The sequence below is a fragment of the Anabrus simplex genome, chromosome 14 (genome assembly GCF_040414725.1).
Source record: "Anabrus simplex isolate iqAnaSimp1 chromosome 14, ASM4041472v1, whole genome shotgun sequence".
NCBI classification, from domain to species: domain Eukaryota; kingdom Metazoa; phylum Arthropoda; class Insecta; order Orthoptera; family Tettigoniidae; genus Anabrus; species Anabrus simplex.
The window spans coordinates 48,142,871-48,214,959 of NC_090278.1; the positions used below are offsets into that span (position 1 = coordinate 48,142,871).

General features: G+C 40.8%; 1 long non-coding RNA gene across 1 annotated transcript; it reads left to right on the forward strand.

Moving 5' to 3' along the window:
* Positions 1-20,338: 20,338 nt before the first annotated feature.
* LOC136885450 (uncharacterized) lies at positions 20,339-49,416 on the forward strand. The gene is made up of 3 exons (XR_010861532.2): positions 20,339-20,402; positions 40,547-40,638; positions 48,828-49,416. It is a non-coding gene; the product is annotated as an uncharacterized lncRNA (long non-coding RNA).
* The last annotated feature ends 22,673 nt before the right edge of the window (positions 49,417-72,089 follow it).

A 72,089-nucleotide genomic window follows, 5' to 3' on the forward strand; every position in this document is an offset into this window, starting at 1 on the left:
GGCTTAAATGCAAAATGTTAAATATCTCGAAAACGATGCATCGTAGAGCAAAACGGACAAAATTTTTCCGCCTAATACGTAGGTTCGTAGTATCAGGAACAATAAAAAACATAGTCTAATGATGAGATCAACGGTTCGATTCCTACTTAAGCCCTTTGCCATTCGCAGCTATCTATTTCTACAAGATGGTGGCTGCTCTTATGAGAAACAAGATGCCTTGAGACGTCCTAGGGATGCTTACGCAAGATGGCAGACACAAAATGGTGACTATACATAGCTCCTTATGAGACGGCCTAGGGGTGCTCGCACAAGATGGCGGCTACTCTTATGAAGAAAGCTAGCTTAGAGGCTACTGCGCAAGATAACAGCTGCTGTTATGCATGTGGTGGAGGGCAATTTGAAATTCTATGTGCTTAAACAACAGAGCACCCTGCTGCCCTCTTTAGCTGAAATGTGGTGGTGGATAATTTGAAAAATTCTTTTGACAGCTATCATCTTTAAACAATGGCGACTATACATAGGCTGTTAAGGCCTTATCATTCTCCTCCTCCTCCTCCTCCTCCTCCTCCTCCCCTCCTCCTCCTCCTTCTCTACCTCCTCCTCCGCCTCTTATGTCAAGGCATAGCTTTATATCGAACAAGTTTAAACCTGCATCGCGAAGGCAAGCGTGTGCAGCGATAACATTATTGCGCATGTTTAGAATTTCGAAACATAAGAAGAGTAGAATCAAACGCTGTACTCGATACGACATGTGATCAGAACATTGATTGATGCGTTCAGAAAACAAAATAAGTGATCAAGACTAGAATCGAACGATGTACTCAATACATCATGTGTTTAGAATATGTCAGGGGATACGCTTGTTCTAAGAAGATCAGATTGAAACATAACAAGACTAGAATAGAACACTGTAATCGATGTTGTTAACTTCAACATGTGATCAGAACATTGATTGATGTGTTCAGAACACAAAATAAGTGATCATGACTAGAATCGAACACTGTACTCGGTACAACATGTGATCAGAACATTGATCGATGTGTTCAGAACACGAAATAAGTGATCAAGACTAGAATCGAACACTGTACTCAATACAACATGTGTTTAGAACATGTTAGGGGGTACCCTTGTTCTAAGAAGATCAGAATGAAACATAACAAGACTAGAATCGAACACTGTAATCGATGTTGTTAACCTCAACATATGATCAGAACATTTGTTTGATGTGTTCAGAGCAAAAGTACAATTTTGATGATTTGCGCAGCTAACTCGCTCGGTAAACGATGTGGCCAAAGTATAACTTCAAATTATTTACCTTCCATCATTCGTCTTGTGTGTAAAAATCAGTCGAACAAGCTATCGCATAAACATAGCTGAAAAAAAATCGTGATAGGGTATGGAACCCAGGGGTTACATCTTGTCAGAAGAGCAAAAAGGATGAAAGGACTCTTCCTCCTCCTTACCGCACATTCCTTGGCTAAAGGGCTAATGGGCTAAAGGGCTAATGGGCTAAAGGGCTAATGGGCTAAAGGGCTAAAGGGCTAAAGGTGCAACAACCTCGTCGATCGCTATCAGCAAGAACGCTTGTACTTTGTAGAAAATTAATCTTTATTTGTAAATGGTTTCATGTTCAGAACAAGGAATGGAACCTAGGGGTTACGTCTTAACGTAATAAAATCCCCGAGGTGCGATGAGTTACGTTTTTCGAACTAGTGTTTGGAACACTGAACTTTTCAAGATGATAGCAGAGAGTTTAGCAATGTTCTGTTGTTGGATTTTAAATTCCGCGCTACAGCATGCATAAGGTGGCAGCCTTGAGGTTTACCGCCGTAAAGATGGCAAGAGTGAGGTTAACAATGTTCTGTTGTTGGATGTTAAATTCCGCGCTATAACATGCATAAGGTGGCAGCCTTGAGGTTTACCGCCGTAAAGATGGCAGCAGTGAGGTTAGCGACGCTCTATTGTCCTTCAAAGTGAGGTTAGGGTTCGTCAAGAAGACAGCTGTCAAAAAAGCACGTGGCTATGTTTACCAAACAAGAGCACGTGGCTGTGACGTCACGGTCACGTAGTATACCGCCTCAGCATGCAAAGTTTAATGTCTACAACTACGTAGTAAACATTCTGCTATGTTCACAAGATTTTTTACACATAACTATTCTTTATGCTTTAAGTTCTTTCACATAGGCTATGCTAAGATAGCAGCACAAACACATGCGAACTTTGTACATTCTAATGGAATAAGTTTAGTACTATGTGCATCATAGATACATGATGTGTGTACGCATTTAAACTTGACTATACGTAATGCTGCTGCTTTGTTTACAAGATTTTTATACATTGCTATTCTTTATGCTTTAAGTTCGTGCACACACAAGCGATAGTCGTACGCTCTGGCAGGAGAAGTTTAGTACGACAGTCGATGCATACATTATCGATAGGTGATGTGTACACGCTTTAGAACATAGCTCATCTTTATGCTTTAAGTTCGTGCACATGGGTTTGGGATACACAAAAGCGATTGCTATATGCTCTAGCGGAAGAAGTCTAGTACGATAGTCGATGCATGTAAAATCGATAGGTTATGCTAAGATAGCAGCACACTTACATGATTTTAGCACAATCTAGTGGAAAAAGTTTAGTATGATAGTCGTTTCGTGCAAAATCATTAGGTAATGTGTAAACGCTTTGAAACAAGGCTATTCTTTGTACTTTAAGTTCATGCGTACAGGTTATGCTAAGATAGCAGCACAATCTAGCGCAAGAAGTTTAGTACGAGATATGCAAAATCGATAGGTGACGTGTACACGCTTTGAAGCATGGCTATTCTTCGTACTTTAAGTTCATGGGTATAAGTTATGCTAAGATACCAGCACAATCTAGCGGAAGAAGTTTAGTACGAGATTCGATGCATGCAAAATCGATAGGTGATGTGTACACACTTTGAAACATAGCTATTCTTTGTACTTTAAGTTCATGTGTATGAGTTATGCTAAGATAGCAGCACGATCTAGCGGAAGAAGTTTTGTACGAGAGTCGATACATGTAAAGTCGATAGGTAATGTGTACACACTTTGAAACATGGCTATTCTTTTTACTTTAAAGTCATGCGTATAGGTTATGCTAAGATAGCAGCACAATCTAGCGGAAGAAGTTTAGTATGATATTCGATACATACATTATCGATAGGTAATGTGTACACGCTTTGAAACAAGGCTATTCTTTGTACTTTAAGTTCATGCGTCTTAGTTATGCTCGCGATAGTCGATGCATGTAAAATCGATAGGTTATGCTAAGATAGCAGCACACTTACACGATTTTAGCACAATCTCGTGGAAGAAGTTTAGTACGAGAGTCGATGCTTGCAAAATCATTAGGTAATGTGTACACGCTTTGAAACATGGCTATTCTTTGTACTTTAAGTTCATGCTAAGATACCTGCACAATCTACCCGAAGAAGTTCAGTACGAGATTCGATACATGCAAAATCGATAGTTGATGCGTACACGCTTTGAAACATGACTATTCATTGTACCTTAAGTTCATGGGTATAGGTTATGCTAAGATAGCAGCACAATCTAGCGGAAGAAATTTAGTACGATATTTGATGCATGCAATAATAATGTGTAATGTGTACCCGCTTTGAAACATGGCTATTCTTTGTACTTTAAGTTCATGTGTATAAGTTACGCTAAGATAGCAGCACAACCTAGCGGAAGAAGTTTAGTACGATATTTGTTGCATGCAAAGTCGATAGGTAATGTGTACACGCTTTGAAACATGGCTATTCTTTGTACCTTAAGGTCACGCGTATAGGTTATGCTAAGATAGCAGCACAATCTAGCGGAAGAAGTTTAGTACAAGAGTCGATGTGTGCAAAATCGATAGGTGATGTGTACACGCTTTGAAACATGGCTATTCATTGTACTTTAATTTAATGGGTATAGGTTATGCTAAGATAGCAGCACGATCTAGCGGGTGAAGTTTAGTTCGATGGTCGATGCATGTAAAATCGATAGGTCATGTGTACACGCTTTGAAACATAGCAATTCATACTGCTGCTCTGTTCCCAAGACTTTTAAGCATAGCTAACCCTAATACTGCTCTTAACGACGTCGAGCTAAGGATTGATTACGTGACCGTGACGTCACAGCCACGTGCTCTTGTTTGGTAAACATAGCCACGTGCTTTTTTGACAGCTGTCTTCTTGACGAACCCTAACCTCACTTTGAAGGACAATAGAGCGTCGCTAACCTCACTGCTGCCATCTTTACGGCGGTAAACCTCAAGGCTGCCACCTTATGCATGTTATAGCGCGGAATTTAAAATCCAACAACAGAACATTGTTAACCTCACTCTTGCCATCTTTACGGCGGTAAACCTCAAGGCTGCCACCTTATGCATGCTGTAGCGCGGAATTTAAAATCCAACAACAGAACATTGCTAAACTCTCTGCTATCATCTTGAAAAGTTCAGTGTTCCAAACACTAGTTCGAAAAACGTAACTCATCGCACCTCGGGGATTTTATTACGTTAAGACGTAACCCCTAGGTTCCATTCCTTGTTCTGAACATGAAACCATTTACAAATAAAGATTAATTTTCTACAAAGTACAAGCGTTCTTGCTGATAGCGATCGACGAGGTTGTTGCACCTTTAGCCCTTTAGCCCTTTAGCCCATTAGCCCTTTAGCCCATTAGCCCTTTAGCCCATTAGCCCTTTAGCCAAGGAATGTGCGGTAAGGAGGAGGAAGAGTCCTTTCATCCTTTTTGCTCTTCTGACAAGATGTAACCCCTGGGTTCCATACCCTATCACGATTTTTTTTCAACTATGTTTATGCGATAGCTTGTTCGACTGATTTTTACACACAAGACGAATGATGGAAGGTAAATAATTTGAAGTTATACTTTGGCCACATCGTTTACCGAGCGAGTTAGCTGCACAAATCATCAAAATTGTACTTTTGCTCTGAACACATCAAACAAATGTTCTGATCATATGTTGAGGTTAACAACATCGATTACAGTGTTCGATTCTAGTCTTGTTATGTTTCATTCTGATCTTCTTAGAACAAGGGTACCCCCTAACATGTTCTAAACACATGTTGTATTGAGTACAGTGTTCGATTCTAGTCTTGATCACTTATTTCGTGTTCTGAACACATCGATCAATGTTCTGATCACATGTTGTACCGAGTACAGTGTTCGATTCTAGTCATGATCACTTATTTTGTGTTCTGAACACATCAATCAATGTTCTGATCACATGTTGAAGTTAACAACATCGATTACAGTGTTCTATTCTAGTCTTGTTATGTTTCAATCTGATCTTCTTAGAACAAGCGTATCCCCTGACATATTCTAAACACATGATGTATTGAGTACATCGTTCGATTCTAGTCTTGATCACTTATTTTGTTTTCTGAACGCATCAATCAATGTTCTGATCACATGTCGTATCGAGTACAGCGTTTGATTCTACTCTTCTTATGTTTCGAAATTCTAAACATGCGCAATAATGTTATCGCTGCACACGCTTGCCTTCGCGATGCAGGTTTAAACTTGTTCGATATAAAGCTATGCCTTGACATAAGAGGCGGAGGAGGAGGTAGAGAAGGAGGAGGAGGAGGGGAGGAGGAGGAGGAGGAGGAGGAGGAGGAGAATGATAAGGCCTTAACAGCCTATGTATAGTCGCCATTGTTTAAAGATGATAGCTGTCAAAAGAATTTTTCAAATTATCCACCACCACATTTCAGCTAAAGAGGGCAGCAGGGTGCTCTGTTGTTTAAGCACATAGAATTTCAAATTGCCCTCCACCACATGCATAACAGCAGCTGTTATCTTGCGCAGTAGCCTCTAAGCTAGCTTTCTTCATAAGAGTAGCCGCCATCTTGTGCGAGCACCCCTAGGCCGTCTCATAAGGAGCTATGTATAGTCACCATTTTGTGTCTGCCATCTTGCGTAAGCATCCCTAGGACGTCTCAAGGCATCTTGTTTCTCATAAGAGCAGCCACCATCTTGTAGAAATAGATAGCTGCGAATGGCAAAGGGCTTAAGTAGGAATCGAACCGTTGATCTCATCATTAGACTATGTTTTTTATTGTTCCTGATACTACGAACCTACGTATTAGGCGGAAAAATTTTGTCCGTTTTGCTCTACGATGCATCGTTTTCGAGATATTTAACATTTTGCATTTAAGCCTCCAAATTTAATGAATCGAACCTGCACGGCACGTTATACTCTCTACCATAGCTAAACCTGATCATGTTACGAAGACTCGCTTCAATACAAGCTAAAACAGAGCAAATGCCAAAGGGCCTAAGTAGGAACCGAACCGTTGATCCCATCATTAGACTATGATTTTCTTGTTCCTCATACTGCGAACCTAGGTATTAGGCAGAAAAATTTTGTCCGTTTTGCTCTACGGTGCACTGCTTTCGAGATATTTAACATTTTGCATTTAAGCCCTAAATTTAATGAATCGAACTAGCACGACACGTTAGCCTCTAAGCTAAGAGCAGCAGCCATCTTGCGCAAGCACCCTTAAGGCGTCTCATAAGGAGATGTGTATAGCCGCCATCTTGTGTCCGCCATCTTGCGCAAGCATCCTTAGGGCGTCTCTAGCCATCTTGTGCAAGGACCCTTAAGCCGCCTCATAAGAGCAACCGCCACGCCCTTAAGGCGTCTCATAAGGAGACGTGTATAGCCGCCATCTTGTGTCCGCCATCTTGCGCAAGCATCCTTAGGGCGTCTCTAGCCATCTTGTGCAAGGACCCTTAAGCCGCCTCATAAGAGCAACCGCCATCTTGCGCAAGCATCACTAGGGTATCTCATAAGGAGCCATGTATAACCACCATCTTGCGCAAGCATCCCAAGGGCGTCTCATAAGAACCTTTGTATAGCAGCCGTCTTGCGTAAGCACCCTTAAGGAGTCATGTATAGCCGCCATCTTATGCAATTAGCGTCGAGAGAGGGCTGCTGTAGAATTTTTCTTTTTAAATTATCCACCACCACATTTCAAAGGTATCTAGCTAAAGATAGCAGCACTGCGTATGACAGGTGACGAATTTACATCTACTGCGATAAAGAGGGCAGCACGGTGCTCTCTGGATTAAAGATGGCGGATGATAGCTGCACGTGGCTATGTTTACCAAACAAGACCATGTGGAATTTGCCGCCATCACATTTCAAACTAAAGAGGGCAGCACTATGCTCTGTTGATTAAAGATGGCGGATGGTAGCTGTCGAAAAAGCACGTGAGTTTGTTTCCAAACAAGAGCACGTGGAATTTTTCAATTTGCCGCCACCACATTTCAAAGGTATCTAGCTAAAGATGGCAGCACGGTGCTCTCTTGATTAAAGATGGCGGATGATAGCTAACAGAACTTTTCAAATTGCCCGCTACTACATGCTTAAGGTAGTAGCCATAAAGAGGGCAGCACGGTGTTCTGTGGATTAAAGATGGCGGGTGATAGGTGACGAAATTGCCCGCATGATAGTAGCACAGTGCTCTGTTGATTAAAGATGGCGGATGACAGCTGCACGTGGCTTTGTTTCCAAACAAGAGCACGTGGAATTTACCACCACCACATTTCAAACTAAAGAGGGCAGCACTGTGCTCAAAGATGGCAGATGACAGCTGTCAAAAAAGCACGTGAGTTTGTTTTCAAACAAGAGCACGTGGAATTTTTCAATTTGCCGCCACCACATAGAGGGCAGCACTGTTCTCTCTGGATTAAAGATGGCTGCTTGTCGAAAAGCATTTTTCAAATTATCCGCCACCACATTTCAGCTAAAGAGGGCAGCACTGTGCTCTATAGATTAAAGATGGCGGATGACAGCTATCAAAAAAGCACGTGGCTGTCAAAAAGCACGTGGATTTGTTTATCTCGAGCTAGTGAGGTTAAGTTGGTAGCACTAAGGTTTAGGACCGTCAAGATGGCAGCACTGCCGATGACAGGTGACGAAAGAGGGCAGCACGGTGCTCTGTAGTTTAAAGATGGTGGATGACAGCTGTCAAAAAAGCACGTGGCTGTCAAAAAGCACGTGGCTTTGTTTACCTCGCGCTAGTGAGGTTAAGTTGGTACCACTAAGGTTTAGGTCCGTCAAGATGGCAGTACTGAGGTTAGCGATGCGTTGTTGTCTGTCAAAAAGCACGTGGCTTTGTTTACAAATCTGTCAAAAAGCACGTGGCTTTGTTTACAAATCTGTCAAAAAGCACGTGGCTGTCAAAAAACACGTGGCTTTGTTTATCTCGAGCTAGTTAGGTTAAGTTGGCACTACTGAGGTTTAGGCCCGTCAAGATGGCAGTACTGAGGTTAGCGGTGCGTTGTTGTCTGTCAAAAAGCACGTGGCTTTGTTTATCTCGCGCTAGTTAGGTTAAGTTGGCAGCACTGGAAGAGGCCTCTGGCTGAGGTGGAGGAGGCCACTGGGAGGCCACTGGCTGAGGAGGAGGAGGAGGCCACTGGCTGAGGAGGAGGCCTCTTCCGAGAGCCGGAGGAGGAGGAGGCCGCAGAACCCGTCTATTATACTACTGTCTATGCTGCCGATGCAATTTGGAAATCTCCATTTCCTCCAAAATTCGGCAGCTATGTTATCGACTTGTTCTTCAGAAGGGAATGGCATATGGTCATTGTGTAATGCTTCCCATATCGCACTGCACGTTTCGTGAATAATTCTTCCAACGGTTACATCTGACAATCGAAAAGAATAACCCAAAGTCTTGAAAGACGAACCAGTTGCTAGGTACCTGAAAAGAACGTTCTTATTGTAATTTTAATAACTTCTTATACAGTACTATGCATTTAGTGGGATTTTCGAATATATATTAATTTAAACATTTTTTCTGTTTCGGTTGAGGACATTAAAAAGAGGTGGAGGGGACTCAGGAGCACGTTCAGAAAGGAGCTAAAGAAATATAATGACAAGAGATCTGGAAGTGGAGGAGATACTATAAATGAACCGAAGTGGCCTTTCTTCAACCAACTATGTTTTTGTCAGACACTATTAGACCCCGAAATATGTCCAGTAGTGTACCTGATGTTTCTGAAGATACAGGTAGTAATGAGGTGGACGCTGAAGGTACCGAGTTTGAGACTGATTCTAACTGCGGCATTATTCACTCCACACTCCGTGGAAAATATTGCAGGTCCTTCTCAAAATAATGATGATGATGATGATGATGTTCAGCAGGTACATAAACAACGGAATAAACCCTTCAAAAGTCCTCTAAAAAGGGGAAAGAAAAGAATAAATTATGACGACAAGCTGCTGGAAATAGAAGCAAAGAAGTTAAGTTACTTTGAACAGAGCTCAAAACTGAAACAAGACAGCGACTATCAGTTTCTAGTGAGTCTATTACCATCTTTACAGGATGTACCTCCAGAAAGAAAGTTGCATGTTCGCATGAAACTGATGAATGTGCTAGTTGAAGAACAGGAAGAGCGAAAACATAGTGTGATGGCTACGCGTAATATTTCACCTTATCATCTGAATCATCTGAATCATCTGTTAAGTCATTATTGTCCTTAATGATTGTAAAGTAAACTCGATGTATGTCAATATTTAATACCTTATAAATCATTGCCTCCAATATTCAAATTAAATTAAATGTAGATGAAGTTTCTCATTTCAGATAAATGCTATCATTCTGTGACTTGACAACAAAACTTCACACATACTCCGATTGCCCTGGCCACTCGAGCCAAGCTTTATCGCACTGATGACAGAGTGTCATTTCCGCCATTTATGTTACGTCTCGCTGTTGCAAAACCATACTCAATCCCTTTACTTGGTTGCGAATTATGAAAGGAATGTTAAAATGGGAAAAAATAGAAGTGGAGATAATCCCCAAATCTCCCCTTTAATGTGAGCATTTCCTTACCTCAAAGTTACAGCTAGACGTTGTTCAGGTGAAATGGTTTCTCGAAAGTTACTGTACTTCTTCAACTGATCTTGTACTTTGTTTAATATATATCGAAATGTATCACATGTCATTCGAACATAACCAAAGTACTGTCTTTCGTCCTTTTCAAGATCAGCCCATATATGTGAAAATTCACCAAACATTTGCCTTTTCGATAACATATCATTTACCCACTCCCGTTTCCTTTTCTGAGCTCTTCTTCTCGCTAGCAGAGGTGTATCTAATGCATAGAGATCACACAAATCTTCAGTAGGCGCCATCTTCTCACACATACACCTACTAAGTAATTCTCCCGTATACGCAGCCAAAGGACGATAGCGTACGCACGATTTCGGACGAACAGACTTCGCAAAGATTCATCCGAACTCGCAGTTCGCAGGTTTCCGCTTCCAGTGGACGAGAAGCCTTAGCAAGCTTAACCCGAGACATTTCAACAGCCCAAAATCAGGTTGAACTCCAGAAAGAAATATTGCGGAAAAGTCGTCCTCAGATATCTTTTGAAAAGACAGAATACATGACCTGCAACAGACAAGCAACAAAATTCATGGAGACAAAATGTAGCAAAATTAAACGAGTATCACAATTTAAGTATCTTAGCGAAACTATTCAGAGAAACAGACTCGGAACAAAAGCCAAAGAAATTAGACGCCAGAAGATGGAAACTGGATATAGACTAACCCAAAATATATACAACAAATAATGTATTTCCAAGCACACGAAACTAAGACATTACAATACAGTCACTAAACCAGAATTTCTTTATGGATCAGAGACGCTAATTTTGAACAGAAAAGCAGACATTGAAAACAACGAGAAAAAGAGAACGCAGAATCATAAGAAAAATTCTATGCCCAAAACTCACCGACGGACAGTACCAAAAAGTGGCAGATAGGAAATCAAACAATACACAAATATTCACAGTGACATTAGAAAACGCAGACTAAGATTCTAAGGACACATTAAAAGAATGCACCCAGATAGATTTACCAAACAAATAGTCGAATTCTATGAAAACAGGGGTAAGGCTAAAACAAACACAATGAAATGGATTGGCGAAATCAAAACCGATTTGAAACAAGCAGGATTTACACCAGCAGATGTCCATAACAGGGTAATCTTCAGGTCCTTAATTCAAAAACGGCAAGTTGACCAAGGGGAAAGCCCAAAGAAGAAGCCTGGAACAACCTGGTCTGCAGACAGAAACACAGTAAAAGAATGAAAATAAGATGGGCACAAAGGAAGACAAATGCACGCCCCTAAGTACTTTGCGTAGTCCTAATGGGCTTGTTCGCATATACATATAATGAGGATACTTAGTCTACAAGAAAACTGGAAGGCACAACTTTTATGGCTGTAAGAGGTTTACAAGGACTTGAAAGAAGTGGGGATATAAACTGGAAAGAAGAACTTTTAGCAAGAAAATTGCGGTAATGAGGGATGCAGCGAGGAAACTCGTCCAGTCACGCAACATCTCGGTTGAAGAGCCACAAAGGAGAGCTTGAAGACTTAAGAAATCTGGAAGGAGTGCAAAGAAAAGGAAAAACGTTTGAGAGAGAGAAGATCTGGTGGATTGTGTAAATGTGGTCTATAGATGACCGTAACGAATGAAATAATAATAATAATAATAATAATAATAATAATAATAATAATAATAATAATAATAATAATAATAATTGTACTAGTTGGTACACCTATACGCCGCACATTTGAATTTTCCGCCTTAAAGTACTCCTCTACAGCTGAAACTCTGAACTTTAAAACTGAATTAATTCAACCATTTATCAGAAGATATCACTGTGTTAATTTCGAATTGCGTTTGTTTACTAATTATCAAGAAGTGTGGACATTCTCTCACAGATGTCTCTACCAAAACTATGATCATGCACTCTGGTGCGAGGCGATGGAACTTTTCTTGAAGATATTTTATACTCATAAGTTTTCCTATAACTAAATTTCGTTCTTTCATTTGTAGGTTGGCAATATAAATATTTCTTTCCGCCAGTTTTGAACTTAGCCAATCCCGAATTTCTTTAATTAATTTTGGACCAATCGTGTCCTTCTTCTTCAAATTTGATGTGTAAACTTTAGCCGACCAATAAACGCATGTGGGTGTGTCTTAATTATTCATGAAATGTCTCGAATCTTCCCCGAGAGTATAAAAACTGCTGATTTTCTGGGCTCTCCGCCACTCGTACAACATCTAGCTTAGTGTATTGCAGGAGGCGGGAAGCGCTTCTTTCATCCACTAGCAGCTCTTCAACTAGGTAATGGCCGTTTAACATCTTTCTTTTTCCTTGCTAGCTCAGCAGTTTAACCCGCGGGGCAGGTCCGAAACCTTTAATATGTAACCTATAACTTAAAACATGTAATTTTTTTCATCTTTGTAAGACTTCATATATTTTTAAATGTAAATCGGGGATAGAGAGTGCTTTACCCTCTCGAGCTCCCCTTCATTTTGATTTGAGGCGACTACGTTTTCATAACCGATTTTCTTCTCCTTCCTTATGTATTAAAATTTTCTTATACGAGTCACCTCCCTAGTGTGGGAATAGCCCCTGTGGAATAGGCCTAGCGCCACTTAGGTTTTAACAAGCTTTCATGTAGGAGTGCAAGTACTCGCCTCCATTCAGCTTTGTATTTTGGGCCATTAACTTAACCCGTTTTGTTTTACTTCCTGCGAAGGCCCAGTAGATTGGGTACGAGATACCCCTGTTCCATTATAAGTTGTGCATTGATGGCAGTTAAGTGTAATAGTCTGTTATTGCCTTTAATAGGCTTGGACGATTGAGAGCGGGTCAGCTCTTTCTGGTATTTTGAAAGGTGCCTCTAGGAGGCTTGACATTACGAGGTGGGAGCAAGTGCTCCGTGTAATTAGGGGTTTTCTGCCCTTTGGTAATTTGTGGTTGTGAGCTGAGAGCTCAAGGATTGTCAAATTTGGGCGCGAAGCCCAGGATTTGTAAAGACATCTTAACTTGTGTTTTCGCTTGTAAAATTATTATTGTACCTGAATATTCATTGTTATTTCACCTAGTGAAAAATTGTTAAATCTTGTTATCTGTTGAAAATATAACCTTTATTTAAATTTTAAATTCATCTTCCGAACTTGTAGTTAGACCCATTCCAGCCCGCACCTTCCTTCACCTCTGCTGATCCACCAAAACACGGTAATAATAATAATAATAATTGTTACGGAGATATCCGTGGTAGTCAGAGGTGAAAGTAGGTGCGGGCTGGAATAGGTCTCAACTACAAAATTAAAGTTAATGTAAAACTTTAACAAAGGTTATATTTTCTTTTCAAAATCAACAAATAACAGATAACAACATTTAACAATTTCCACTTGGTGAAATAACGACGAAAGGCAGGTACAAAATAATTTTACCCATTCAGGGGTTTTTTACAAGGTTTTGGGCTTCGAGCCCCACAGTCACAATCCTTGAGCTATTAGCCCAACTTTACCAAGGTACAAAATTGAACAAAGGGGCAGAAAAACCCATCATGCCAAGGAGCACTTGCTCCTAATTACAATGTTAAGCCTCCTAGTGGCACACAGAGATCAAATTTAGGAAAGAGCAGACCTGCTCTCAATAGTTCAAGCCTATCAGGAGGCCATAAGCAGACCTTACACTCAACTGCCCTTAAGGCATACTTATAAATAAACAGGGGCAACTTGTAACCATTCTACTGGACCTAAAATGAAAAAATAACAGATTAATTTAAACGGCCCTAAATACAAGGGGAATGGAGGCGAGAACTTGCACTCCTAAATACACATATTAAAACCTAAGAGGCACTAGGCCGATAATACAGGGGCTAATCCCAATCTATGGAGGTGACTCATATGAGGAAACTTAACACATTAAGGAAGCGTAGAAACGGTTATGAAAACGTAGTCACCTCAATTTCAAAATGAAGGGGAGCTCGAGAGGGTAAAGCACTCTCTATCCCCGCTTTACAGTAAAAGAGATTTGTAGTTTTTACATAGACTGAAAAGGAATTTACATTTTAAAGAGGTAGGTTACATATTAAAGGTTTCAAACCTTCCCCGAGAGTTAAACTGCTGATCCAGCAAGAGATAAAGATGTTAAGAGGCCATTACCTTGATGAAGAACTGCTGCCTGAAGAACGGGGCGCTTCCTGCCCCCTGCTACATATCCACACACTAAGCTAGATGTTACTGAAGTGGCGCCAAGACAAGAAAATCAGCAGTTTTTATAACCTCGTGGAAAATTCGAGATCTTTCAGGAATGAGTAGACACGCCCCCTCAATTTTATTGGTTCACTAATAATTACACATGGAAATTCGAAGAAGAAAGCAATGATTGGAGGAAAATTAATTACAGAAATTACGGATTGGGTGAGTTCAAAACAGGCGGAAAGGAAAGATTAATGTTGCCAACCCACAAACGACAGAACAAAATTTAGTAAGGACAAAACTTATGAATACAACATTTCTTCAAAAGAGTTCATTCCATTGCACCAGAGTGTATTACCATAGTTTTTGGTAGAGACATCTATTAGAGAATGTCCACACTTCTTGATCACTGAAAAACAAAAGTAAATCAAAAACACTCAGTGACATCTTCTGATAAACCGTAGAGTTAGTTCGGTTTTTAACGTTCAGGGTTTCTCCTGTAGAGTAGATTAAATTGGCGCAAGATTTGAACTTGCGTCGTAGAGGTGTACCGCCCGGTACAACAACAACAACAACAACAACAACAACAACAACAATAATAATAATAATAATAATAATAATAATAATAATAATAATAATAATACCCTACCTGTTGTTTACCTAGCCTTTTCTTAAATAATTTTGGAAATTTATTGAAAAGCTTCCTTGGTAAATTACTCCCCTTCCCATAAACGAATATTTGCCCCAATTTGTCCTCTTGAATTACAACCTTGTGATCTTTCCTACTTTTAAAAATACCACTCAATGTCATTCTACGCCATCTCTCCTCTGACAGCTCGGAACATACCACTTAGTCAAGCAGCTCGTCTCCTTTCTCCCAAGTCTTCCCATCCCAAAATTTGCAACATTTTCGTAACGCTACTCTTTTATCGGAAATCCTTCAGATTTTTTCCAGTTCTCGAATCAACTAATCCTGGTGAGGGTCTCATACACTAGAACCATACTCTAGTTGGCGTCTTACCAGAGACTTAAATGCCCTCTTCGTTTACATCCTTACTACAACGCCTAAATACCCTCATAACCAGGTGCACCCTTTATTTATGCGATTACCCTAGTCAAAATTCTATTGCTACGGCTGCGGTGTGTTGAGAAATAAAACACAAGTCTTATGATGATAATAAATGTTATTCAACAGACCGTGGTGCAGTGTGACTCTGTGATATGAGAAATAAGTGGCATAATTTAAGAGTTCGGGAGTACTATTACGAGTAGAAGAAAGGTCAATAAATGAATTGCCCAATGTGCTGGGAGAGTTGCTTAGGGGCGCGGACCTGAGAGCTTGAAATCGGGAGATAGTGGGTTCGAACCCCACTGTCAGCAGCCCTTAAGATGGTTTTCCGTGGTTTCTCATTTTCGCACCAGGCGAATGCTGGCGCTGTACCTTAATCAAGGCCACAGCCACTTCTTTCCCACTGCTATCCTTGTCCTATCTCATAGTCGGCGTAAGACCTATCTGTGACAGTGCGACATAAAACTAACAGTAAACATTTTTTTTCTTCTGCTACTTGCTTTACGTCGCACCGACACAGATAGGTCTTATGGCGACGATAGGACAGGAAAGGCCTAGGAATGGGAAGGAAGAAGGCGTGGCTTTAATTAAGGTACAGCCCCAGCATTTGTCTGGTGTGAAAATGGGAAACCACGGAAAACCATCTTCAGGGCTGCCGGCAGGGGGGTTCGAACCAACTATCTCCCGGATGCGAGCTCACAGCTGCGCTCTCCTAACCGCACGGCCAACTCGCCCGGTTAACTGTAAAATAATAATAATAATAATAATAATAATAATAATAATAATAATAATAATAATAATAATAATAATAATAATAATGTTATTTGCTTTACCATGCCTTTGCTGGTGGGACCTAGTGTTTACAGTGCACTATATCTTCTGGTATAGCCTAGAGCAATTTTGTTACTTTCAATGATCTGTCTCAGCCTTATCCTTAGCTTTGAAAAAATGAAAGTGGCCGAGGTATGAGCGATGCTAGTAATGCCATTCCTTAGGCAGCCAGTCCCTGCTATGAATGGTGTGAAAATGTTGCTCATAGGGTCGGTTCGTGCATGCATTTCAGTGGGCTTGACAGACTGATATGTAATAGCAACTTCTGGCTCAGTGAGGAAAGAAACGGGAAACTAACTCACTCCTTCCCCTAGAGATGAGAACTGAACATACTCATACACATTTACTTTACGTCCCACTAACTACTTTCACTGTTTTCGGAGACGCCGAGGTGCCGGAATTTAGTCCCGCAAGAGTTCTTTTAAGTGCCACTAAATCTACAGACACGAGGATGACGTATTTGAGGACCTTCAAATGCCGCCGGACTGAGCCAAGATCGAACCGACCAAGTTGGGTTGAGAAGGCCAGCGCCTCAACTGTCCGAGCTTCTCAGCCCGGCTCAAATTAAACTGAGCGCGCGAGTCAACACAGCGCCATCTTATAACAGAGTATGCGTGTGACGTCACATATTTACCACACATTTCACCTTAATCTGAACGGTAAATGAAATGAAATGGCGTATGGCTTTTAGTGCCGGGAGTGTCCGAGGACATGTTCGGCTTGCCAGGTGCAGGTCTTTTGATTTGACACCCGTAGGTGACCTGCGAGTCGTGATGAGGATGAAATGATGATGAAGACGACACATACACCCAGCCCCCGTGCCAGCGAAATTAACCAATGATGGTTAAAATTCCCGACCCTGCCGGGAATCGAACCCGGGACCCTGTGACCAAAGGCCAGCACGCTAACCATTTAGCCATGGAGCCGGATAATCTGAACGGTGTTTCGTAAAAACTACGTTTCATATTTTCAATTTGTTTTTTGCAACATGTAATCTCTTTTATCTGTCTACTAGCAGTGGATTTCGTAAAATAATAAAAGTAATTGTTCCTCGGTACTGTACTAAGACATTATCTGAAAATCCCTAATGTATAAACGTTCACCGACAAATTGAGTTTCATTTACCCCTCAAACTCCTTGTAAACCACGTTTGTGTTATTGCCTTTTGGGGCTAAGATGACCATGCAACATAGAACTAACTGTACATATGAGAAACAGTCTTCCCTCAAATCGAAAAAATTGCCTATTTTTAAGGGAGATTCCAAATATCTATCTCCACGTCGTAACATTTTCAGTTTTTGAGATAGGCTATAAGAATCCCCATAAACAAAATTAACCTCTTTATCAGTCCTTCCCATTTTCCGAAAACAAAAAGAAACACATGTTCCTTTACTTTTAAAGGAGATTCCAAATACTAATTTTCGCGTCTGTAACATCATCAATTTGTGAGATATAAGCATCCTCATTAAAAATTATTCACTTCTTTTTCACTTCTTTTCAACACCCCCCTCCCCCCCGTTAAGTGCCTTTTCCGAAAAGAAAAAGTACGTATTCCTGTATTTTTAAAGGGCTTTCCAAATACCAATTTTCATATCTGTAACATCTACAGTTTTTGAGATATAAAATGAATTCACCTTCTTTTTCCCTTTCTTTCACCCCCTCTCCCATAAGTGGACTTTCCGAAAACAAAAAATATGTGTTCCTTTATTTTTAAAGGCGATTCAAAATACCACCTTTCACGTCTGTAACATCTTCAGTTTCTGAGATATAAGTATCCTTTTAAACAGAATTCAACTCCTTTCTTACTTATTTTCACCCCTCCCCCCACCAAGTCGATTTTCCGAAAACAAAATTATACGTGTTTATTTTTAAAGGAGATTCCAAATACCAAGTTTCACGTCTGTAACATCTTTATCTTTTAGAGATATAAGTATCCTCATACAAATAATTCAACGAATATTTCAATTCTTTCCCCCCGTAAGTGGATTTCCGAAAACAAAAGAAGACGTGTTTTTATTTTTAAAGGAGATTCCGAATACCAATTTTCACGTCTGTAACATTCTTTTTGAGATATAAGTATCCTCACAAGCAGAATTCAACTCCTTTTTCACCCCACTCCCGCTAAGTTGATTCCTCCCCCCCCCCCCCAAATGCATGTTTATTTATTTTTAAAGGAGATTCCAAACACGAATTTTCACTTCTGTAACCATCAGTTTTTGAAACATAAGTATCCACATTAAAAGATTTCAAGATTTTCACTTCCTTTCACCCTCCCTCCTTAAGTGAATTTTCCGAAAACAAAAAATACGTGCTTACTTATAAAGGAGCTTCTAAATACCAATTATCACGACTGTAACATCTTCAGTTTTCTAGATATTTGTCCTCATAAAAGGAATTCAATTCCTTTTCACCCTCCACCCCCTCCCCCGCCCTCCAAGTTTATTTTCCCCCTAAAATGCGCTTTCATTTATTTTAAAGGAAATTCCAAATACCAATTTTCACGTCTGTATCAACTTTAGTTTTCACAAGGAATAAGTTTCCTCATACAAATAATTCAATAAATTTGTCAATTCTTTCACCCCCCTTAATTGGATTTCCAGATTTTCATATCTCAACATCTATAGTTTTTTAGATATAAGTAGACTCATGCAAATAATTTAACTTTTTTTTCAATTTTTTCACCCCCGCCTAAGTGGATTTTCCGAAAACAAAAAATGTGCATTTCTTTATGAGATTCCAATCACCAATTTTTACGTCTGTAACGTCTTCAGTTTTTGAGATATCAGTAACCTAATACAAAGAATTCAACCCACTTTTCAATCCTTTCTACCCGCCCCTCACCCCCCCCCCCCCCGCCACCTCCCCAAGTGTTTTTCCGGAAACAAAAATACGTGTTTTTTTATTTTTGAAAGGGATTAATTATACCAATTTTCACTTCTGTAACGTACTATGTTTTTGAGATATACTGTAGATATTATCATTCTAAAAATTCATCCCCTTTTTTGTTCCCTTTAAGTGGATTTTCCGAAAAAATATCTTAAGTCTCTTTACTTTTACTGGAGTACCAGTTTTCAAGTCTGTAACATGTTAAGTGTCTGAGATATATTGTAGTCCTAGATATAATTTTTTTAAATTTCCACCCTATTTGTCACCTCCGTTCACCCCCTATTCACTAGATTTTTCAAAAACAACATAATACGCGTTTCCTTAATTTTAAAGGAATTCCAAATACCAAGTTTTACGTCTGTAAACTTTCAAGTTTTTGAGATATATATACCCTCATTCAAAATTTCATGCCCCCACCTTTTCACAACCTTAGCAACAAAAAATATGTGTTTTTTTATTTTTTAAAGGAGATTCTTAATACCAAATTTTACATCTGTAAACTTTTAAAGTTATGAGATATAGATACACTAATTTCAAAAATTTCTAAAAATTCACCCCATTTGTCACTCCTGTTTAACCCCCATTAATTGGATTTCCAAAAACAAAAAATACGTTTTTCTTTATTTTTAAAGGAGCTTCTAAATACAAATTTTCAGGTCTGTAATATCTTCGGTTCCTGAGATATCCGTATCCTCATTAATGGCATTCAACCCATTTTTAACCATTTTTCACCCCTCGTAGGGGGATTTTCCGAAAACGAAAAAATACATGTTTCTTTATTTTTAATGGAGAATCTAAATACTAATCTGTAAACTTTTAAAGTTTCGAGATATAGATATACTCATTTTTAAAATTCACCCCCTTTTCACCCCCTGGAATATCCAAAAGTCCTCCCTTGGCGAGCACCTACATTGTAGTATAAAAGTATCCTCAAAATTTCATTCCTTTATGTTGAGTAGTTTTGGCTCGGCGATGATGAATCAGTCAGTCAGGACAAGCTATTGTATTGAGACATTAAACATAATTGGAAGTTAAATTCTCTCAGAGATTTACGCGTTCTACCCAAACGCTGAAAGCGTCATAAATTTTTTTTCCTCTCACGGACTCGTGGTGGAGGAACGTAAATCTACGTTTAAAATAACGTGCGGTCAGCGCTCTTTGCCTTTAACGATCACGGCTACCAGGCGAGCGCTGCTCGATGAGCGGGTACAAATGCTAATCCTAATTAAAATTGTTCGTAAATTTGAATAACATCGGCAGTCAGAGAATAAGATGTTTTATTTATCCTTGCGTCTGGATATTTTAAGTTATGAGAGGAGGAGTTGATTAGGCCCTGGTTCCAAGAACCAAAATAAAACAGTAACTCAATTCCCACACGTGGTTTTAGTTGATATGATTGGTGACATATTCAAAGATTACAAGGAAGGAACGAAGGAAGGGTGGATGACTAATCAACACCCCCTCCTACTTCTCTGCTAAGTGAGCGCTGGGACGCGCTGGGACGGTCTCTTCGCAGCCGGCCGCGGCCGGCAGCGGTTGTGGGTGCTAGTTCTGCTGAAGGTAAGACGTTCTTCCTATCCTTGTAACATTCTCAAACTGGAAAATCCGTTTACTTTCTAGTGTATGAAATTATTTCCATTGAATGTCGAATATTCTCTTGCAGTCTTCATTGATATAATATTTAGAAATAGCATACACCTTTTTTTTTTTGCGGTCAAGCGCGATATAATGAGAGCGTTATTGAGGGCTTGCGTAAACTCAGTCGTACTCTGTCTTAAAATCAATTTCGGAAGATGTTTACAGTTTAAAAAAAAATTCACTGACAATTCAACGTTCATACAATAAACCATAGAACGCAAATACCTGCTTCAATAGTTCATAGACATAAAACCTTGTAATATTTACCACTGCACTTTTCACTTATGACACATGACCGTATTACAATAATATTACAGGAAAGCTATTTCACAATCTGTCTAATTATTTTCATCATGTTTATTGAAATTTCTCCCCTTTCAGACATGACGTCTTCCTGCCTCTTCTGTTTGAGAAAGGTCCACAAATATATTACATACAGCAACTTTGTTCATCGGAAATAATTCGTACCCTGATTTGCAATACATCGCAGCGACAAGAACACACTACGCACATGTCCTCTCGGATTCGGTTCATTTCTGGTGGGGTTATAGGTAGAGCTCTGCACGGGTGCGGAAGTTAGTGTCTTGGTGGATGCAAAGTCTATAGCCGTGCGGATAATATTGCTGATGATTTCTAAATAATGAAGTTTATTGATTTTCACTGAGGTATACCCTAAGATTTGTTAGTGATCAGGCGGTCCTGAACATTAGTATAAGAAAATGGTGATATATAAAGAGCCTTGAGACGATAAAGCCGTAAATCTGACCTAAGCCTAAGTGGCTCCTCCCCAGTTAATGGAAGGAAGGAACCAAGGGCCAATACGTTGGTAGGTGTCGCAAGAGGAAATCCCTCATAAACTTGTGACTGTAAACGATCTGGTGCCAGTTATCAGGCTATTGTATTATCCTTGGGTGTACTATAGTTAAATATTTATAATATCCGCGGATAATATTTTGTATATCCGCGCAAGGCTCTAGTTATAGAACATGGTCAGAAGATTTAAAGGTCAAAATATTAAGACGCAACGCACCCTCTCGCCCATTTTCGAGAAGTATTGAAATATCGTTTTGGCTTTAAGAGACAAAAGTATTTCTGCTATCTATAAAATGTTATTTTTACTAAGCGTCTAGTATATCGCAGGGTTGTCGGATATCTGAAATTAAAATACGGGACAGATGTACGATCGAGTAAAATCAACGGCTTCGAATTCTAAAAGTTATAAACTTAGTTGCATAATGATTATGTTCACATCACAGTGCAGTTTTATCGAGCTCGATAGCTGCAGTCGCTTAAGTGCGGCCAGTATCCAGTAATCGGGAGATAGTAGGTTCGAACCCCACTGTCGGCAGCCCTGAAAATGGTTTTCCGTGGTTTCCCATTTTCACACCAGGCAAATGCTGGGGCTGTACCTTAATTAAGGCCACAGCCGCTTCCTTCCCACTCCTAGCACTTCCCTGTCCCACCGTCGCCATAAGACCTCTCTGTGTCGGTGCGACGTAAAACAACTAGCAAAAAAAAAAAAAAAACAGTGCAGTTTATTAACGCATGCCTCAACATTTGTAGTACCGAGCAAGATGGCCTTCTTCTTCTTCTTCTTCTTCTTTTGCTACCGCTTTTCCCCACACCTGTGGGGTCGCGGGTGCGAACTGCGTAGCACATGTGGATTTGGCCCTGTTTTACGGCCGGATGCCCTTCTTGACGCCAACCCTATATGAAGGGATGTAATCATTATTGCGTGTTTCTGTGGAGGTTGGTAGTGTAGTATCTTATGTTGTTATGATGAGAGTGTTGGGACGGACACATACAGCCAGTCCCCGAGCCAGAAGAATTAATCAGAAGCGATTAAAAACCCCGACCCAGCCGGGAATCGAACCCGGGACTCTCTGAACTGAAGGCCAGTACGCTGACCAATCAGCCAACGAGTCGGACTGCAGTTTATTAATGCATTTCTCAAAATTTATAGTACCGAGTAAGATGGCCGCACGGTTTGTGTCATGTAGCTATGAGTCTCTATTCGGGAGACGATGGGTTCGAACCTCACTACCCACGATTTCCCATTTTAAACCAGGTAAATGCTGGGGCATCATCACCATAAGACCTGCCTCTGTCAGTGCGACGTAAAACAAATAGGAAAACTTACTTTATTTAACTACTCATACCTGTTCTTTCAGTTTCAATAGCCTACGTTTTTTTCATTTCTATGTAGTGTTTTTAACAGTTGATTTGTCATTCTCAGCAATTTCATAAACATCTCTGCACGACATTTAAGAAAATTTTACAGAGATGAACAGCTCAGACCTAATCAATACGAGAGAATATAATATTTCTCACAGCTGATAATTTCACACGAACATGCAGGGGACTTGGACTATCTCAGGTTACTGGGCTGTCCACTATTGCGTGTTTTATTCGCCAGGATGGACAACCCGAGGCCAGCAAACAATAAAAAACAATTTTAAAATTCTGCATACACACCAGGTAAAAAAACCAAGGATTGAAGAAATGTGTCCTCTTTCAAAGAAAGAAGAAAAGCTCTTGGTACTTATCAGGGGTAGAAACCCGAGCTCATTTTTCTCGAGGTTCAAAATACGGGACAATTGCCGTCTCGGATAGGAACTCTCCAGGACGCGGGACGTTTTAACACGAATACGGCACTGCTCCGTAAAATCTGGGACGTCTGGCAACCCTGGGTACAGTAGATGCGTTATAACTCTGTCACTGAGTAACCGTGGCCTTTCTAAGACCGGGCGCACATTGTGACGCAGGTGAAGCAGCTAAAGCAGCGCAGAGCAGATTTCTGCAATCCACACAAATCATTGCAGCATCGCAAGTTGACAGACAGGGCAGTACAGAGCAGAGCAGGCCGGTTCTGCACATACTTCCGCCTACCACGCACAGTCTTCGAAACACAGTTTCCTGCGCACCTGTCACGTAGTTAGTTAAGAAATGGGGGAGAAAATTACCACAGCCGTTCGGTCTCAGCATGTTTTCTAGGTACTATATGAATCATGTGGACTGCAATGCAGTATGTACGTACGTATGTACACGCATTGTGAGAAAATGGCTGAACAGAATTTAATGAAAATCGGTATGTACATTTGGGGAATAAGGCACGACAGTCTAGGCTATAAATAATTTTATTCACGCTGAGTAACAAGGTAGTTTACCGAGCAAGTGGCCGTGCGGTTAGGGTCGCGCATCTGTGAGCTTGCATTCGGGAGATAGTGGGTTCGAACCCCACTGTCGGCAGCCCTGAAGATGGTTTTCCGTGGTTTCCCATTTTCACACTAGGCAAATGCTGGGGCTGTACCTTAATGAAGGGCACGGCTGCTACCTTCCCAATCTCCCACCCATCCGTCGCCGAAAACCTTCGATGTGTTAGTGCGACGTTAAACAAACAGCAAAAAAAAAAGTAATCCTCAAATAACCATGAAACAATCCGTGAGCCAAGTTCTCGCAACATAGAGTATTTAAGACAAATATCTAATGCTGATTATGGAGAGCATCATCGCCGAATCCGTCGCCGTCATCCATCATCACATTTATGTGAAGAGATAAGTACGGAAAATAATTTATCATGTCTTGTCAAATATAAATGCAAACGCGTTCACAACAGATTGTCAATGTTGATTGATTTTAGTATCTTATGTCTTGTGGCAACTAGATGAAAATCTAGCAGTACATTTGTAAATACATATTTTCTCCCTGTCCCCCACTCTGATCCTATTAATGAATTTACCATGCAAGTTGGTCGTGCGGTTAGGGTCGCCTTGTTATGAGCTAGCATTTGGGAGATAGTGGGTTCGAACCCCATTGTCGGCAACCCTGAAGATGGTTTTCCGTGGTTTCCCATTTTCACACCAGGCAAATGCTGGGGGGTTGTACCTTAATTATGGCCACGGTCACTTCCTTCGCATTCCTAGCCCTTTCCTATTCCATCGTTGCCATAACACCTATCTGTGTCGGTGCGACGTAAAAATATAAAAATAATCATGAATTTAGATTTTTTGCATAGTCCATATGAACGCCGAACATCGCTAACATAGAAATATTGTTCAGTCTTGTAAACTGGCGAAGGTTGTTGTTTTTATTGCGATTGTCTTAAGGTGAATAACCGCGTTGCCATCAGCACAAGGGAAATTGTGAAGATGACTATCAAAATGTGAAAAATCGCGAATGCTTGGAAAAAATAAAAAGGAAAAAACGAGCCTCTTTATACTCGATGCCCCAATATCACAGAGTCTAAAGAAAACATGTTTTTTCTGAAAACCGACGAGATCCTGCGTGGCAATGTGCGCTCACGTCCACTTCGCAGTTTCGTAAGCTTCGCGCTGTCCTGCTCTGCTCTTCCCTGCTCTGCGGCCAACTGCTTCTCAATGTGCGCCCGGCGTAAGGATCGTATCTCTGCTATTCCAATTCGAATGACATTTCCTGCACAGCTGGGGCTCGGAAGTATATTATGGTCGACCTTGCGATTAGCTCAAAAGAGTAGGGCTTAATGTTTTGATGCCAATCTGCGGATTTGAGAAATTTTTTTTAGAGGCTAGTAGAATGCCATTCTGCCTTCACGATTTTCCTAGAACCAGTGACGTTACACAGAGGCACTGTACAATTGACTGCGGCGGCTAGCGATGTATATAAAGACGCAGATGTTGAAGGTCGAGTTTTATGCTCGCGGTGGGGGTGAAGGGAAGCAATGTGGTTGCCGTGGTAACTGCACCAAAGATTTGTCACATAAAATTCTGAGGAAAAAGCATTGTTTTAAATTCAGAGAAATACGGTTATAACTTTAAAAATATTTTTTTTTACCCTCAAAGTGGCGGTCATTTATCCTGTAATGGCAGCTTTATTTTATCGGTGTTGCAGACTCTTAGTATAAATTGTGTTAAAAATCGTTGACTTGTTATACATACATAAACAGCACACCCTTTTATCCTCAAAAGTACAAGAAATAAGATGATGACGATACTAAAGCTGTTATTTATCATTCACAAAGTGTAAGACCAAAAATATGTTGAATTTGTTTATATTATTTATTTTTGCGAAAGTTTTGCTATATATGAAATGTTTATATTTAGGTAAATTAAAAAAATGGCATATACAAAAGAAGCACCAGTTCATGGTAAATAGGTGCGTACCAGTATATAGTTTGTAATACTGTTCTTAGCTGGAAAAATTATACAACAATGTATACAACAATTGCATGCTACCACTTGTACATTTCACTCAGAGTCACTTGGGTGGGTCTTTCTTTTTACTCCATGATTGTGAGGCCTCCAGAAGTGCACTAGTTTATAACACCCCTGGCGAATACCACCATTACATCCTCGACACCAGAATGTAGACTTCTTCTTCTTTACTTTCAAGCACACAGCACATAGGCGATTGTTATTCTGTGGCAATATTTCGAGAGCACGAGAGGGGTCTCCTGCATGACCTGTTGGTCTCACAACTGGAATTGGGAACTGTTCATTTAGCAATCCCCTAACTATAGTGATCATGAAGTCTCATCTTGCTAAAGGCTTATCAGTGTTCTTTATGTACAGGGCGTATGTGTCAAATAATGTCATATCTAGAAGATTCGAAAAAAACTGCTTCCAGTACCTTCTAGTGGGTCTGGAACAAGTGGCATGGAAAATGCACTTACCTACCTCCCATGAAGTTATTGTACTTATGAATCAGTAGTGGTTTCAACCCCTCATTTCCCTCAGTGTAACATCCCGTTGTGAGACAATAAACTGGTTTCCTTGTTTTCGTCTCTTTATAAGCAACCAGTAGAACGTCACCTTGCCTAAAGTAAACAGTCCCTGTGAGGAAATGATTCAGTATTGCTGAGGTGAGTGCATATCAACACTTAAGATTGATATCAGAAGAAAAACTGGCGACTAAATATAGCTGACTCAGCTGAGACATTCGTGTGGCCGGCCGCTGAGTATGTAGCAGCTAGCACAAGACAGCGGAATTATGACGCTACTTTGGCAACGATTTACACTAGATTAGTGTAAGATGTTATTATACAAACTATTTCATGATTATGGCCGAACATTTCTCCTTCAATTGATTCGTAATTAGCACATTTCGATGAATAATAATAAGATTATCGAAATAAAATAAAGAGCATGTCAAAACGCCTGATATCAGGCGCTTGCCACTTGGAGGGTTAAAGGTTACTGTAAGTTTCACCCTCTCCATACCACATCATCCAGACGTGCAGGTCGCCTATGGGAGTCAAATAGAAATTCCTGCACCAGACGAGCTGAACTTGTTCTTGGAAGCTCCCGGCATTAAAAGCAGTACGATAAATAATAAATACACGTATCTGCTAGAGCAGGGGTTTCCAAATGGCGGCCCGCAAGAGCTTTTAAAAATTCATTTTCAGAAATGTGAAAAAAATTTACAAAAATAATTCATACCTTGTTCAAAAATGTATTAAATTTGTATACCGTTTATAGAGAGCTGCCTCTGTGGATCCGTGGTAGAGTGTCGGCCTCCGGATCCCAAGATAGCGGGTTCAAACCCGGCAGAGGTAGTCGGATTTTTGAAGGGCGGAAAAAAATCCATTCGACACTCCATGTCGTACGATGTCGGCATGTAAAAGATCTCTGGTGACACATTTGGTATTTACCCGACAAAATTAATTAAATGTCAGCCATAGACGCCCAAGAGAGATCCGGTTTACTCTAGGTCCGCTAGATGGCAGACAGAGTAAAGCGGAACGTCGAAATTGACGAGCAGACAGCCAGATGGCGTCAAATCGAAATGTCTGCAAACAAGGTCTGTCTAGGGAGGTCTGGTCACGCTACCACAATCCTTTGCGGTGGCGGCCATATTGGGTCTCAAATATCGTTATGTGGGCGTGTCTGATGTAATGATGCGAGTTATTACTTGTATTTTGAAGGAAAACGGGATACTGCGCCGCACCAAATTGTCAAAATAAGACAACTGACGGAATTAGTGTTTCGCTTCCCAAGAGATAAGCAGAGGAGAGCTCAGTGGGTACAAAACTGTAGGCGTAACAAATGTCAACCTACAGATAATTCTTCTTGTGCGAGGTTAGTGAAGTTATACATTCGTATTATTCCTGAATAATAGTATGTTTATATGAACGATGTTTTATATTTATAGGTCTTGTGTATTTTCTTCTAGCATCATTTTGAAGAATCACAATTTGAACTAAAGAGGGCAGATGGACGGAAACTACTCAAGTGGATATACATAATAGGAAACCTCCCAAAGAAAGAGAATTATCTTTCAAAACAAGCAAGAAAAGTAACAGGAAGTGTGTAACAGTAGTATTGATGTTTATGAAAATTTCCTTTTCATGTGTCCGGCTCCATGGCTAAATGGTTAGTGTGCTGGCCTTTGGTCACAGGGGTCGCAGGCTCGATTCCCGGCAGGTTCAGAAATTTTAACCATAATTGGTATATTTCGCTGGCACGGGGGCTGGGCGTATGTGTCGTCTTCATCTTCATTTCGTCCTCATTACGACGCGCAGGTCGCCTACGGGAGTCAGATCAAAAGACCTGCACATGGCGAGCCGAACTTGTCCTCAGACTATCCTGGCACTAAAAGGCAAACGCCATTTCATTTCATTCCATTCCTTTTCATGTAAACTACAGACAGTATCTTTCTAACCCTACGTGCAACGTAGAAATGTTTCACAGATATTTGAAATGCTTGTTCCTGTTCATTTACCAATTATAATCACAACAAGAATAAGCCTATCACTTCAAACCAACAATTTATGTCCAGCTGGCCATCATTACAACAATTTTGTTGATAATAAGTTCAAATTAGTTCAAAATATCGGAAATTACTTTCTTGTTGTGACTACGAGGCCCTTAGCTGAGTCTTGACATGGCTTTTACTATTCTAGCCCATCCGACCTAGCCTGGTCGACACTTGTTCTTTTCCGACCGCGACGGCATTAGCGCATTCGAGACCTAGGAAGTTTTTCATTTCCACGCACTTTGTGGCCTTCATCTTTCTTTTGCCGATACCTTCATTTTTCGAAGTGTTGGTCCCCTTCCATTTGTTTTCTTCTGATTAGTGTTTATAGAGGATGGTTGTCCAGTTGTAGTTCCCCTTAAAACAATAATCACCACCACCACTTTGTACTATATAGCTGCATGGGTTATCAATAAACTAGTTAAGAGTAGCTAAGAACATCACTCTTGTTGCATATGTGCAGAATATTTTTGCCTTAAAACCCAAAGAAATACCATTCGAATGGATAACAACAGTTACCATACGTAATTTAATGCACTCAACTCAAGAGGCATTCAGTGCTTGTCAACACACTGGGGTAACCTTTTAGAAACGCAGTAGATATCGGAAATTACTTTCTTAATAAAGAAAACGCTGAAGGTAATTTATTACAACCGTCGTTTAGTACTTTAAATACAGTACTTGCGTTCAGTATTTCATGTGCCGGTAATCATAATATGACACAGGTACTGTACAGATTTCTATGTTTCTGTCAATAAGATTACGTATTTGACAGATGATATTAATAAGAAACACAGTAAGACCAAATTGTAAGGAAGTAAAAGAGAAGAACTTGAGCTTTCCTGTTGATTCTTGATTCTCAAAAAAGAATTTCAAGCTCTGTTAATTATCTTCCTATTCAAATAGCTGTGAATGTATTCATATCATTTAAGTGTTATAGAGTTATATATACATGACCAGTAGACGCCCAATTAAATTTTTTATGAAAAACAGTTGGTATTTAGTTTTTATTTCAATTTACGGTACCGAAATCCTCTAAATTCGAATACACTTGCCTTTGGTTACGCTCGCTTAAAGACCCAATATGGCGGCTCCATAAGTAGCATTCGTGACTTGACCTCCCTAGACAGACCTTGTCTGCAAACGGTAGCTGAGGCCATACGATTATTATTATTATTATTACCGTTTATAGACCCAAGTCAAAACTAAATCATTCTCTAACATTCTAGTCGAACCTCGATATCTCGAACCTTCATTATTCGAATTTTCAGTATCTCGAAGTAATTTAAATTTCCCGGCCATTTGTCCTAATCTTCACGTGTATTTATTTCTCTATTACTCGAATTTCTCGAAGCAAACATTTCCTCCCTTGAAGCAAAAAATACTCTGACTCGAATTTTGTGCAACATTAACTGTGCAATACGGCATTTGTGGTTTGTGAGGAACAGTTAACAAGTACAGAAAGGCTTACGGTGATGTTGGAAGCTAACATGATGGGAAGCGAAAAACTAAAACTGCTAATGATGGGAAAATCGGCGAAGGGTCGCTGTTTCTCGGGTGTAAATTAATGACCAGCCACGTACGAAAGCAACCCCCAAAGTCGCGGATAACAACCTCAGTTACGAATCTCGGCTGGGTGGTATTGACGAGAAGTTTCAACGGGAAGGGAGGAAAGATTAAGGGCCGAATTCATAGTCAGCATTTATATATAAGTGGAACCCTTGAGTAATGAGGGATCACTTATATGGGTTTACATTTCATAGATAGCACTTAAAGATCACACTCATTGATACATTGTCCGACTCGTTGGCTGAATGGTCAGTGTACTGGCCTTCGGTTCAGAGGTTCCCGGGTTCGATTCCCGGTCTGGTCGGGGATTTTAACCTTAATTGGTTAATTCCAGTGGCTCTGGGGCTGGGTGTTTGTGCTGTCCCCAACATCCCTGCAACTCACGCACCACACATATCCTCCACCACAATAACACGCAGTTACACATGGCAAATGCCGTCCACCCTCATCGGAGGGCCTGCATTACAAGGGCTGCACTCGGCTAGAAATAGCCACACGAAATTTTTATAATTATTGATACATTTAGTATTCACTGGAGATGTGGCAATGCTGTATCTTATGCCCATGCTTCGTGGATCGTTTAGTTCTGGCTACCAAATAGTGGGATGATCAATGCGAGCGACCGCATTAAAAGGTTAAAAGATCGTCTATATTTTATTTGGTTATCAGAATGGATAACAAAACAGCGAGCTGAGACGACACCTGCAAGAACTTGTGTCGAATTACACGCACATAATATAGAACAAGCAGACCGACGCAGTTTCTCATCAGAATATGAATGACGTGGGAAAAACTTGTTGTGGACAATGCCACGACAATGCAAACTACGAAAATGCCCAGAGTCTAATTTTCTTCTTAATATAATATGTTTATACTTGTCCAGGTATTCGAACCTATACAAATATTCATCCAAATGTAGAATATCTAGCCTTACAACGCTTTTAATGATTTGACAAATATATCCGTAGCTGTTATGTTGTAAAAGGCCTAATTACTTCCGCAATGTCCGACTCGTTGGCTGAATGGTCAGCGTACTGGCCTTCGGTTCGATTCCCGGCCGGGTCGGGGATTTTAACCCTCATTGGTTAATTCCAATGGCCCAGGGACTGGGTGTTTGTGCTGTCCCCAACATCCCTGCAACTCACACACCACACATAACACAATCCTCCATCACAATAACACGCAGTTACCTACACATGGCAGATGTCGCCCACCCTCATCGGAGGGTCTGCCTTACAAGGGCTGCACTCGGCTAGAAATAGCCACACGAAGTTATTATACTTCCCCAATAAAATGTGCGATGCCATAATTTCAGAAACTTCTGGTATAATCCGGCAAGTGATTGGTTGACTAACCTGATATAATTAGCACAAATCAACCTTAAAATAAATGGGTGGTAGTGCAACACGTTCATTTTTCTTATAACTCAGTACTAGTATAGTTCTTTACTATTCCACAAGCCTACAGTCTTGATAACTTATCAACTTGTAACACGTTTCCAATTAATTAAGCGAAATACCGGTAATGATAATAATAATAATAATAATAATAATAATAATAATGATAATAATAATAATAATAATAATAATAATCTGAAATTAAGAGGTGGCATAAAATCTCAAAACAATATCTTCGTTAATGGTGAGATAGTGAGTCCTCTAGGGGTTATGTTCACTCTCCCAGTCAAAGGAACAAGAACATTCATAACTCTCGCTTTACTAAAACGAAATCTTGTTTAAATTGTTGGTCACATTACATTTCGACAGGATTTTCCATCTCTACTGTGTGCACGGAAAGCATTCTGTGAATGTCCGACTCGTTGGCTGAACGGTCAGCGTACTGGCCTTCGGTTCAGAGGGTCCCGGGTTTGATTCCCGGCTGGGTCGGGGTTTTTAACCTTAATTGGTTAATTCCAATGGCCCGGGGGCTGGGTGTTTGTGTTGTCTTCATCATTTCATCCTTATCACGACGCGCAGGTCGCCTACATGCGTCAAAATATACAGACCTGCACCTGGCGAGCCGAACCCGTCCTGGGATATCCCGGCACTAAAAGCCATACGACATTTCATTTTTCATTCTGTGAATGAAATGCAACATATTCAGCAAAATCATTATCCTCCATCTTTCTGCAACATAAGTGAGTCACTTTTAAGTGCGTGTGGGAGGTCCACTTATAACAATAAGTGGGACACTTAAGTAGGTAATATGAAATGAAGCCTGGCTTATAAGGGGCACTTATGTAAAAATGCTGTATATGAATTCGGCCCTAAGAGTAACAAACAGAAGAGATGACCGATTTTTGGAAAAGGTGGTTACGGAGGTATGCTTCTTGTTTCACTAATGTATGTAACTTACCTAGGGAGATGTTCAATAAATTTCAAATTTCTTTGAAATCATTTAAGAAAAGGCTAGGAAAACAGGAGATAGGGAATCTGCTACCTTCGTCTTCCACCATAGAAAAAGGCGGAAAATCCTCTGTAAACAACTGCAATTGTAGCTTGTTCAGCTCCTTTTTCTGTAGTTTACTTATTTTCCTTCACACAAGGGCATCAGCGGCAATTGTTGGGGGCAGGCGGGGGAGTGGCAAAAAAAATACATTTATTTCCATTTTAGCCACATGACTATTTTTAAGTTTCGACAGACTAAAGAACCGTAGAGTTATTAAAAAAAACTCCTGAAACTAGAAACTATTTAAAAAGCAATTTGTACAATCCCTATTGTTTTTTTCAGCTAATTCCTTCCTTTAATGTCTTCAATTATTAAGACAAATACTCACAAAATGCCCTTCGTTGCGGCTAACCAATTCATACAGCGCGTGCAGTGACGAAGGGTAGCAGGGGTATATTTATGCCAAGGTCATGGACACAGGTATGACTCACCCTCTTGCCGCTCGGATACGTCAGTGTGGCATTCTCACTCAATAAATGTGTCTCTGCAGTTCTTTCTAGTGTCTGTCAATTTCTTAGTGTGCAGTCAAACACATGGGCGCCCATAGGATCGTTTGTAGAGGGGGGGGGGGGAGTCTAGACCTGGGGGTATGTAGTATTTTTAATGTTTTGGAAGATGAATGGCGACTTGTATTCCACGGTAGAATACCACACACTGTATCCCCTACCACTTCTACGTAATACCGATTTTTAAATCATATTCTTTAAAAGAAAAACACCTAACTATATTGGAATTTTCCTTTCCCTGAGAGCTAGTGGGTGGGGGCGCGTCCCCACCTTGCCCCCGGGCATAGGCGCCCATGGTCAAATATTCAACGACATTTCAATTGTATAATGTCCGCCTCTGTGGTGTAGTGGTTAGTGTGATTAACTGCCACCCCCGGAGGCCCACGTTCGATTCGCGGCTTTGCCACGAAATTTGAAAAGTGGTACGAGGGCTGGAATGGGGTCTACTCAGCCTCGGCAGGTCAACTGAGTAGAGGTGGGTTCGATTCCCACCTCAGCCATCCTGGAAGTGGTTTTCCGTGGTTTCCCAATTCTCCCCCAGGCAAATGCCGGGATGGTACCTAACTTAAGGCCACGGCCACTTCCTTCCCTCTTCCTTGTCTATCCCTTCCAAACTTTCCATCTCCCCCACAAGGCCCCTGTTCAGCACAGCAGGTGAAGCCGCCTGGGTGAGGTACTGGTCATCCTCCCCAGTTGTATCCCAGACCCAGCGTCTGAAGCTCCAGGACACTGCCCTTGAGGTAGAGGGGCCTTGCGGGGGACGGGTGGAGACCCTCTCTGCATCCATCGACCCGCCTAATGAGCTTGTAGTGTGGAAGTCTGTTGTTCGCTGAAGCAGACTGGTGAAGGGATCGGCCGCTCTTTCAAAGATTGTCACGTTGCAGGGGTGTGACCTGTGTCGGTGCGACGTAAAGCAACGTGCATTATTGTAAGATTTCAAAGTAAAATAGTTAATGGGTCTTATAATAGCATGCGAGCTTAGAGTTGATACCGTCCTGGTCGGAACATCCAAATTTTGCCATCAACACATCAATAACATCACAGGGAAATTAAATTAAAATTACCCATCTTCATTCCCCGACAGGCTTACAGGTTGTGTTTGCGTGGAGCTATCGCTCTCTGATAAGCCTTCCAGAAATAATATGAACTTATGTCCGCATGTGTGAAGAGTCATGCACTTAGGAAATGCATAGATGTAATATAGATTGCATCACGCGCCCACGCGATTACGTGAAGCGCAATACTAATGTTTACCTGATTCTCCTAATTTATCAAGTCATTTATTAAAATCCATGAGAATTATATTTTATATAAATATATTGCAAGGACCCAGAGGTGTGCAACAGGCTTCGGCAGCCGGCACAATACCTATCATCGCCGCAAGATGTGGGCTTCATTCATCCCATCCCTGACTCGGCCACTGACTGGAAATCACGTTCTAGGTTTTCATTTTCATTTTGCAAGGAGTGTGCGGGGCACCTTACAGGCCCGGGCCCTAACGTTACGTCCCTGTCATTTTGTGCATGTGATATTTGATTTTTACTTGCAATATAAAAAAGTATGCATGAATCGCAAGGAAAAGCATTAAATTGGAAGAAAGCCAACATTTCTCACAAACGGGAATTTATGGCTAAAAACGAAGCTAAACTCAAAAATTTTTAGCAATAGACTTTTCAGAATAGCTAGCTATAAAATGGCTAAATTGGCAACAATGTTTACGTGTTAAAAATCTCCTAACTCGCCTTTCATAACAACGGCGCGGGACCACATTCTCTGTGCGGTCCGTGCTTAATGTTATAAGAGACGGCACCAATAACGACCTAATTTGAAGGGGGTATGCGAGGTAGCTCCGTAGGAAAGAGCTTTTGCACGACTGGCCATCCACAGGGTCGTTTGCAAGACTACCTTTTCCTATACAGTTAATTCCGTCTTGACTGCGCGCCGAAATTGACTACCTACTTGTGTCACTGGTTCCACAAACGTTTCCAAAGTACACCTTAAAAGCCTTGCAGGCTGCCGTGGACCGAGCATGACAGTGGCGCTTGATCGGCAGTGGTCTGGCGCCGGGGATATCTTAGTATGGGAATACCTGGTGTGTTTAGGAAGGTTTCTCATAACTTCTCCTTTACGGAGGGTTGGAAGTAGCTGGCAGAAAACTAGCCTTTGCACCTCAAGTTACTCTGTATCTTGTACTGGGCTATGTTCCTGCGTTAGTACTCACTTGTCGGTCATTTGTCCGAACAGTTAGGTCACCACGGGTTACGTCACAAGCCGTGAAGGATGGGCGAAGTTCTCCCAATCACTCTCGATACTGCGGCGATACGCGAGTTTGAAATGGAGGCAGAAAATAATGAAAGAAAGAGGGATCGAGAGGTGGGCTACCACTGATCAGTGGAGATGGTAGCGTAAGGTTTAGCAAATTAAAGTCCGGCTTTGGGGCTAAACCGATAGAATGCTTGCGTTTTGTCCGATTGCCCCAATTTTCAGAATCAACCCCCTCATATTGTTAATTCTCCTGGCTTGGAGGCTGGGTGTTTATGACGTCTTCACTATTCATTTTGTTCATTAGGTCACCACCAAGCCTATACAGATGCCATGCACCATTATTATTATTATTATTATTATTATTATTATTATTATTATTATTATTATTATTATTATTATTATTATTATTAAATAAAAATGTTGATTTTTACAGCGGTCGTACCCATCGTTCACTGGTAAATTAGCTTCCTCTGGAGATCAGTGGTGGTGTCCGACCCATGATCACGGGTTCGATTCCAACCTAGAAAAGTGAACCTTAAACCTGAAAGATTGCATTTCATTTTAACAGATCTACCAATAAAAAGAAAACATCAGCCCTGTAGTGTCTTCCTACAAGGTTGTAGAAGTCAACGGGAGTGAAATACCATCATTCTGTTATCTATATAATTAAGTCAGAAGTATGGGGTGAGGAAGAATGCATGATGAGTAACGCATGGTTGATGGTTAGCAATGGCCATCTGACGAACCGAAGCCTAGCACACCTATCCCCCCCCATGTCCTCGCTCCTAGCCGATAATAATAATGGCATATGGCCTCCGAAGAGGCCTGGTGCAGGTCTTTTTCTAGTAGACGGCCTATTAGGCGACCTGCATGTCTGTGAAGATGAGGGTCCCACCTAGGATGATTTCTAATGTTGAATACGCCACACACACCCAGCCCCCGAGCCATTGGAAATAACCAATTAAGGTTAAAATCCCCGAGCCGGCCGGGAATCGAATCCGAGACCCTCTGAACGGAAGGCCATTACGCTGACCATTCAGCCAACGAGTCGGACTCCTATCCAATATCCAGCAGCAAGCCGCTTGTGGCGAGTCGAGGGGAGAGGGACGCGAGTCTGGGCTGCAATATCAGTCTCCGATGCCTTGCTCACAGAAATAGGTGCGACTTTTTTCTCTCACTGCTTTCACGTTTTGTAAATGGAACAATGTGTCAGATGCTGACATTATAATGTGCTTTAGATTTCTATTGTTCTCAATTGATGTTTCGGCTTCACTGATAGCCTTGGTAGCCCTCAGTATACGCCACTGCCAGAAATCCACGTCATTTTCAATTTACGTTGTAAGAAATAAGTTATTTATGTTCATAGCAGTTTACATATTTAGACCGGATACAATAAAGAGGCTCACAACTCCAAATATTTTTTGATGTACGTAATGAATTACAATTTTCACTATTACATTTCAAGAGGTGCTTTAGAAGCATTTCTATTATAATACGGAGTTAAGGTGGATACGCTGTGGCTTGTGCTTGCCTGGGTTTAATTTATCTGATAAACTCACCAACAATCCAGTCATGCTTACCGGGAATAACATCAGTTAGGTTATTTATTTGAAGACATGCTGTACATCTGTTTGGAAGATACATTGTTGTTGTACTTTATACAACCACACGAGATGAAACTCCTCGCCATTTAGAGGCTAGCTATTATTATCGGATGCCTGATAAGGGAAATTCAAACAACAGAACAACACCGTGCAAAATCAAACAGTAAAACTGTCGAAATATGTAAATATATTACATTTTGCTGAATGAATAACAGGAATATTACTTTTAAGAAATTGAAATACTGTCATTCCCGTCCAAAGAATTGTAAATCGTAGCTTGTACGTTTAAACCATGTACCTTTGTAAATTGTAAAAAATGATAACCTGTTTATTCTTTGAATGTATAAGAAAATAAAACTGACTGTTTACATCGAGCGCAGTATAAATCGAATAAGAATATCTTGAAATGGTCGGTTTTCTTGCGATTATAGCGTTTTATTCATAAATACTGTACCCCAATTCAGCGTTTCGCTGAGTAATGACAATCGAACGCCCCCGTTCCTTTCCTGCAAAGTTGTGCGTTCGCTCTCCCGCTTCACTGTGACGTATGCTTGCTACGTAAGCTGCCCGCATTTACGTCACGCCAGCCCGGCCGCGCTAGGCTAGCCTCAACCTCTTGTGTTACCACTTCATCTCGCATAGAACGAGGAAAACCTGGTCCATATTATTCTTCGATCAGGGCTCACTGGCTCAACCGTAGAACCCAAGTGGACGGATTCGATCCGGGCTTGGTCAGGTGGTACTGAAGGGTCTCATGTCGATACATTTACCAGCCTCCGATTTGAATTTAATTTAAAAGTTAGAATTAGGAAACAATGTGTACTTATGAAAAACATACTGAAAATAGGTTTTTACATAAAAATCCGTTCTCTAATTATTTATAACACATAAAGGCAAGTAAGTTTCTGACTAGGCCTATAGCACGTATTGGTTCAGCGCATTTTTATCTATTAGTTACCTCTATAACATTATTTTAGGATTGTATAATTTGTGTTGCCCTCCTCTGCGGTGTAGTGGTTAGTGTGATTAGTTGCTACCCCCGGAGGTCCATGAAATTTGAAAAGCGGTTCAAGGACAGGAACGGGGTCCAGTCAGCCTCGCGAGCTCAACTAAGTAAACGGGGTTCGATTCCCACCTCAGCCAACTTCGAAGTGGTTTTCCATGGTTTCCCACTTCTTTCCCAGGCAAATGCCGGGATGGCACCTAAGTTAAGGTCATGGCCGCTTCCTTCCCTTTTCCTTGTCTCCCTTCGAACCTTCCCATCCCCCACAAGGCCTCTGTTCAGCATAGCAGGTGAGGCCACCTGGGCGAGGTACTGGTCTTCTACACCAGTTGTATTCCCAAACTTACCCGCTTTGTCTCCACACCAGTATTAACGGCCTTGAGTGTTCCGAAATCCGTGGATAATCATTCGCGGATGCGAATGGAGAGAGTGTGGATGCGGGTAATATTTTGTATATCTGCACCGGGATAGCCTAGAACAGATAAGTTGTAGAATTTAAGTTCCTAAATATTAAACAGAGATAAACACAAATATTATTTGTAAATATTTGAGTGTAACTTGATAAAAAATGATGTTCTTTTAAGGACGAAACATGTTATTCTTTGTTTAACAGCGTGTATTTTTAACCCTTGTTTAATAATGTCTTTTTACAAGTATGTTATACGTAGTACAATAATATTTATGTTTAACCTATTTATTCGACAGACTGAAGGGCGTTTACGTTACATTTAAGTTAGAAGTAACAGACATAAAAGTAGCGAGAATGACTGCTGGTAGAAACAGGTGGGAACAATGGCAGGAGGGTACTCGGGATTAGGAGATAAAGGGAAGATAGGAATTAACTCGATGGATGAAACTGTACGCATTAACCAGCCTCTGTGGTGGATTCATATCAGGGGAATGGAGGAGGATAGGTTACCAAGGAGAATAATGGACACTGTTATGGAGGGTAAGAGAAGTAGAGGAAGAACAAAACGACGGTGGTTAGACTCAGTTTCTAACGTTTTAAGGTATAGAACTAAACGAGGTCACAGCATTACACTATATTCACAAAAACCGGAACACCTTAAAAGATCGGAGATAGGAAGTTCATATTCGCAGGGCATGTGCATTGGTATGTGGTAAAATGTGCCTGCGGCTCTCGTTGTTGCTATAAACCTAAGGTAATGGATCGGTGTGACTTGAGCAGACGTGCAGGATGCCTCGCAGACGTATGCGAGAATCGTACCGTCAAATGAGTGAGTTTGAAAGAGGGCGCATTATTGGCATGAGATAACGTGATGCATCCATCCGGGAAATTGCTACTCGTTGGGGACGAAGTGTGTCGGCAGTGCAACGGGTGTGTAGAGGATGGATCACAGAAGGCCGTAGAATACGACGAGATGGGTCTGGTCGCACCACCAAGACCACCCTCGGAGAAGATCAACATCTCATCCGAATGGGATTGCAGGACAGATCTGCGTGGTGGTGGTGGTGATTATTGTTTAAAGAGGAAGTACAATTAGGCAACCATACTCTACAGTATATAACACTAATCAGAGGGACAAACTGGAAGGGATCCGACAATTCGAAAAATGAAGGTATCGGCCAAAGGAAGACAAGGGTCACGAAGGGCATGAAAATGAAAGACTACCTAGGATCCGTAAACCTAATACCGTCGGTGTCGAAGAGAACAAGAGTTGACCAACGGAGGTCGGATAGGACAGGTGAAAGCGAGGAACCTGACACAAGTGGAAGCAATGCCAGGACTCAGCTAGGGGCCCCGTGGCCGACAACCCACTCTCCCAAGTTCAGAGCCCCTAGAGCCCCTTTTAGTCGCCTCTTACGACAGGCAGGGCATACTGTGGGTGTTAATCTACCACACCCACCCACAGGGGGAAAAGATCTGCGTCCTCCTCGGCTCTGGCGTAACAGTGGAACAGTGTAACACATCGTACACTATCAGGAGTGGCAGTCCGTTGCCGTTTATTACGATCTGGGTTCCCGGCACATCGTCCACTTCTCCGCCTACCTTTGACTAATGTGCATAAACATGTTAGACTGCAATGGTGTATGGAACGACGTCACTGGGGACAGGAATGGCAGCAGATAGTGTTTTCAGACGAATCCATGTTCTGTTTGTTTGAAAATGATGGGCACATTTTGGTTCGCCGCAGACAGGAGGAGAGGTATCACATAGACAGCATTTGCACAAGACATACAGCGCCAACTCAGGGCCTTATGGTGTGGCTTGCTATTGGATACAACTACAAATCACAGTTGGTACGTGTCCAGGGCACTGTGACCAGTTTGACCTACATGAATGATATCCTGCCACCCGTAGCCATAGCCTTTCTGCACGAGACGCCTACGCTATATTTCAGCAGGACAATGCGCGCCCACATGTTGCTGCACGAACACGAGCCTTCTTGTTGTCACAGGATGTCAGACTGATGCCCTGGCCCACCCGATCACCGGACTTGTCACCAATCGAAAATATTTGGGATATAGTGAAACGACGGATGAGGTACTGTGACCCAATGCCAACCACCAAAAACGAACCCTGGAACCAGGTGAATGCAGCATGGATGGCCATGCCCCAGGACCTCATTCGCGCCTTATACGCGTCGATGTCACCCGCATGGAACACGTCATCAGTGCCCATGAAGGAACAGTGCCTACTAGCGAACAGGACACTTGCTGAACCTAGGTGATTGAAATGCTAATCGTTTCTGCAGAACATACTAATGTTCATGTTCTGTGAATATGAACTTACCGTCTCTAGTATTTCAAGGTGTTCTGTTTCTTTGAACAGGGGTGTAGTTACAAATAGAGAATTGTGGCGGCGGTTAATAAATTCATAGGCTTGCAGATCGAACGCTGAAAGGCGTATAATGAAGATGCATGTTTATGATCTTTTGGTTTTCCCAAGGAGAATGTTGACACCGTTTTGTTTTGTTCCAGCGGATGACTGCTGCGCAGTAGGCCTTGCTTGATCTGTAACGGTTTCCAGTGCCTGGAGCTGTTACTAATCATCTCCGCATCATGCTCGGAAGGTAAGCATACGTATGATTAGCTGAAATATTTTTCTTTCATAGTAGATCTGTCAAATTTCTAATTTATGTTGTTCAAGATAATGCAGTAAGTTTAGGGTGACAAAATGCAAATAGATAGGACAAAACTATTTTTCAAAAAGGCAATGCCGGAATAAAGGACATAAAAATCCTCTTTTGACAGCCCTAATTTAGATATATATTCTAATTTGCAGAAAAAATGTATCCATTTCCGAAAGTTAAACAACGAAACTAATACACGCGCCTTGCTGGCACTTTTCTGAAAATTCAGATGCCTTCAGAAGTTTTATACTGAAGGAAAGATACACATGAAAATTCCTTTAGGTCAGTGGTAGTCAAAGAGTGGTATGGATACCACTAGGGGTGCGCGGAATCATCGCAAAGGGTACGCAAAATGGTCGTAGCTTCTGTTTACAACGAGCAGTTCACAAATGAGTTGAGTCTGCTCATTTTCAATAAGATCTTGTTTTTATTTAGTGTTTTTGTCCACCACTACACACAGAGTCCCTTTGCCGAACTCTTCATTCTAAAATATATGTCAGTTTTTATCACCCATTGCCTTAAGTACTGTATGTAAACACGCTTGCTTATGCTGCATTGCTCATTTTAATTTTTTTGTTTCGATGTTATTAATTACACTCCTGTGTACATATATTTTTCCTAGCCAATGAAAACCTCGGTAATTCCCCTCACGAGAAAACATTGTTTCTCCATCTGTCTTGTGAAGGCTTGCCGCGTTGCCTGAGAAGTGAGAATATTTAATACTAAAAGGGTGTGGGGTATTAAGCTTACTTGTGACAACATACCATATAAGTTCTGGGAAAAGGAGATCGGCGTTCGGTTTCACCATTAAATTTGAGGTTAAGGAATTTTACTGTATAAATGAAACGAAAGATTAATTTGATAGAACAAAATATATACTTAAAATTGTATATAAAAATAGTAAGTCTTATTGCGATAAAACAGATGAGAATATGAAATTATGACATTGCAACTGAAAGAAACTAGGCATGAATTTGAATTCTTCTTGACCGGACATTTAACAATTTATACGAAATATATCCCTCACTGTTTCACTTGACTGTACCTTCAACACTTTGAGTGTAATTACAACGTATTCCTTAGATCTGGTGTTTACTGTAGATGTGTCAAGCCTAATTTGGTGATGTATCCATGTGACTGCTTCTTCTGCATCCTGATGACTACTTGGTAAGTCTATCCTTCTTCGACTTCGTGGTAAGCCTTCCCGTCCGTATCTTCAACTAAGAGACCGACCAACTGTAGCCTCACTCTCTCAATGACCAAAGACTAATGGCTCACTGAGTCTTCTCCATCTCGTTCACACTCGTTGACTCTCGTTGACTGACCGACTTAGGCCTCTGCTTCCAATTGAATAATGACTTCTTCACTGTTCAGCTTCCGTTTAACTAATGACTCCCGTTGACTGACTGAGGCCACTCCATCTCGTTCAGTAAATGACCAACTGTGGCCTCTCCTTCCAATAGAATAATGACCAAAGACTAATGGCTCACTGAGTCTTCTGCATCTCGTTCACACTCGTCGACTCTCGTTGACTGACCGACTTAGGCCTCTGCTTCCAATTGAATAATGACTGACGCTACAATATGCAGCCACCTTATATATACATTGCTTGACACACCTACGTAATCTCCAGAAATAACTATTATCTACTCCCACCTCGCGACAAGTGTTACCTACAATGGTGAAATCCCCCGCGGCATCCAGTAGGTCTCTCCCAGCAGTGAGCGCACCGCTAAATGCTCACTATGACGTAGCCGTGACGTAGCCATGACTCTGCATTTACTCCAGCAGTATTGCACAATGTAGCAATGTCACATCCACATCTGATATACAGCAACTCTTACTGTATAGGTTTCTAGTATTAATCTACACACACGTATATATACATACATTTAACTACAATCACGCAAGCGACAAGCATTGCAGAATCGAATTGAATAATAATTATATTACAATAATAGTAATCTCACAGATAAAATAATAATAATACGGACACAATAATAATAATAATAATAATAATAATAATAATAATAATAATAATAACAATACTAATAATAATAATAATAATAATAATAATAATAATATAGATATCACCTTGTAACGGGATTTGAACCGTTACAAATCGCCTCCCTCATAAATAAATCGAAGAACAAAGAATGGATTGATTTATGAACAACATAATATATATATATAAAACACTGACACATATAAACACTTTAAATGAGTATACAACAATAATTTTCTTTTTCAACATCCATACATTTTATAAAATATCAAAGATATGAGAATTTTTCTCGCACATTGTCATCGTAGATAACTGTCCAGTGTCCCATTCTCTCTCTATCTCTCTCTCTCTCAAACAATTCACAAGAGTACAGCACCCAATTTAACACATACAAATAATTTTAAATCATTATACAACATTCGTCTTTTTTAACATATCAAAACTTTTTGTGAAATATCACTTATATGAGAACTTTTCTCGCATATTGTTATCGTAGATAACTGTCCAATGCCTCGTTCTCCGCTTTGCCACACAACACATGACAATGTCGCACTTATTCTTCCAATACACCAATACGACACTTGGTTCACACGCAAATTCACATATGTTAGTTTTATTTTGCCAGTTTCTCACAAAAATTAATCATCTTATTTTTATCTCAACAAATCTCACGTGAAGTACTTCTTTAAATTATTAATGTTATAAGTACCGACAATCTTCCCTTCCTGACCTTTTAAGGAATATGCACACTTCCCGATACGGTTCACAATAGTGAAATACCCTTGATACAAAAGAAAGAATTTAGACATATTTCCCGCCTCTGCAGATGATGAAAATGGAACTCTAAGTAGCACTCTGTCACTCCAACGGAATCGCTTTTGCCTTTATTAACTTACATATCTCAATAGATCACATCCTTCTTGGCAATAACAACTCAAGGATCAATACTATGGCTACAAGATGGTTCAGTTATTCCGTAATCCAGCATAATGTTTATTTGTTCTTGACGTCACGAGCATATGTAAGTTGAATGGGGTACTTGCCTCCCACAAATGATGAATGGTCATGTACTACAAATTTATGTTCATCTACGTGTTCTTCCTGACTTACCACTAAATACATCTCTATGCTTACCTAACATCGAACACAATTACTCCTCCTGTAATTCACTCAAATTACCTCATGTCACTGCCTCATACCGACCATCCCTCGGATACTGATCGTATAGACACGTAACACACCTCAAAACATTTCCTCTCACTAGGAACACCTTCACTTACCTCTCATACATCTTTAAAGAACACACGTTACCAGACACTTACCTCAGACCATCATAATTAACACGTACTTCTTTGCTAGTTTTCTCTCAGAACAAACACACACTACCTAAATTAAAGTCTACTTTACTTCCATGATTTGTAAGCCATTCACCTCCTAAAATAACTGAATACAGAAGATTTGGTACAACAAGGCATGGCTGACACTTACAATTATCTTCAATTGACTGGTACCACTATCATTTTATTTACTCTCTGTGACTTACTCAACGGCTGTATAATATCTAATATTACCTTCTCCATATCACAATTTCCATCATCGGAGTTACTACCTCACTACTTATATCATATTCTCAGTATTACAAGTACTTACATCACTTAACAGATCACTTCTTACGTCTTACTTACTATTACTATTAATTACTTCATTATCTACGACTACGTCATTACTTAAATATCTCACTTAACATTACTTAGGTCACAATCACACTATTATCTTAAATCTGCTTTCACTACATAACTACTTATACTATATACCTGTTCAACTACTACCTTCGAACTGTCCACTTAACTTACCCGATTCCCTGTGAATCTGAAATACACTGGCTCGATAACGACACCTGGATAACATTCATATTCAGACTATCATAGTCTCTCTGATAACTCAAATCCGTACGCCTCCCATCTTCTGATTCTCTCTGGTTACTCTTCTGACCCTCTCTCTCATAACTCAAATCCATACGCCTCCCATCTTCCGATTCTCTCTGGTTACTCCTCTGACCTCTATCACCACCGACATAACTCTTAATCCTCTGCTCATCAGGATTACCACCTCTCCTCTGATACACGGCTAACATTTTACCCCCTCTCTCTACTATACTACTTCCCCCAGCCATCATGCGTTCTCTCTCGCGCCTTTTCACACATTCTTCCCAAAGCCTGTCAATAAATTTATCTTTAAACTCTCCTATCTCTGATATATTATTCCAGTATACTCGAAACCATACTTTACTTTCACCGATAAAAACATTAGACAAAATCTCCAACACATATTCCCATTCAATAATATTATTTCTCAACTTACTTGCAAATCTTTTCTCAACTAGTTTTACAAATTTTATAGGATTAAACTGTTTTCCAGAAAACTTGGTTAAATCACGATCCCTACTGAACAAACCACTCGCCACTATCACTTCTCCCGCCGTCTTACCTGTAAATTCCTGCCGTATTACTCCCTGGCAGTTCACAACTTCTTCTCCCGCTACTCTCTCAGCATTCTCTTCCACTATTCTCACTTCTTCCTGCAATTCTTCCTCTCTCTCTCTCTCACCTGCTGTGATAGCGTTTCCTGTTCGTTCCGTAGTTCGGTGACCTCCACAAGTTTGCTTTCAATTTGCTCTATTCTACTAATCTTTTCCCCCGCATCTTCCCCAACTGCATTATAAATCTTGTCCAATCTTTTCTCGACCCCCTCATGAATTTCTTCCCGATTACTAGAACTTTTATCACTTAATTCTACGATATTCTCTGTACATGTTCCTTTGACATGCTCAATCTGAGTATGAAGATCGTTCCGATTCAACTTCATTTCACCTCCCATTTCAACACACTCTTCATTTGACTTACATGTTTGCTTTGTTACCTCTAATATCTTAGAATCTATATTACTAATGATCGCACTGTTACTATCAAGTAATCCTTCCATTTTATTACTATTTTAGTTATTCCTACTAATTATTTGATCCATTTTTCTACATATCTGTTCCATACTATTTTCACTAATACCAATCATTTTCTTACAGGTTTCATTATTGAGCTCGATCATTTTGGCCATCCACAAATTAAATTGTTGTAAATTTATTACCCCTGCGACTTCCTTTTGAGTGTCAGTGTGCTTCTCAATTTCTGCACTTTCCTGAGTTACCTCAGAACCTTCCATCGTGTTCATCTGCTCCCTACTCTCAACCTCACCTTGGATATCCTTAGAAGCAACAACCTCGTCATCGCGTGACTTGCTATTGTCTTCCTTGTCCATCTTTTGTTTACTAGTAATAGTACGCGATCTCAAATTAATTTCCCTCTTCAAATCCCTTGGCATGCCACCAAAATACAAATATATATCACAAAATTACTCTCCTGATATTTACCGGTAATAATTCCGTTGGCTTAAAAGTGCATACTCTTCCCAAAATGAACCTATAATATGCTGTCATTCAAAACAAGTTCTGAATTTCTTCGTGCACCACGTTGCGGAGCCAAAATGTAACTTATTTAAACATACATTTAACTACAATCACGCAAGCGACAAGCATTGCAGAATCGAACTGAATAAGAATTATACTACAATAATGGTAATCTCACAGATAAAATAATAATAATAGGACATAATAATATTATTATTAATAATAATAATAATAATAATAATAATAATAATAATAATAATAATAATAATAATAATAATAATAATAATAATAATATAGATATCACCTTGTAACGGGATTTGAACCGTTCCAGAAGCGAACAGAAGACTCCAGTGATCGAATAATTTATTGGGCTATCATTAAGCAACGGAAATGCCAGGAACAGTTCTCCGGTCATTTGCTGACCGCTCAGTTTTGGATTTCTGTAAACTTTACACGGAGGAGTTCCGAGGTTTCCTTCGCCCAGCGACCATACATCAACCTATCTGTTACCCAAGATCTTCCGTAGTAGCCTGCGTTCTCTTTGACTTGTCCTTTGCGATTCATCCACAGGGTCTCGAAGTATTCAAGCCTTCTGGTCTTACAACAGTGCTGCAATGTCCAAAGTTGACTCCGAAACTCTTCTTCTTCTTCTTAAGCCGTCGTCTCCAAACGGAGGTAGACGATCCACACGGCGAGCTCCGATCTTGACGTTGCAGCCATGCCATGTGGATTTATTGGAATATCTCTCAGGATCTTCAATGCAGTGGTTTCCTGTTACCTTCTGCATCCTAATGCCGTGGACCAAACTGGTTCCTCCACCTTTGGGAACAATTTCTTGTCCCCAGGACAATAGAGTGCCCTTACCCTAATGCAGTGGTTTCCCGTTGCCTTCTGCATCCTAATGCCGTTGACCAAACTGGTTCCTCCGCCTTTGGGAACAATTTCTTGTCCCCAGGACAATAGAGTGCCCTTACCCATACCCGCTCATCCACTCTCAAAGAGACTGTTGGCACTTGGTATAGGGGATCTCCTTAGCCGCCTGCATATAAAATATTATTTTTATATGCAGTCGTTGCCTCCTCTCTGCCGCGGGGAGGTGAATGTCAGGATTTCACCCTCATTGAAACAAGGACCAAATGGCATTTCCTTGTTTCTCAGGTTCTTCAGAGAGGTCCGAAACTCAGCATCTTCTTATTATAGATACTTTTGGTCAATTGGAACGCTCGCCCTAATTACCAATGCGGATATTGGTCGCTTCTTGTTCTACCCATTCTCTTGGATTACTTCACCCAGATACTTAAACTTCTTGACTCTTACACTCTTTCCATGGTCTGTTAATATCCATTCTCGACCATCACTTATATTCGTCACGTATTTCGTCTTTTCAAAGGATATTTGTAGTACTACTTTCTCTGCGATTATTATTATTTGATCTGTTTTGCACTGTTCCATTCTTGGTCTTTCTCTTCTGTTGTTGTCCCTTAACACGCCCTTTTAATGCGATGCCTTATGAATCACATTATTTAGCGTACTTATTTACCGTAATTTAGGCATCTTTCTCACCTTGTACGCCTTCTCAAAGACCATGTTCCAGACCGCAGGAGCTAATCCAGATCCTGTCTGCGGTAGATTAAGAGTTATCCTATTTTTGTAATGTCGTTGTGAAAATAGATCTTTACTTGCATAAAAATCCATCCAAGAATACCTAAATTATACATTTCAGATGTCTGCGTGCTGCAGATTTGGCTTGGCACCGCCCACATATACACAGAAATTGACAGTTCTAGCCATTCAGGCAAGTAACTCAATGTTGAAAATATCCTAGGGATATTAGCTACGAATTTTAGGTAAATAAAATATAATAAATTACGTGAATTTATTCTTTATTGATTCCTAAAAATTACAATCCCTTTCTTAATCATCGTTATCCAGTCGATTAGATTAGAATATTAAAAGTATCTTGAAACATCAACACCTATTTGCATGTCTTGAAGCATTGATGAAATATGTAGTTACACATGACTCCATTATAATTGATGTATCTTGCACGTGTGCTCTTTTCCATTTATAATTTAAGGTAGGACCTAGTGTTTACAGTGCACTATGTCTTCTGGTACAGGCTAGAGAAATGTTGTTACTTTCATTGACCTCTCTCAGTCTTATCCTTGGCTTTGACAATGTGAAAGTGACTGAGGTATGAGCGAGGCTAGTAATGCCATTCCTTATGCAGCCAGTCCCTGCTTGAATGGTGTGTAAAAAGCTCATAGGGTAGGTTGGTGCATGAATTTCAGTGGGCTTGGCAGACTGATATGTAATAGCAACTTCTGGCTCGGTGAGGATAGCAACGGGAAATTACCTCACTCCTCATTTCCCTAGTACGCCTCTTCAGTGATGCCTAGGCCATCTATGACAGCTGATGGCAGAGCTGTTGAGGATCCAACCAGCTTTAGCGCTGAAGACTGAACATACACATACACAATTTAAGGCTGAAGATGATCCAATACAAGGGTCGAAACTAGTCCCGATGTAATAAATAATATTAACATATTATGTATAGTATTGAGTAGGTGGTCCTTCTCATCCTTGTTGATGGTGATAAACCATCAATACGAACCAAAATGAAATTATGAGAAAAATGTTTCTCATGTATTCTTCTTTCCGCAGGAACATGTTTCCCTCCAGCTTGAAGATGTTGAAGGCTTCCAGCGTCCTTACATCTGGAGATGTCGCCTACGCAGAGAAATCCGCTATTCATCTCAGCGTCGAGACCATTGAAGTGTGTGCGGCTCATTTTGGCATCTCTCCTTGGTTGGTGGTTTGGAAGTTAGCATTTCCCCAAACAAACAAACAAAGAAAGAAATGACTAACCCCAAAATAAAACCCGCTAACCAAAAACTACCAACAAGGAATCAAAATCAAACACTTACTATCAAGCCTATTTTTTTTGTCCGAGTCGGTCAGATGTGTTAGCTACGTGGCAATCAGCGTGGAATGGTAAAAGGGTAAAATTGCCGTAACGCGTGGCTTTCACATTTGATCCGAACGGACAAATCAAGGGCACCCCTTACAGCCGGGACTTCTCACACAGCTTACAGATCTTACCCTTGTGTGGATGTCCTTGTGCTCTAAGGTTAGGATAGTTTGAGTACCATCTACTCAGCTGCATCATGCAACAATGCTTACAATCGCAAAAAAGAACTTTTGCTTCACAACCAAAATATTTTATTAATAAATAATAATTCCTTACAATCAATAGCATCTTTAATTTATTTTTGTTCATAAGGTGAGGAAACCAACGGGAAACTACCTCACTCCTCATTTCCCTAGTCTGCCTCTTCAGTGGTGCCTAGGCTATTTATGACAGCTGTTGGCGGAACTGTGGAGGATCAAACCAGCCTTCGGGCTGAATACCCAACATACATAAGGTAGGGGGCCCATATTTCGCCCCTTAGCAGATTTGGACTTTTAGCAATTCAGGAATGTTGTGGACAAGGCTAGAAATGGGTATATATATTACTGAATATATTCTCCATTTACTGGCAATTTACAATGAAACTGTTATAACGTAAGGTAGTCAATATTTGACATACACGCTGCAAAAACTAAACTGTCAAAAGTGTGTTCGTAATTTCGTCCCCCAGCAAATTTAAGAAAAGTACAATTAATTGTATAATAGTTTTCCTTTCTGATCTTACCAAACACTTTCCCTATAATTAATTACTTATAGGCCATGTTTTCTTTGTATTTTTAACATAGTCTTTCAGCGTTGCTCGTGGAATGATAAACGCTTTACTTGCATGTTTTAACCCGTTATTTTTTCACTCACTGCCTTAATAGCCTTTTTCATAGACTCCTTATGCCACTGCTTGCGTTTTCCTATCTGAAAATAATAAACTTCGTAAATTAATTAAATGAATGGGGACGAAATTGCAAACATTGCCTGATTTATTATAATGACGGCTACAGTAACTCACGCCAGCCACCTCACTGTAGCGATTGCACGCCAGGAACTACACCACACGACTGAAATGAAGTCCAGTATTTCATACACATTTCAGTGCTCTCTCTAGGAATAATAGGCTTTTAATTTGAATGCTGTACTTACTCAGTTTAGCATGCAAAATGACTCCTCCTTGCACACAACCAACTCTCGCAACAAGACTACGGGATGAGGCTAGACGTGTGCGCGCGTCTAAACATTAGTAGTTACCAACCGTGCAAACTGTAAAGCCTTAGGGGGACGAAATTAGTTGCGGGGACGGAATTTTCACTCCCTGCCATACATTAGATATAAGTTTATTACTGTGAAGTTGCCAGATGCTCCAATACTGCGCACTGCATCTTGACGCAGCATGATTGTCTTTTGTTGCTAGCGGTTTACAATTTGCTATTTCTAGAGGCAAGATGTGTTTCTCGTAACAACGATAAACGCGACCAAAATACGTTGAATCGATTCTGAACTGTCTTAACGATCCTGTTGAGAAGGTACTATAGCATAAGGCCCTAGTAAAAGGAAGTCAGCAGACGGAAAACAAAATACTATTGTTATTTTCGTGATGATGTGCGAGATGATACATCATTTGGTCTAGGGCGAGGAATACACATTTTCTTGGTATAATTTTCAGTCCCTACGAACCTACTACGCTGGCGTAGCAGGGGGAGAGGTGATACTCCCACGTGGCGCGTCCCAGGTGGCGGATAGGGGGGTCCTAACCGGCTCTCCGGCGGACTTGAGGGAAATAAAATACCTCTCTCAGACCAAACACACTACCCTCTGCGGGTGGGGGACGCACATGTAGAATACACGCGCGGTATCCCCTGCCTGTCGTAAGGGGCGACCAAGGGATGATTGAATTAGAACCATGAAACTACTCTTGATTCGTACCATCATGTGGGGAACACCATGGGTTGCCTGTACTTGCGAGCAGTACCACTAAATTGGTACGAAATAGGTTTGTGATTAGTAGCAGTAAAGAGGCTGGCCTGGGGGGTTTCCAGTACCCGTGCGTCGTACCCATGTGAGCAACACCGCGGGTCTGGGAGTAGCCTGTGAGTTGTACCGCTATATGAGCGGCACCGTGGGTCAGCGTTGCCTGTGATTAGTACCCACTATGTGAGGAACTCCACGGGAATACCGGCGCCTGTGATTAGTACACCTCGGTGGGGAACCTTATCGGTTTGCGTTGGCTATGAGTGGCGCCATTGTGTGAGAAACACCATAGGTCTGCGTTCCCTGTACGAAGTGCAATACTTGTGAGTAGTACCATCTTCTGTGGAACACCGTGAGTCTTCGCTACTTTTGATTAGTACCCCAACATGACAAATGCCATGGTTCTATTATACTTCGCGACATGTACCATTCTGTGGGGCCTTAGACGTGGACTTTGAACCCCTTTAGACATCAAGCATCATTGTGCTTTATAAGTGGTCCCTTGGTCAGTAATAATATTATTAACGATCTTTTTTTTTTTGGGTCTGATCCACTGTTTTTTTTAGTTCATCATCATCATCATCTGGTTACCCTCCAGGTTCGGCTTTTCCCTCGGACTCAGCGAGGGATCCCACCTCTACCGCCTCAAGGGCAGTGTCCTGGAGCTTCAGACTCTTGGTCGGGGAATACAACCGGGGAGAATGACCAGTACCTCGCCCAGGCGGCCTCACCTGCTATGCTGAACAGGGGCCTTGTGAAGGGATGGGAAGATTGGAAGGGATAGACAAGGAAGAGGGAAGGAAGCGGCCGTGGCCTTAAGTTAGGTACCATCCCGGCATTCGCCTGGAGGAGAAGTGGGAAACCACGGAAAACCACTTCGAGGATGGCTGAGGTGGGAATCGAACCCACCTCTACTCAGTTGACCTCCCGAGGCTGAGTGGACCCCGTTCCAGCCCTCGTACCACTTTTCAAATTTTCGTGGCAGAGCCGGGAATCGAACCCGGACCTCCGGGGGTGGCAGCTAATCACGCTAACCACTACACCACAGAGGCGGACTTTTTTAAGTTCATGTCCATTTATTCTTTATGACATTTTTTATTTTATTTTGGTCAGTGGATGAACTCATTGTTATTTCATTTCGTACCATTAGGGGCCGATGACCTAGTTGTTAGGCCCCTTTAAAAAACAAGTATCAAGCTCGATAGCTGCAGTCGCTTAAGTGCGGCCAGTATCCAGTATTCGGGAGATAGTAGGTTCGAACCCCACTGTCGGCAGCCCTGAAAATGGTTTTCCGTGGTTTCCCATTTTCACACCAGGAAAATGCTGGGGCTGTACCTTCATTAAGGCCACGGCCGCTCCCTTCCCACTCCTAGCCCTTCCCTGTCCCATCGTCGCCATAAGACCTATCTGAGTCGGTGCGACGTAAAGCAACTAGCAAAAAAAACAAGCATCATCATCATCATCATCATCATCATCATCAATTTTCAGTCTGTATGCTAATATATTAAGCACACATGCATAGTTAAGCTTGAGTGGAGCCTTTTTTTTTCAATTGATTTTTTGACACACGGACACAGATAGGTTTTATGGTGACGATGGGATAGGAAAGGCCTAGGAGAGGCAAGCAAGCGGTCAGCGGAGCTTTTAAAAGCCGGAAATGTCATAATCTATGTAAATAAAATCGTGTCTGTACACTGAATATTTTGACAAAATGTTAGTACAGTTATCTGTTTTAGGTGTAATAATGACCATCTGCATACTTGTTAGCTTTGGTGTCTGTTTTTTATGATCGGAAAACTTCTGGATATATTTCTACCAAACTTCATATATAGAATCCATCTGACCTTGGCTAGATTTTAGGATCAATATTATTTCTAAATCATTGAATGGACTGGGGGTTTATAAGAAGATCGGAACAGTCATTTTACCCTCTCACAATATACATGGTCAACCATCATTTAAATCTACCAGCCTTAATGGAAATCAATTTCTGAATCATTTTTCTCATGTGCACCTTTATGACAGGAGGATTAATGAGGGAGATATCATTAACGGACCGATTATTCAGTCTATATCCCAGCAGACATAGCCTAAATGTGGATGCGTGCAAAGCATATTTCTTATAACTGCAAAACTAATGGAAATACTTCAACAAAATTTCATATTTAGCATTCACCTGTTGAAAGGTAGTTTTGAAGGTTTCATAGTATTTTAAATTCCCAGAATGGACTGGGGGTTTATAGGAAATCGAAACTGATTTTGAATATTGAATTTTCACGACCACATTGTAATCGAAAGCGACTTTCAACCTATTAGGTCGTGTTACGTACATTTAGTGGTCGTGAAAATTCAATATTCATTGACTTGGCCCTCAACGGGCAACTTGAACGCACTCTACAGTGTGATGGTAGTAGTACCAGACCTGTAGCTTAGATCCTTTCCAACAGAACAAAGATGGCCTAGGCCACCATAGCTCAATTGGTAGAGCAACCGACGCGAAATCGGGAGGTTGTGGGTTCGGATCCCACTGGTGTCTGGTTGGCCATTTTTGTTCTGTACATAACACCTCTTCATCATGTACTAAATGTAAGTAACACGACCTAATAGGTTGAAAGTCGCTTTCGAAACTGATTTTACTCGCCCAAAAAAAATGCAATATGAACCTGAACTGAAATCTACCAACATTGAGGGAAATATATTTCTAAAACATTTCTCTCATTGCACTTTTTCGATAGGAGGATTAATAAGGGAGTTATCATTAAGGTGGCCCGCCCCTCCCCTTCAGGGAGGGGAATGAAAACTTAGGAAAAAAATCAAGGTGGGTTAACGGGAGCCATTTTACTCTTTTCGATAGAATATATCATTAGAGAGGTTATCGTCATCTATTAGATTCATGAGTCCAAAATAACGGATTGCGGAACGCTCTTCTAGCAGAAAAACAATATGTAACCGAGAAGTAGGGAGAATTTCGTACAACTTCGGACCAGGAACTGTACCATTCTACAAACTTTCTGATCGTCCTCATTCTGGCTCGACTTTGTCCAGCTTTAAAGGTCTGCGCACACCAACGCGGGAGCGGGAACGATCCCGTCGCGAACTATTATGAGCACAGCGGGATATAGATACATTCACACCGGTGCGTCACTCTCCCGCCTACTTGGCGGGATTGCTGCGAACCATTTTCAGTTCGCAGCATGCGGCGTTTTCCCGCGTCCCGCATTCATTGTGACAGTAGCAATGACGACTGAACTCTTGACAGTTTGCATTAAGAAACATCTAATGCTTTATGACATGAGTAATGAAGATTACAAGAATGTAAGGAAGAAATATGTGTTATGGGATGAAATAGGAAAAGAAGTGCGTATACCTGGTTGTATCAATTCTTTAATTATAACTGTTTGTTTGTGACTTCTTTTTGCACACATTTCCCCGTTCGTAAACTTCCAGATACATGTAAGATGTATACTAAATCTATACACTGTTGTTATGTATTATTATTATTTTTAAATGAATTTTAATTGTGAGATATCCCAGTGGATAAATATTCTCACAATACTATGGGAATGACTTTAAATGAAAACATTAATTACCTAACCACAAGCAATTACAGTGGACGCCGTTTATTGCAATCACGGATAATGTTATTAACCGTATTATATAATCACTTTTATGAAGTCCCGTACGGACAAATACTGAAACATTGAAAATCTTCCATTTATTGTGATCATCAATTCGGTTTATGTTATCACATTTGCTTTCAAGGATTTCGTTCTCAAGTAAGCTAGTAGAGTGCATACAAGAGTTACCAGAAGGAGAGGAGAATGTTGAAGTTTGTCCAACAGGCTTAACGGAAGATGAACTTCAGGAATGGATGAACATTGATGAGGATATCATTACTGATGCGAAACAGACAGAAGACGACATATGTGAGGCAGTTACTTCCGCATATGAGAGGTAAAGAGCACGGAGCAGAAGATAACAATGCTGATGATGACAATGTTGCCGAATCTTCCCGAACCCCAACGAATGCTGAAATGTGACAGACGCTAGATATCTTGCGACGAGGTGTTCAGCGTAGGTCAGTGGACGTCCAAAAACATTATGAATACGAAAGATTCATTAATGGACCTATGACAGACAACCAGAAGAAACAACACTTAGAGACTATTTTACATAGCTGATAACAGTTAACTGTATTGGAGTGCTGTGTACCGGTAATAATAATAATAATAATAATAATAATAATAATAATAATAATAATCATAATCATCATCATATGGCCTCAGCTACCGTGTGCAGACATTTCAATTTGACGCCATCTGGCTGTCTGCTCGTCAATTTCGACGTTCCGTTTTACTCTAGGCCCACTAGATGGCAGACCGAGTAAACCGAAACTCTCTTGGGCGTCTATGGCTGAGATTTAATTAATTTTGTCGGATAAATACCAAATGTGTCACCAGAGATCTTTTACATACCAACATCGTACGACATGGAGTGTCGAATGGACTTTTTCCCGCCCCTTCAAAAATCCGACTTCCTCTGCCGGGTTTGAACCCGCTATCTTGTGATCCGGAGGCCAACACTCTACCACTGATCCACAAAGGCAGCTTGTGTACCGGTATCTATTTCATTGTAGTGCATGTAGGTTATGAATAAATACAGTAGGCTACCTATCAATTTTAATTTTTCTGCTAATGTTTTCAATCGGTTAATGTTATCAAGTCATCTTCGTCCCAGAGTGATTATAATAAGTGGCGTCCACTGTCACTGCCCGCGTGATGTCCAGGCCGTACTGTAGCTCTGATGACGTCACGCTTTGGGTGGGACTTGAAGGCGATACGCATCCGCTCCAATTGAATAACACACTCGTTTAAATTACTTAAGAATCTGTTAACACCTTATAAAACCTAAAACTATTCATAAATATTTGTTAGTTCTGATATACAATGCATATCCTTCCCCGTAACGTTCTATTTCTCGCGTATATCCGTCCGTTTCAGTGAGTACAGGCTAACACTTTGAGACATATTTTTGCGGTTTCTATCCATTTTCTAGTCAACTGGAACATTCACATCATACAAACTGATAGAAAACAAGCAACAGATTACCAACAAGAAAGATTACAAGTAAGCTAACCTCCAACAATAACAAAACATTTACTGTCACCGTCATGAAATTCAGTTATTGTTTAAAAATGTAGATTTTTGAACAGCAAACAATGCCTATACAATTATTTTCATATTAAATTTTCATGGAATAACCCTGTTTCATTGCATATGATATGAAATTTGATATGAAAATCCCAGCAGTGTTATTTCACAATACATTTTCTACCTGAAATGGTACAATGCATAAATTGGTCTTGAATTTTCATATACTGGTACACCGAATTCAAATAATCCGAGTCTTACTACATAAAAATATATCTAATGTTACCCATGTTTTTGACATAATAAGAAATTTTAACTCACCATCTGGACGATACACTCTTATTTCCCTTAGCATTTAGTCTTCAGAAAATTGGTTGATACACACAACTGTGTGGTGATTAAAGATTAATTTCTCCCCAGTAATAGCCTTCTTCCATATCCTAACTCTTTCTTCGTCAAAAGGAAACACAAATACTGGAGTGTACTCTACTCGTTTATAATTTGCTTTGCAGCCAGGCACACAGCAACTCTTAGCATGGTGATTTCTCTCACTGATAACCTTAATTCAACTTTATACGCATCGTCGTTGATAATAAAACGCTAAATGCTTTAACTCAATTCATTTTACACTGGGGATACAACATTACACAAATAAACTACATAATTAAAACACGACAGAGCGATATTCTTAACCTAGAGCCTCACAAGAATACACGCTCACACTAAGTTTTCTTCACTAACTGAGGACTTTTCACTTAATAATGCGGTCGATAACGACTCAGTCTGATATATATCTGAGTAGACATGCGGCCAACGTTAAAAGTTTCAATAAAACAGCGAAGAATTCACAGGTAACCCAACTGACACACGTGCTTAACTTCCCCCCCTGACGATCAGCTGATTGCTTTCCCGCGTTCCCTACAGTACGGCCTGGACATCACGAAGGCAGTGCCACTGTATATGAAAGCAAGACATTGGAAGAAATTGTAACAAAACCAGGAAGTTCATGACAGCGAAAGGAGAAGTATAAAAAAGCAATATATGAAAACCATTTGTATTTTCGGAAATTTAAAATTATTTTTCTAGAGCATTTCATTCCGTGCGTATTTCCGCCATGTCATCGTACTGTGGGTCACCCCTACTGAGACCAAGTCTGCCTATTAAAGCAGTTTTATTGCTGGGCAACGCAGGGCCATATCCAGATGAACATGAACTAGTATGTGATGGAATTAATGCTTTATTTTTGCCCCCTAACGTAACAATTGTGATAGAACTTATGGATCAGGCCGTTTTAGAATATTTAAAAAGAAAGTATCAGCATCACCTGCTACATTCACTCATGGAAGCAACTGAACGTGAGGAAACCATCACGAACTTCCTCAAACACATAGCCATGAAGGACGTAATGTATTGGGCGAACTTCGCAGCGACCGCGGGATTGTAGGTTTCGATCCTGCTCCTGCGTCCCGCGTTGGTGTGTACAGACTTTTTTCATACTTCTCCTTCCCGCCACGTGCTTTCGTAGAAGAATATCAGTTTAACACGCCCTATTAAACGTTTGAATATAGGCGTGTGACTCCCCATAAATACGTAAAGGAGATTTGTAATTCGTTACTCATTCCCGTGTGAATGTGGCGGCAATTAGGAGGGGGGGGGCGGAGTGGGAGAAAAAATAAGTTTCTATTCGATTTTAGCCGCATGAAACTGGGGTTTTAAACAAAAACAATTTGTATAAACCCTATTGTCTTTTTAGCTGATAATTTCCTTTAATTTATTCATTTATTAAGATAAATACTTAGCAAAAACACGCACAAAATGTCGTTCGTCGTGGCTGACTGAACTATACAGCGACACAGCAATTAGTGGAGACCCGCGGAGCTATGTATACTACTGATGAGCGATACCGTGATTTGTGAGTCACAGAGTGATTTGATATCGTGATTTTCTGATTTCAGTGAATTTAGTCGTGGCGTGATCACAATTACCGCATCGTCCGTGCTGCTCGTTATTTATAGCTTGTGATCAAGAGAATGTTTTGTTATTGTGACTAGGCTATCTCTGTGTAAACATTTATAAGAAAATCAGCCACCTAAGGTTTTGTGTTTAATAAACAGCCTACATTTTGGTTGCATTACAGACACGACCGTTGCCAATTTACTTCTAGGCGTACAAACATAATCATTTTTGCATTTGCATTTGTTTTTTGTGGGCATGGTGAAGTTCAACCAACATGTCAAGAAAGAATAGGATCAATATTGGCATGATAACGTAATCGATTATTTGGTATACGCTAGGAAATGAAATTCTACACACTTATCTGGCACAAGTGAAAAATATAATGATGAATAACTATTCACAGCTGCCTAAATGTAAGGTTAGGGATACTACTTGAACCGACACTAAGAACACGACGAAGACCCAGTGCGGTGGATTTGGTCAAAACTAACAAAGCCTGCCAGGAACTGAACTCGGGCCTCTTACAGATATCAAACATATAAGAGACGCAAAGAAATAAAAATATAACAGTAATAAGGGCAAGAACTTATATTTATTATGGAGATAAAATCAAAAAATGTTGCATAGGCAAAACAAGGGGGCCAAAATCAAATAGATAATATTAATCATACGTGGCCCGTAATCAAAATACGCAAGATTCATTGAGTATAGCACCTTCACACACGCTTACCTTGATAAAAGACGTGATGAAAAGTTGAAGAATATGAATTCAGGTGGGTGCAAAGTATTTCTTTTATGCACATCAGGTGTAAACAACCATAAGTTTAGGGAGTAAGAACGCCTTATCATAAAATTCCGCCTTTCAGTTCATAACGTAAGCGGCTGCAGGGTGACCTCGATAGTGTTGTGAGATGGATGGTGGCCAATGGTATGATGATAAACGGGGTTAAAAGTCAGGTTGTGAGTTTTACAAATAGAAAAAGTCCTCTCAGTTTTAATTACCGCGTTGATGGGGTGAAAGTTCCTTTTGGGGATCATTGTAAGTACCTAGGTGAATATAAGAAAAGACCTTCATTGGGGTAATCACATAAATATGATTGTTAATAAAGGGTACAGATCTCTGCACATGGTTATGAGAGTATTTAGGGGCTGTAGTAAGGATGTAAAGGAGAGGGCATATAAGTCTCTAGTAAGACCCCAACTAGAGTATGGTTCCAGTGTATGGGACCCTCACCGGGATTATTTGATTCAAGAACTGAAAAAAATCCAAAGAAAAGCAACTCGATTTGTGGTGGGTGATTTCCGACAAAAGAGTATCGTTTCAAAAATGTTGCAAAGTTTGGGCTGGGAAGAACTGGGAGAAAGGAGACGAGCTGCTCGATTAAGTGGTATGTTCCGAGCTGTCAGTGGAGAGATGGTGTGGGAGGACATCAATAGACGAATAAGTTTGAGTGGTGTCCTTAAAAGTAGGAAAGATCACAATATGAAGATAAAGTTGGAATTCAAGAGGACAAATTGGGGCAAATATTCGTTTATAGGAAGGGGAGTTAGGGATTGGAATAACTTACCAAGGGAAATGTTCAATAATTTTCCCATTTCTTTGCGATCATTTAAGAAAAGGCTAGGAAAACGATAGGAAATCTGCCACCTGGGCGACTGCCCTAAATGCAGATCAGGATTGATTGATTGATTGATTGATAAAGCTCTCAACAATCTAAATCCACGTCCCCCGAGAATACAAGGTCGTTAAGTCAAAGAGCTTAAAAGGGAGAAGAGGGAAGATTGCACCGAGCTCATAAAATGAATTCAAAGAGAAAAGGGGAAGTTACCATGGTTTCACGCAAAATAACTATGATAAATGGAAAGCCAAGCCACAAAGAATAAAACATGTTAAACTAGAAAATAGGTAAAGAAACCCAATGACGGCAATGTGAAACGAACAATTAATAAGTAAACTAGACACAAAAGGTATTACGGATCCAAGCGTCAGAACCACCCACGCTCACACAGAGACCCAAGGGTTTAGGTCGCCGAATAAAGAGGCGTATAAGAACGCCAACGCACAGCACATAACAAAATAAACAACCGCTCTCGAGCTCAGATAATATGAACCAGAAAGTGGTCCATCATAAAGAGACGGAGTGTCTCCAACACCAAAACTTACAGAAAAGGCCAATCGCGTTGTTAGCTTGTATTCATACCATTTCTTTCTAGTGGACATGAATTATACAGAAAACGCTATAAAATAATACAACATGAGCTCAAGCGGTATGTTAATGGAGCGACATGAGTGTAAGGTCTTGGACTGCACACAGCAAACAATCACACACACACACACACACACACACACACACACACACATGAATCCGTGTTACCTTCTATTCTCAAAACAAACATAGTGGATCGGTAAATGAAAATACCGAAAGAAGCGTGTGAAAGTAAAGTTAACACACAAATAAATTAGAAACACATGTAATGAGGGAAACCTTTCTAACCCAACCATGGTGAGCACAGAACGAAGCGGTAATAAAACCAAGAGGATTAAAGAAAAATAAATACGTCAGTTACATAAGCAATTAACATTCTCGAAAGGCCGAGATATGTACAAAGACGTCTTGAATCTGTTAAAATATCTTTTATATGCCAAAAAGGCGACTTGAAAATCCAATCCTTCCATCTTCTCAAGTCAAAACTCTCCACACAACCAACCAGAAAGATAACCCAACAAGACGGGGCAGAAAAAGAAATGCTTTGACCTGTGCTAACGTATGAGATGCCATCTACCGGAATAAGGAAAGATTACGTAGTGGTAACAACACATGATGGGAAAGAGTAACAGTTCATAGATACAAGAGTTCGCTAGGAACGTGAAGACTTCAGAAAAGGCAAACGTACCATAAAATGATATGGTGCGGTTAACACTGCACCTTTTCCTAGATACCAGTACCGGCAGAAATTTAGAAAGATGTGAAGTCTGGAAAGGCGTTGACCCAGTGGCGTGAGGGCAATTGGGAAGCTGCAGTGAGCAGCGGTCACAGAGGCAAGGCTATCCAATATCTGGAAGCCAAGAGCTGGATAGCAGCCGTTGTTGAAAGCCAAGGCTTTTCGAGGTCTGGAGTGTTCTTGTTCTTAATTAACTTTAGAGTAATAGCAGTTTGAATGACATCGTTCAAAATTACAAATTTTGTTTATTAGCTATTCCTCATTTTAGTCTGTAATTTTTATCACATTATTGTGTTTTAGATTTCACAAGAGAGAAAATGCCACCTTCAGCAGCATGCAGATAGTGCCAGTCACAAAGCAAAATCAGCCATGACAAGTAACATTAGACAAACTCTGTTCACATAAAGTATACCTCCCACAACCCATAGTGGTTTCTATCCTGATACGTGTAAAGCCCTAGTTGCTGCAAATATCCCCTGGAATGCTGTGCAGTCCTGCTTTTAGAGATTTGTTTACAGAAATATACCAACAGCACATACATTCAGCATATACATTAAAGAAAAACTAGTTATATTTGTTACAAAGAGGTAATTTTGTCAGTCAGGGAGGATATTTGGGAGTCTTGCATATGGTTTTGTGTGGACAAAACCACCAACTCTGTGGGCAGGTACTAATCTTATAGTAGGAAAACTGGAACCCAATTGGCAGCTACTGCCCACCACCTTGTTTGCTGTAAGCAGCTTGAGAGGGTAGAGCAAAGCATTGTGTATATCATCAACAAGGGGTTGCATTTGTTGTATCCTGGGAGTGTTGATGATTATAAAGTCCTTCTCCTTGTCTCCGATGCTGCGTCCTACATGACTGCTACTCCATCTCTCCTCAAAACTTTCTACCCATCCTTAATATTAATGTTAATTACATGGCCCATGCCTTGCATAGAATCACAGAAACAGTTAGGGACAAGTTTCCTGCAGTAAATCTGATTTCAACAGTGAAGAAAGTGTTCTGTATGCCTCCATCCGAGAGAAATTCCCCTCTCTTCCCTTTCCACTACAGCTAATCATCAGCCGTTCAGGTTGCTCAATGGAAGCTGCGCTGTATAATACGGAACATCTGTGATAGACAATGTGCCTTTAACAGACAACTCTGCATGTGTGTCGTATGGGTAAAGAGCTGCTAAAGGATTATTCCAGTGTTCAGAGAGACGGGCAAATTTTTCTTTTCTGACGGTCACCATCACAAAAAATGGGAAAAAAGTAAACAGTCCCTTGTACAGGTAATTAAGGAAACTGAGAATAAAATACAAAGTACTAGAGGTAAAGTAGGGGATAAAATTCAAAACAGGTGGTCTAGTAAATTGCAGAAGAATTCAGGTAATTCAGTGCAGAAAAGGGTACATTAGGTAATAGATGGGGAAAAGATTTACCTAGTGAAAATGAACTGAAAAATGTAGGTACATTTTTATTATGCCCCGCTAACGTCTGTGAGTGTAGAGCACTCTTTCTCTGCTTTCAAAATTATTTTAACAGACAAAAGATACGGCCTGACTCTGGTAAATTTGAAGAAGATTATTGTTATGTACTGTAAAACAAACTACGAATGAAGAGTGCTGTAGGAATGTTCCTCAAAAAATAAATACACATAGCGATACTCCGTTTGCATTTACACCGTTATGGGATACTTGCAGTGTTGTAATTGTGTTCAATAATTTTAATACAGTAGTGATGAAGATTTTTGTATACCTAGACGTCAGTGCCGTATGCTGGGATCAAGACATGGGCTACCACTAGACTTAGGTTACCCCTTTTCGAAGGTAGGTTTAGTGAACGTCAAGCCTTCAGCGTTTTGAGCTGCAGCCAACAGCCAACGGAGAAGCCTGCTGTGTTGTCAAGGTTGCTTCACAAGCTACTGCCCTGGCCTCTGCCACTACCAACATTCAGCACCTGATCAGTGGAGACTGTAGCCTAAGGTTTAGCAAATTAAAGTCCGGTTTTATGGCTAAATGGATAGAATGCTTGCTTTTGGTCCGATGGCCTCATTTCAATTTTCAGAATCAACTCCCTCATACTGTTAATTCCCCTGGCTTGGGGACTGGGTGTTTATGACGTCTTCACCATTCATTTAATCCTCATTAGGTCACCACCAATCCTACAGTATACATATGCCAAGCACTATTATTATTGCATAATTCCTATCCTCGCCGAATGACTGGAAACAGTCTGTGCATCTTTATCTATATATTTATATACTTATCTATATATTTATATTGCGGGAGGAACCAGCGGGAAACTGCTAGTTATTATTATTATTATTATTATTATTATTATTATTATTATTATTATTATTATTATTATTATTATTATTATATTATTATTAATTTAAATAAAAATATTGAAAACTAAAGTCAGTCTATCCGGGCGATTTCCTTCATTTTTTTGAATGAAAGGTATTCATGCACAGATTTGTCATCAGGTACTATAAATCACTTAACTTCCGCCTTCCTCATATTATTTGATTTTTTCAATTTTTTGTCTCTTTGAAGCAATCATATCTTTGGTTCTAATTGAGGTATGGAGTTCGTTTTGGCCTAAGAACATTCAGCGGATCAAGCTCTTTCATTTCATCTCTTAACTATTCAAATTGGTTGATTCTGAGGAATGTTGTGAGTGCACATTCAATTTGACGTCTCATTCCTTCAACATTTTTTCTCATTGAAGCAATCATATCCTTCGTTCTAATTGAGGGACGCAGTTTGTTTTGGTCTAAAAACACTCAGTGGATCAAGCGCTTTCCTTTGAGGTAATAACTGCTTAAATTGGTAGATTCTGAGAAAACTAATGAGTACATTTGTCTCCATGACGAAAAGATCTTTGAAGGACTTTTTAACAGTTCGGCGCGTAGTGTTGTTCCAAGGAACGTTTATTTCAATTTCTTTGTGTGATGTATTTTCAAGTGTTTTGTTGACATAATATTACATTCTATTACCGCAGCAGATCATGTGCTTTATTTCATAAACTCGAAACTTTGCAAATACATCCGTGAGAATAGTAACGAACAACACCATACTTTGTATATTGCGGGCGGAGCCAGCGGGAAACTGCTAGTTATTATTATTATTATTATTATTATTATTATTATTATTATTATTATTATTATTATTATTATTATGAAATAAACATATTGAATTTTACGACGGTCGTACCCATCGTTGAATGGTTAATTAGCTTCCTCGGGAGATCAGTGGTGGTGTCCGGCCCAAGATCATGGATTCGATTTCAACCAACAAAAGAGAACACTGAACCTGAAAGATTGCATTTCATTTTAGCAGCTCTACCAATAAAACGAAAACTACATTGCTCCTATAACAGCAGCCCTGCAGTCTCTTCCTACCAGGATGTAGAATTAACGGGAGTGAAATACCAGCACTCTGTTATCTATATAATTAACTCAGAAGTATAGGCTATACGATGAGCAACGCATGGTTAATTGTTAGCAGTGGCGATCAGACAGACCGAAGCCTAGCACACCTATCCCCATTGGTCCCAGCTCCCATCCCTTGTGGTTGCATAATCCCTTCGCCAGGATATCAAAATAACTCCTGAATTACGAATGTTCAACACATACACGTCTCTGATACAAAATCATTAGATTAAGAGCTAGCGTAAGAGATGTCCTCCCGACCTCACTTGGGTTGTTGAAAACAATCCCGTTGTATTCCGAGTAGTACACTCATGCCATCTAGCGGCAAAATTTTGCATTTTATTTTTCGTTTCAAATTGTCATTTCATTCCCACCCCTGAAGGGTGAGTGGGCTATCAGCTGTACGAGCAACTCTTCGGCCATTTGTATTAAAAATATATTGGGAAAATGTAAAAAAAAAAAAAATACAAGAGAGAAGTATGTGTTGTACATACATAAATGTAGGGTACGTAGTAGAGTGGCGCAGAGGATAAGGCGAACAACGGGCGGACCCGCAAGGGGGACCCGCATCGCAGCCCCCATGGATCGAACCCCCACAGAAACAACCGTTTATTTCCAATAAAACAATTACATACATAGGGGAATGTCGGTAGGTATCGGACAGTTTAACTTTTCTGCCATAATTTTTTTATGGAATACGAAAAATATCATGTAGTGCATTTTATAAGCATCCATATTCTTATATTAACGTACTCACTAGAATATATTAAATAACAATTAAAAACTCGGACAATATTAACAAATTATGAGGTCATTACACTTTCGTAAGTTTGAAAAATGGAAGGTGGTATCGGACGGTCAATCTTTTTTAACAAAAAGAGATCTTTTTACTTTCAAAATATAAACAAATTAACGTTTAGCCATTCTGCAAATATCACTCTCATTAGCGTTGAAGATTCTTAATGGACTAAACAAATATTTAGTCATAAGATCATTTAATTTATCAAAAAATTTGTCCACTTGCTCCTGTTGAAGCCTACTGTTCGCTGCAAGCTTGGTAGACTCAGCCGTCCTCAAACGTAGGCCCTGGTGCCTCTGCATAAAATCACTTAAAAAAAGGCCTTTCCTGCCATCATTTTAGGTTTATTAAACCTATGTTCAGCTCTCAATTCCTCAGCAAATTGATACACAAGTTTTAAGAATTCTGTTTTGTTCAGTTGCATGAGCTGGCTGTAGGGGCCTTGATATGCATGCACAGGTCTTTCTCTTCTTCATCTGAGCATGTTCTCTGATACGTCCCACTGTTCGCCGTACACACTTTTATTGGAACCTCTTTACCAGCATCAAGAGCTTTAATTCTATCACCTAACGTGCTTTTGTGGAACAGAGGAACATTGACTGGCCTCTCTAATACTCATTCTATTGTCCCTGACACTATTTATGGCTAATGACATATTGCTTTCTTCCCATTATCTTCGTATCTTCCCCATGTTTACCTAAAACAAAGGATAGTACTATCAGTAACCTGAGCGGAACTGCAACCTATCATGCCCGATACCGCACGCCAGTTTCGTGTCCGATACCGCCCGAATGACTCTCTTAAGAAACAACAGGAACTGAACGAGAACTTACCAAAAAAAGCTGATTCTAAACCCACGATAGTACAAAGTAAGGAATAGTGTTTCTGCTATTGTAATTAAAGTTCAATGCAACTTATCCTTGTTGCTGCTACTTCTTGCTAAAAATAAATCCGTGCCAGGCACAAATCACACAAAGGACAAAAATACACCACCACTCATAAACGACCCTGCCTTTCGACTGAATAGGATGTACCCACTCTTCAATCATGCAGGCGGACCTGTGAGTAACTAAACAGGTTTTGCCCACTGATCTCTATACATGGATCGCTGATGGCAGCTCTCCGCTGCAGGAGAAAGTACGCCAAGTTGAGCACGCGGTCCGCCATGTTGGTGTACCCATCCTAGAACTCTTCTTATAGGGAAGCAATGATAATATAATCAGTTTTAAATCGCAATTAATGGCGCATTAGAATAATTTAAAACATAGGGATATGTTCTCTCAAAGCATTGGGAACACCGACACGTCATTACGAGGTCAGTAAATCTCCGGGATAGCAAAAAAAAAAAAAAAAATGAGTGTATAGTAACGGCCGATAAATATTAACTTAGGTGCTCAATACATGCAATTAGCGATCGGTAGTACAATACGAGTGAAAAACAATTTCTGGAAACATTGCTGTAAATTATGCCACGAAATTATGAATTAAATTGTTTGTATTTTGAGCCAAAAACTCGTTTTTTCTTTTTATTCATACAAAAATAGCCCTATTCTTCCTCTTTCAGAAAATGTTTCTATTTTAGTAATTCCGGCTTGTTTAAAGCTTGCAAAGCCATAGTTTACTGTGTGTTTTTCGCTGGATATTCAAGTATTTCGCGGCGTATTTTCCGTAGAAGTACACTTCGCCATGCTGACAGTCACTTGTTTACTATGTAATCAATACAATTACGTTATGTTAGGAAATATTGTAATTTGAACTGACGGAGAGAATGATGTACCTCTTCCGAATAGTACTCAATTTATATCTGCCACACACGTATACTTTGATAGTTTAAATATGTTATGTATATGTATTATTTACATTTAGGAATTCGTATTTGTGTTGATCGTAGTAGTGCAAGCATGGGTCCCTTGTTTGTTTATATTTTACTAACATGCAGAAGTAACATGTTGTTTCAATTCAGCGAGTGAAATATCTAAACTAGTGATTTTTCATTGATGTATTTAATCTTAATTCCTTTGCAAATGTGTGCGGTATTGCAATAACACAGCACAGAACACCCGTAGAATTACAATCAGGAGGCCTGGCGTCACTGAAGTAAGCATATAAAAAGCAAGCGCGAACTTCGTGGTTTACTGCACCGTGCGTTCGCTACCATCTTACTACGCCAGTCATCTTCTATTTGGCTTAATGCTACCCAAGCTACCAACCATCCATGTATAGAGATCAGTGGTTCTGCCACATGCTGCTAACAAAGACATCTGTGATTATCCGACACCAGCCGCCGTCTGATACCTCCCGATCCTACCATATTATAAAACCACTAAAATATACAACAGAAAAGATTAGTACAAATGGAAAGATTTTTTTCACGTGACAATCTTTGCACAGAACGTGGGCAGAATATAGTCTTTGTGCCCTGTTGTAGCGAAGTAATAACACAGTAATGAGGAAATATATAAGTACGTAACGGAGAATATTTTGACACAGAAAACATGACATAACATGAGCGAAAGAAATATCAGTAAACGTTAAATTAAGGAAGACGAGAAAGAGTATATACAAAGTAAACAAAGTGGTAAACAAAACTGTAAGAATCACACAAAGAAACTTGTTGCACTGGAGAGGATGACGTCATATGTCCTGTGACATCATATAGTAAGTCCGTGAAAAGAAAAGACAAGAATAAATTGCAACATGAAACAAGAAAACAGTTACGTGCGGAATATAATGTAATAATAAACAAGGAGATACGTAAAAAAACACAGAAATGAGGAAAACGAACGAAGATTAATGTTGTGTGCGTCCTCCGCCGCCTGCAAGCTCCACAGCCCGCCCAGCATCGACGTTTCGAGAGACCACGAGGTGGACTGCAGTGCACTGACGTAATCGTCTGTGACGTCAGCCAGCGCTATAAATTGAGCGACGTTTCCGCCTCTCCAGGCCATGCAAGCCCAGGGTATCAACGCTCTTACAGTGCACCGGATGCGAACAGGAAACAGACCAGCCAAAGGCTGTCTCTTCCTAGTTGCCGTGGCGGACACCCCAGGAGCAGATAGTCTGAGGAGAATGCGGATGTTGGCGAATATGCTGGTGACAGTCGAGCCGTACCGCCCCCCAGCCACTGGCCGCCAATGTGGAGTGTGTCAGAGGCATGGGCACTCAGGAGCGGCCTGCCGGCTAGATCCCAGATGCCGCAGATGCGCCGCCTCCCACCTGTCTCGCGACTGCCCCCACGGCAGCGACCCCGCGTACTCTCAGTGCGCAAACTGCGGGGGGAAACACGCGGCTAATTATAGAGAATGTCCCAGACGCAGGGACTACGAAGCCGCTTATCAAGGCAAAGGGCCAAAGGGTGACAAGCGTGGCGACTCTAAAGCCCAAGCAGGCCCGTCAGGCACAGGCGCTTCACGCAAACAGAAAACAGGCCCCTCAGGTAAAAAGGACCCTTCAGGTCCTCCAGGCCCTTCAGGCTCAAAGGGCCGTAAACAAGGCCACTCAGGCAAATTAGACCATTCAGGTGGAGGCAAAACTAACTTGCTACCCCCAAGGACGGAGGGTACACACAACCCTGGGCCCTCAGCCCAAGCTCCCCCCACCTCCGTCCAGAGTAAGACCTCCAGGAACTACTCAAAGAAGAAGGCCCTACCTCCAATAACTACAAGGCAGGTTAAGCCCACGCACGCTGCCCCCGAGCTGCCCCAGGGTCCCCCCGGGCCAGCTCCACCCCCCGCAGACAACCTGCCGACAAAGAACTAGCATCCGAGGCACCCTCCCCATTGCCCGCCCCCAACACCACAACAAACAGACCCATCTCACCACATACACACAAATCACCAAGCCAGGTACAACAGCCCGAGGGGGACACGGCAGGGAGAACATTCAAGGAAAGGATAGAGGAAATCCTGAAAACCATCTTCCCGAACTTGAACCTCACTGCAATCATAACCTCTGCAGTTATGATAGCCAACTTGCTGCCCTTCCCCTGGCTGAGAGACCTGGCGAATGCAAGATACGAACTCCTAACCCAAGATGGCTGAACAACTCAACGAGAATAATGACAATAATAATAATAATAATAACAATAATCATAATAATAATAATAATTGTACCGGGCGGTACACCTCCACGCCGCTAATTCAAACATTGCGCCAGTTGAAACTCCTCCACTGGAGGAAGCCTGAACTTTAACAACCACATTAATTCTAAGATTTCTCAGAAGATGTCCCTACTGTAAATTTTGAAGTGTTCTGAACTATGTCAGTTTCGATTCGTTTTTGTTTTCTCTGTAATAAGAAGTGTGAACATTCTCTTCTAGATGGCACTACTTAAGAACTACAGTTGTGCACCCTAGTGCGAAGTGAAGGAACTTTTCTTGAAGAAATTTTGTAGTCATAAGTTTGTTCTTTGTTAAATTTCTTTCAGTTATTTTTTGGGTTGGCAGTATAACCTTTCTCTTTCCGCTTATTTTGAATTTAGCCTATCCCGAATTTCTCTAATTAATTTTTGACCAATAACGTATGTCTTCTCCGATATGGAGATGTTGCTTTATGCTACCCAATAAAATTGAGGGGGGTGTGGGTTCTCATTCTTGAAAGGTCTCGAATGTTCCACGAGGGTATTTAAACTGCTGATTTTCTGGTCTCCGGGCCACTTCAGTAACATCTATCCTAGTGTGATTGTGTAGCAGGGGGCGGGAAGCGCCTCTTTCTTCGAGCGGCAGTTCATCCATCAGGTAATGGCCTTTTAATAACTTCCTTGCTCGCTAGCTCAGCAGTTTAACCCTCGGGGCAGGTTCGAAACTTTTATCACGTAACTTTCCTTTAAAATGTAAAAGACACTTGGTATAAAATTCTGTCTCTTTAACTACAAATTGGGATAGAGAGTGCCTAACCCTCTCGAGCTCCCACTCATATTGTTTTGAGGTGACTACGTTTTTATAACCGTTTTCCTTCTCTTCGTAATGTAATAAAGTTTTCCTATCGTGTCACCTCCATAGTATGGGATTAGCCCTTGCATAAGCGGCCTAGTGCCAAATAGGTTTTAAAAAGGTGTATTAGGAGTGCAAGTTACGCCTCCACTCAAGTTGGTATTTTGGGGCCATGTAATTGTCCTGTTTCTTTACTGAATAGGCCTCAGTAGGTTGGGTATTTTTACCCCTGTTCTTGTGTGCCTGGAGGTCAGCTTGAAGGTGGAGTTTGGTGTGGCCTTTGAATAGCCTTGAACTTTGAGAGTGGGTTGCTCTTTCTTAAATTTGGTTTCTGTGTGCCTCGAGCAGGCTTAACTGGGTAATTGGGAGCTAGTGCTCCTTGGCATGATTGGGGTTTTCTGCCCCTTTGTTGAACCTTGTACATAGGTAAAGTTGGGCTCATTGCTCAAGGATTGCGTGTCTGGGGGCTCGAAGCCCAAATCCATTAACAGATTGCAATTGTACATTCTTAATTTGTTGATATGCTACTGAGTACCTGTTATACTTGTTATTTCTTGATCTTGAAAAGAAAATATAACCTTTGTTAAATTTTAAATTAACTTTAATTTCGTAAGTTGAGACCTGTTCATCCCAGCACCTTCTTTCACCTCTGCCGGTCCACAAAACATCGTAACAATAATAATAACGATAACAGTAACACGCAAGGGCTTCGAGTACTAATATGGAACTGCCAGGGCGTTAGGTCCAAGAAATACGAAGTCGAACCCTTCCTAGCCGCGAACACTATTCATGTAGCACTCTTAACAGAAACGTTCCTCCCACCGGGGAAGAAGTTCAACATAAGAGGCTACAAAATACACAGAAGCGATAAGGCCAACGGAGTTGGAGGGGTGGCAGTTCTGGTAAGAAAGGACATCAAACATATGGAGGTGGACATACCAGAGCTGGTCGAACTGGAGGCATGTGGAATTGCCATGCCAGTCCGAGGAACACTCATAAATGTCATAGCGGCATACTCCAGACCCAAAAGCCTGAACACACAAGACATAGACGCAGTACTAAGGCTAAATCGAAACACGATCCTAGGTGGGGACCTAAATTCGAAACACGCTAGCTGGGGCTGCCTGAGACCTAACTCAGAAGGCACAAAGCTGTAAAACCACATGCTATCCCAGGACTATGTGGTAACAGCCCCCAGCGAACCCACGTTCCTAGCGCCAAACGAACAGGTCGACGATATACTAGACATAGCCCTTCTGCAACATATACCTCAAAGGCATAGCATAACGGTAGTGAACGACCTTGGGTCGAGGCACCAACCAGTGATATTTACACTAAATGCGACCCCAGAGGAATATGAAAACAACCCCAAGCGTAGACTCAACTATCGTAAAGCAACCAAGTGGGACAAATTCGAACACAAACTAGACACACTCCTACAGGGAAACGAGGGTATGCTATTAGACAGCACAGCCCAAATTGACGAAGCAGTCAAAACCCTAGTAGAAGCAATTCAGGCAGCCGCAGCAGCGAGCATACCAGAAAGCAAACACAAAGAATACCCACAATTCGAAATTCCAGCCCACATTAAGGAATTAATACGCAGGCGCAACAGCCACAGACGCAACTGGGCACGACACCATAGAGGCTACGACAGAATTATGAAAAATGAACTCAATACCGAAATACAAACCAAACTACAGGAATGTAGGTCGCGAGAATGGAACAATAAACTCCGTTTATTCGACACAAACACCAGGCCTGTGTGGAACCTAGCGAGACACTTCACTCGTGAAAC